The 63,632-nt window shown below is 38.6% G+C and overlaps 2 protein-coding genes across 3 annotated transcripts; both read left to right on the plus strand.

Annotated features, from left to right (window-relative positions):
* The first annotated feature begins 19,698 nt into the window (after positions 1–19,698).
* On the plus strand, positions 19,699–40,537 carry LOC119788295 (GRAM domain-containing protein 2B-like). Of its 2 annotated transcripts, none has more exons than XM_038292546.1 (14): positions 19,699–19,938; positions 20,492–20,620; positions 25,246–25,333; positions 25,408–25,477; positions 25,562–25,665; positions 25,753–25,848; positions 25,924–25,995; positions 29,227–29,307; positions 29,466–29,577; positions 29,867–29,983; positions 36,810–36,885; positions 37,026–37,130; positions 37,224–37,308; positions 39,758–40,537. In XM_038292546.1, the coding sequence occupies exons 1-14, from the start codon at positions 19,853–19,855 to the stop codon at positions 39,794–39,796; spliced, it is 1,260 nt and encodes a 419-aa protein (XP_038148474.1). In that variant the 5' UTR covers positions 19,699–19,852; the 3' UTR covers positions 39,797–40,537. The 2 variants fall into 2 exon arrangements, with proteins under 2 accessions (XP_038148474.1, XP_038148472.1); XM_038292544.1 differs by having other exon boundaries at positions 19,700–19,938; positions 25,243–25,333.
* Positions 40,538–41,582: 1,045 nt separating this feature from the next.
* Positions 41,583–60,228, plus strand: LOC119788282 (TNF receptor-associated factor 2-like). Its single transcript, XM_038292520.1, has 11 exons — positions 41,583–41,831; positions 44,132–44,341; positions 46,896–46,974; positions 47,272–47,370; positions 49,172–49,333; positions 49,448–49,522; positions 50,673–50,747; positions 51,847–52,416; positions 55,800–55,977; positions 56,222–56,370; positions 57,103–60,228. The coding sequence occupies exons 2-11, from the start codon at positions 44,154–44,156 to the stop codon at positions 57,319–57,321; spliced, it is 1,794 nt and encodes a 597-aa protein (XP_038148448.1). The 5' UTR covers positions 41,583–41,831; positions 44,132–44,153; the 3' UTR covers positions 57,322–60,228.
* Positions 60,229–63,632: the final 3,404 nt, after the last annotated feature.

A 63,632-nucleotide genomic window follows, 5' to 3' on the forward strand; every position in this document is an offset into this window, starting at 1 on the left:
TATATTTTGACGGTGATCATTTGTGGTGCAGCTCCTCCAATATTAATTTCCTGTGTAAATAATTAAGTAAATATTTCCCTCTTGAAGTGGAAATAAAGAGAACTGCACATACAGTAGGAAATAACCTGCTCATAACCTTTTAACAGCACCTTTCTGCAGAAATCTGAAACTATTTCCTTTACGCAATAATAGCAAACTAAAAAAATGGTAGGTTTTATTATTATTATATATTTTTTTTACTGTTTTCTAATGATCTTTGATTTATTAGGGCTGTGAAAGCAGAAAAAAAACAACTCAAGTTGATTTAAAGCCACAGCATTGTCAAGCCAATCCTCATAATGTCAGAAACTCTACATCAACCTGCTCCAAATATTTATTGCCGCTCAAATAGTTTAAGTACTTTTTAAAGGAAACTGGTTGAAGTGACTCCTGGGAAGATGTAAAGTTTTACGAGCTCGGCTTTCTCTGCAATCCATCCGGATGTGTTCAAGCTGCTATTTTTCCTATGAAGGAACCCCATGATTGATGACTTTAAGTAGGCTTGACTAACAGTGGTGAGCACACTATGAGCTGCAGCAGTGTCACCTTGAAGCGAAAGCATCCAGATCTGACTCTCACAGATCCTCTCTGACAGTCAGACCCTCGAGGATGTTAGACGAACATCCTGAAAGTTCTCGATAAGGATCAGAACCACCTCCTTGAGGTGTTCAAGGAAAAGTCCTGACAGACACTAAAGTTACCACATCTGTCTCATGATTGGCAGCAGTGATATAACAATTTCCTTGCAACGTGACACTCTGACCCCCATGGTGAAGTGTAGATGAGCCAAACTGGTCACTCACGACTTTGACAAGGGAGGCACAGAGGTCAAAAACAGCCTGTCTCTGCTGTAACCGGAGAGGCCGCTTCAGTTACCGTGCTCTGAGACAGAGCTGTCGGGCTGTCTGGGTTCACCCCAGGGGCATAAGATCCTCTGTCTGTACTTATGTTGTAGGTTTCACTTTGCAAAATATCCTGAAACCAGATGCACTTAGTTTGATAACTGCTATGCGGCTGCCAACACCGTGCCCATCCTCTCTGCCACTGCCAGACTGGACGTTTTGACACACAGAGAGGCTGTTTTTTATTCATTAGACTTCATCTCTTCAGGTTGCCTCTATGTGCTGATAGAAACAACAGTTTAGAACTGGACGGTGATGCCACCTATTGGTGACTAAAGATATATGTCTGTTTTAAGCATAATTAGAATTCAAAACAACAACCCATTACTGAGTATGACATCATCTTTTTGGTAAAAAAAAATATATTTGTTCTAATTTAAAAATGGCTTCCAGAAGATAAACATATGAAACAGATGAACAAAACAAATATATATTGTTTGAGATATTTTGACACCAGAGACAAATTCCCTGCCTATGTATTTATTATGTAAATAGTTACATCATTTTTACTTTATGTCAGCTTAACTGCAGCTATGTCTCTGACCTGTTCTGCTGTGTTTTCTTTGTCTTGATGGAGTTGATTGTTCCAGGCGGCTCTAGGACATTTTGTGGGGTGGCCAGTGGATTTTCACTGGCCATACTGGCATGCTGCCTGACCAGTGGCGGTTCAAGGAAAGGTTCATTGGGGTGGTCGAGCAGGGGCCAATGTGCACTGAGGGATGGCTGAAACTGATATGTGCCAAAAACCTCTTATCTATAGCGATAAAAATAAACCCAAAGGAAAATGAACACACACAACATCCATATTTTCCTTATAAATACCTGAAAACAGATCATATTTTCATTGGGGTTTTCATTAGCTGATAAATCTATGCTCATAATTACACATTAGTGCTTAAATGAATTTATGCTTCTATAAGGTTTGCATAAAATAAACATTAAATGGGTTGAGCAATGTTCTTTATCTTTAGAGAGGATTCTTAAGTGACTATAAAGACTAATTATCTTCTATAAAAGCTTAAAACTAGTGCATAAAAGAGCAGAAATTCTGTATTAGTCCTTTTTATATGTAGAATATTGTTGTGAATGATGTCTAGAACAAAAAATCCAATTAAAAAAAAAATATCAAGGTTTGTTAAAAAACTACATTTAATGGTCAGGCTACCTCAGAAATCTCACACCCAAAAAGAAAAGATTCTCCAAAGCATGATGCCACCACCACCATGTTTGCCCACTGTGTATATGTTTCCATTCTTAAACAGTAGGACTCTATTTACTGCTTTAAGTGTATGAAAAACTTAAAAAAACACATGCATGCCACACTTTTTGATATCTTTTTTTTTTTTTTTACTATAAATTATGCTTCTTGTCTTTTACATAAAGTGCCTATTTAATCAGCGTTCGTGATTATAATGTGAGAAACTATTTCATGCACATTTGCACATATGGTGTCTGAATTTGTTTATGTATACAGAGTAGTTTTTTTGATGAATGTCTGCTAATTTTTGTCCTCCAACACTTTCGTTTGTTGCAGGAGAAACCTATCATTTAATAAGGGAGGAGATGAAGGCTGAAGCCCTGTGGTATTATCCTCCTCCTGCCTGGTTGGTCTGAATGAGTTCTCGCTACAGCCTGACAGCCCAGATGATTAATGATGACAGACTGCAGAGCCACTCCTTCACTTCATGACGAGGCTTTAACCTCTCAATTAGCCCGAACCAGTGCAAATTGTAAAAGGGAGTTGAATTCAAAAGATTTTCCAAAATATAAATACTTTGCAAAGGCTAATTTCCATTTTAACTTTTTTTCTCCCCCTACTAAATGTTTGCTCTTAAAGATGATCAAAATCATTAGGCGTGCTCAGAGATTACAAACATCTTCCCTGATATTCTCTGTGACATGTTTCTGAGTTACGGCCTACAAACTGCTTCCCAGAAACGGACTCCTCTGCTTTCATTTTGTCCTCTCCCCAACTTTATCACTTCATCCATCATTCTACTACGAGTGCTTTTCAAGTGGTCCAAAAATAAAGCGGACACAGATGTCAGCCATGCTATACTGATGTTTCTTAACCGCCAGAAACCCTTCACTTACGTCCACCCACAGGCGGGGAGCCATGTTGAAAAATACACTCCACTAAGCCACTGTTGAACTCAGCTCCTCCAGCTATTGTTTGTGTAATAAGCCAACATACATTAATAAACGGGGATTAAAGCAGGTATCTTTGTTTCTCAAAATTCTGCCAATTAGGTTGATCTCACTTCTCCTTCCTTCTGCCTCTTTGTAGGACCAGAAAACCAAAACAGGGATTTTAGTGGTGTACAACAAGGCAAATACAATTATGGTTTCTCTTCTAATGTGCAGCTGGTTTTGATCTGGTTGCGCTCTGAAAGGCTCAGAGCTCAGTTGTCAGCTCTCATGCATCACAGAGCCTGAGCTTAACGGAGAAACGTGCTTTGGCAGTGACCAGCGGAGGCCTGGAGGCCAGCAGCGACTGCTGGTGGGTTAGCCACATTTGGGGGTGGGGGGGGATACACCATCTTCTGTTTTCTGCATCTGGATCCCCAAACACCACATCCAGTCATTCCGTTTTTCACCCTCTTCACAGGATTCCTTCATTGGCCGACGTGACCTCGAACAGACGCCACGCCGCAGACTTGGGAGGTCAGAGAAAATGCTCCAAAATACACGTGCACATATGGATGGCTGAGGGAATAATGAAAGACAGAGTGGGGGGGCAACCCACAGTGGCCGGGGAGAGGAAAGCTTGCATGGAAATGAGGAGGCATGATTACTCAAATACAGTCATTAAGGAGGAAATGTTGTTTTTCAAGCTGTCAGGATGATTAATGAGGGAGAGCAAATCTGCACAAACGCTGTTGTTTAGTCTAACCAGCAGACCTGATCTCTGCCACTAACTTACAACAGACAGGATGTGTGGGTGCTTTTAGTGATGCTGTGAGCTAAAGCTGCAGGAATACGGCAGATAAAATATGCCTTTTAAGGTGATTTATAAGAGGACACCTATTGAAATACTATTCATAACAATCTGTACTTTTCTGAATTGAATGTCAATATATTTCAGTCAACCAGGTTCTTACTTTCAGCCTGGTTAAGGTAGCCATATAGAGACGTTCTAGAATACATTTAAACTAGTAGTAAAGTAGATTTATAATCCACTGGAACTTCCTAAATTTCAGTTTAAATAAAAGATAATTTGCATTTCAGGTTGTTGTTGCTTAACTTTTACCTTTAATCCAATTTATGTTGTGCATAGAGTTTCTCTTCCTATATATGTTGACAAGAAAGTCCTTGTGAAGATAAACATTTTGGACACTTATAAATGTTGCCGAGTAACTTAAAGATTAGGGTAATGATAAAGAGGCCTTCATCCCAAAAATCAAAATCACTCAGAATGAATTCCTCCAATATGTTATTCGGGATCTTTCTTTTTCCTGTGCACACAGGTACTGTAGGACATCAGATACAGCAGTATATGATGGTGTACACTCACTGGACAGATATTTTTATACATGTTGACAAGACAACATCACACAGCTGTGTGCAGATTTTTCTGCTACACTTCTAACTCTTATTGTCTAGCAGAGAAAATGTGCTGTAGGCTGAGTTATCCTGCAGCATGCCTTTAGGAGATGGTTGCACACTCTTGCACATGAATAAAAACAATACCTAGGTAGGTTATGGGATTTAAACCGTGCTTAGTTGATACCTGGAGACCCAAAATGTGCCAAGAAAAGCAAACCTCACCACCGCCAACAGCCTGACCTGTTGATAAAAGGCAGGATGAGTCTGTATACTCATGTTATTTATGCCCATTTTTGGCCATACCATCTCAATGTTACAGCTGACATGGAGACACATTGCACTGTTCCATTTTAGAAATCTTTACCGTCCAATTTTGTTGAAACTGGAGACAATAAAGGCCTCAGTTTCCTGCTCTTAGCTTACATGAGGGACACCGGGTGTTGCCTTTTACTGCTGTGTAGCAGAAAGCAACAGTTTCCTCCTTTAAGGTTTCAGGTACTTTACAATCAAAGATTGTATTGTGCCAACGTTGTTTTGCCTGAGTTTTAACCTCAGCATTTTTCTACACACATCTACCCGTGGATATTTAATGTTTTCTGAGCTGGTGTCTGTAAAGCTAAGAGAAGGAAAATCTCAATACAGTAGGTCAATTATTTCTGAAATAGTCGAAACAATCAGTCTACCTCTAATAGCTCTGCAACACTTTCATTTAAATATCCTTTCTTTCCTTTAAATTTCATTTCAAAGAAAGCTCCGTCAAATTATGGACAGATTTTCTACACTGAAAAAAAACGATCTAGAAATAAGGCAAGGCAAGGCAAATTTATTTGTATAGCACAATTCAGTACAAAGACAATGCAAAGTGCTTTACATGATTAAAATATAGGAAAATAAAACAGCATCAAAGCAATTAGGAAAAAATAAAATAAAAAAATAAAAAAAAATAAAAAAAATGCAGAAACAAAAAAAATTTGAGAGGAAAAATAAGATGATTTGCCAATGGAATTAATATTTTTACTCTTAGAATAAGTTAATTAGATAATATGCACTTGAAATAAGACAATACAGTTCTTTTTTCTTATTTTAAGTGTAAATTGTCTCGTTTCATTGGCAAAATGTCTCACTTACAGTACGCCCTCAATTCAAGAGAAAATGCACTTATTTTAAGAAAAAAATGACTTAATTAGATTGAAATTTTTTGCAGTGTATCTGAGGAAATCCAGTGGATTGCATCAGGTAATTATTGTAGGATATGCTCCGCCTGGATGAGCCAGTAATGACAGTTAACGTTTGCTTGCATTGTGTAGCTGACTGCAGCAATCCTTCACACAAAGCATGCATGCAGTAACAGTGGGGAGGGAAATGTAGCAGAATGATGAAAAGTGGTCTCTATGTCCTCCAGCTGCCTAAGCCTATAGCAGCATAAGTACAGACATAACTCAAGATAACCTGAGCCCCTGTAACTGTAAGCTTAATCAAAAAAGAATAGTTTTTAGCTTATTCTTAAAAGGAAAATCTCCATGTCACCTTCTCTACTACACTAAGAACCTCACATGATTCCCTTCTTCACAGATTTTTTTAACAAGCAATTAAGTAGGAGTGCCATACAAGATGTCTGAAGTATGTGAAGATAAAAAAGTAGTTTAATGTTTTTTAACCAATTTTTTTTTTTTGCGAAGTGAGATTATACCACTCGATTCAAAAGCAGAATTTATTTTGAGGATTTACACATATCTTTACTGAGGGTAGATTAAACCACTAAGAATTGATGTTTGTTTTTCTAAACTGAAATCAAGAACTTTTTTGCATTGAATAGAAAAAAAAAGGCAAGAAAGTTAGCCAGCTTTATGACAGATTGGATGCTCTGTAAAGAAAAGCGGAACATAGACATGGACAAGCCTCGGCCAAAAGTCAATTTAAAACCAATACATTCATCCAAATGTGATTACTGGTGAAAAATACTTTTCAAAGATGTCAATTCCTGATGAAAAACAATAAAAGATGTCCCGAGACATCTTTTTATGGTTTCGCCCATCTGCAAAACATCCATTCAAAGTGCATGATATGCTGCAATAGATCACCTGATCTATGGTTTAAGTGTCGATGAATTTTGAAAAAAATTAAATAAATTGGCCTTCTCTGTACGTTTTCCAGCCTGCACAGTGCCAAAGGCCCCACAATCTCCAGATGTTCCTTAAATCATGCTGGAAGGCAGATAAGAAATTTGCTTTCAACAGATGTCTTGTGCCTGGACTCGATGATTTATTAGCTAAGAATGATGAGACAGTGTTCCAGTGTCTTGCAGCCCGACTGGCTTTTATCATTATGCAAGCAGCTGTGAATCTGGGTGACATCACGTCAGCGGATGGGTGCGAGAATAAGACGGCAACTGAGCTTTTCACATTTCTACGTCTTTGCAAAAGCCATGGATTTGAAATGAACAAGTCTCTTTTGACTAAAGTGTGGTGTAAAATAAAGGGAATGTGGAGCTGAAACAGCAGAGAAGTTGTGTCGCAGCTGTTGCTTTCACAATAAAACATTAAAAACCACAATTTTGACAAAATCAAGCTATTGTTTTGGCCTATTTAATCTCAAAAGAAGCATTGTCAATAAACCCATTAAGTGTTTTCCTCCACAGAAGGGATTATTTTAAGTCTAGAAAATACATATTTTAAAGTTAATATTTTAAATACAATGAATGTTGAAATTTAAAGTAAAATTTTTCCAGTATTGTCAACAAAGTGAAGCAATAAGTTATTTGAGGATAATTTATAGCTTGCCCTCTGATGCTCTTGAAGATTTACGGTACAACCTCAATACAAGATTTTCCGGCAAATTTAAAAGGTTATGCAAATTTAAGACACAGAGACAAACAACCATTCAAACACACACTCACACCTAGGGGACTGTAGAGAAGCCAATTAACCTAACAGTCATGTTTGGACTGTGGGAGGAAGCTGGAGTACCCGAAGAGAACCCACGCATGCTCAGGGAGAACATGCAAACTCCATGCAGAAAGAATCAAACCCAGAACCTTCTTGCTGCAAGGCAGCAGTGTTACCCACTGTACCACTGAGCAGCCCTACAAAAAAAACATGCAAAGAAAAATGTAGCAAATGAAAAAAAGCATAAATACATAAATGATTCTGAAAGGGAGAATACTTAACGTAGCAAAAATGACTGCAAGTTAAAAGAAGCTGCAACCTAGTGCCATATGATGGAAGTGATGCGGACCACTAGGATAGACAATCATTGTCTCATATGAGTTCAGACTCTTAGTTAAAGGCATAAACAGGATCTTGAGAGAAATTAAACAAATAAAAAACATGTAAAGCAAAGCTTAACTTTTCTTTTAAAGTATTCATTTGTAGTAACTTCTATGTTCTGATCTCTTTTGAGTTAATCATTGTCTCCTCCTAGGGGTCTGGAGGATTTCTGTTATGCGGCTTTAGTTTCAGTAGTTTTTCTCGATATATTCTGCAGGTTATCATAACGCATTTGTTTTTTGCTACTTACACCATTTTTCTTTGCATGCACTTTGTACGGTTAGATCTAATTTTTGCTACACAGATTTTTGTTTTAAGAGCATTTACGCCCCTGAGCCATCGTAGGGATAAGATCAACAGATTATGTTATAGAAATATTTATAGAAATTAAATGTTTTGGACTAAGTTTTCAAAACACTGCATAAAAGATGTAAAGTTGTAAATGCAAAATGCTGTAGGAATTCAGCTTGCAAAGTAACATATTTTGTAGAAGCAGGTAAAAAAATATAAACTTTTTTTTGTAGTTTTTTTTTTTTTGTTAGTTTGTTTTATTCATTTATTTTTTGTTTGTTTGTTTTATTTTACCCTTGGAGTAAATTATACTGACAACTTTGGGCCAAGAAGCAATAAGTTTGAACACATACTGACTTTATGTTGTCCGCAGTCGGAGAGAGACTGTGTTGGCTGCTGCAGCTTCCTGTGTGTCTGTCCCTGACCAGCTGTGTGCTCTGTGCTTGGGCTGCTAAAGGTGTTAGAGAGCCGAACAGAGAGCCACTGCAACATGAGATATTAGACTCTATGATGTTTAAAGCTTAACAGTAATTTTATTTGACTGTTTACTTTAAGCATTCTCCTCCAGGAATTAGCAAAACCTTCCATGAAGGACTTTACAAGACAACTTATGAACTAGTAATGTCAAAACAGACAGTATACCTACATTAAACTGTTAATGAAACATCTTAGAAAAGTGCTTTATACAAATCATTAACTGGAGTTAACTGATGACTTATGTTGTATGTGTGGACTTTTAACAAAGATGACTGAAAAAACCTCTGTAGTGTGCGTTGATGTGATTGGAGAGAACAGTAGTAGTGATGGAATGCACTGTTTTGTTTACTGCATTTTAAGGCTGCAGAGGTTAAGATCCATTTTAACCCCTTAATGCCAAATGTATCATATTTGATACATACGGTTTCTGAAATGTTTTGCATCTGACACCTTTTGCATAATTTAATGGTAAAAACATTGCTCAAAATCCTATTGTACACAATCAGATATACCTGATAACAGAGGGCAGAAGACTACACAAAAAATAATCTTGACTTATCGCATAGTAATAAATTATTAATATCAAAAATGTATTTCTGTTTTTTCTTTTTACATATTTTGTTAAAAGGGCAAATAAGGAATTCAAACAAAAAAAAAAAGTATTTTTTTGTTTTTGTTCTGTTTTGTTTTATTCTTGGATCAGGCTTTGAAGGGTTAAAGAAGTAAGTGAGTGAGACAAGGTATCTGCAAATATCCAAACATTTCTGGTTTCTTAAGATAGGTTTTGAACATCTAAAATGTTAGACTAGTCTTATCCAGCTAAAATGAAACTTTTATTCGGGCTGTCTTAGCGGTTAAAGGAAACGACGTAAGTAGGTTTGTATGTGGTCAGGGGGAGCGGGTGTTTGACAGCAACAATGACTGACACAAACAGTGAGGGACTTGGACAGATGAGAGCCAAAGGTGGTGGGAGCGGGGGCGTACGAGGGTCAACACATTGCCTGTGCATTGAGTGTGGCCCAGCAGCTGTATGCATAGGGGAGCCCTGGCCTCCTGCTCTGCATGTCAGGGGCCGTGATTAATGACCTGCAGGCCTTACTTTTAACCCCTCCCCGCTGCTGCCCCTCAGAAGTCACTGAAGCCACTTCTCGTTTGGCTAATGGACACAGTCAGGGTCGGACAGGCACTGGGGACGAAAGCATGCACAGTTTATGCTGGAGGACGTGAATTGAAAACCAATTTCCCTCCTCACAAAACACTGCATTCCACTTTTGCAGGCCCCATGTAATTTCAGGGTTTCAGAACGATGATTTCTTAGATTACTGTGGGCCCTGTGCAGTCTCGAGGCTGAGAGGGTGCCTGTGCCTGTGTACTGGTTCCCAGCTTGTCAGGCAGCTGTCGAGGAGTGATTTATGACCGCTAGACTCCAACCTGTCTTCACTGCCAGTTCGGTATTGTTACAGCTGACAGCTAATGAGGCCAGACATGCTTTCAAGAAGAGCACTTAACAGGACTTCAATCTTCCCCCGTCACAAGTACCATTTTTTGCACACACTCCTTCACACAACGGCCTCCTTTCTCTATGCCTTCCTTGTTCTCCGACTTTCGATGTTGCAGCGTATGACAGGAACTGAAAAGGCTACTGCTGACAGAAGGAGATGTTTCACAGAGAGAAATGGCAGCAGAAAGTTTCACTGTTCACCTTCTAACATAATAGCTAGTATTTTATGTAACCAAGTGATTTGAGCACTTTTTCAATTTTGCATCTCGTGATTATTCAACAAAAATCTGGGAAGTTTAGCATCACTTGGTGTAGCTGCACTACAGTGTTATAAAAACAGAGGGAGACATTAGAAAAAAAGGCCTTTGTATGCTAGAGGTCAACATTACAACCATTAAACATTTCACAGAGCAAATATGTGATATAAAAAAACACCCGTAGGACAGATCCACTACTAATGTAGAGTATCTCTGGACAAAATAACTTTAAAAATCTGGACTTTTGGAAGTCACAGGTTTATTGAAATATATAATAAGAAAATCATGTTAGGGAAACAAATAAGTGCCTATTGTCAGGTGAGAACTAAAACAAATTTATTGTCATACATAAAACTACTGCATGGTTGAAGGAAAAGGAGCACAGCAACAACCCAAACTCAGCATTCCTACACTGCATTATGCTGCAGAGGTGTTGATAGGGGCTGCAGAAAGACTTGAAATGAAGGCATAGGTTGGCATTCCAGCAGAGCAATGACCTCAGATATGCAGCCAAGAGTAAATGATTATCGGTCAATAGTTGAAACATATCTTTACATTTACTATCTAATCAGACTGAGCTTCACCTAATTTGCAAAGAAGAATGGCTAAAAAAATTGTAATCTCTGAATTATGAAAGCAGGTATCAAAGTGGTTAGATGGATGAAGTTCTTTTATATAAATTGTTTCTCTCACAAACTATACTTTAAAACTCTGAATCCAAATAAGGCAGAGAAATTGTTACAGAGATCAGCGCTGAGGTTCTTGCCCTGGATCGCCATGGGGAAAAAAGGAATGAAGAAGAGCATTGGGACATAGGTAGATGCATAACAGAGTTCAGTGATTCAGGTTCAATTAAGGTGCAGACATTCACCTGCATTGAGACTCCGTTTTAAAGGGAGGAAGGGACATGTATTGAGAAGCTGAAACTCCCAAAGCCTTTACCCAGTTTGAAAGCGGATACCCCTGAATTAAAAGCCGACATATTACGTCCATGTCCCTTATAAAACTATAATTACAAGATGATTCAGTGAACAGGTAAGTAACATACAATGTGCTATAATATAGACCATCCTGTGTAATAAAAAAAAGTTTTTGTACTTTTTCAGTGTGCTCAATTTAAAGGCATGACACACATTTTAGAATATGATTTGGAAAAACATCTCTAAAATAATTTACAATGTGCCCTTCCCTACAGAAATTCACTATAGTGTGTCGGTCTATAACATTAAAGCTAAATAAAGTAATAAACTTTTAAAAAGGCTTACGTTTTAAAAGCATAAAAACAACAAAACAGTTTCTTAAAAGTTCAGTTTTAAGAATAGTACTTTATAATAGTCACCATGGTAACAGTCAATGAGTCCATGTTTCATGTAGGGATTAGAGGGAAAAAGAATATAAAAATTCTAATCAGGGGTGGGAAGTACTTAGTTACATTTACCAAGTTACAGTTACTTGAGTAACTTTTTGACAAAAAAAATAAGTTTTTAGTAGATTTACTGCACCGCCACTTTTTTTTACTTGAGTAATACCTTAAAAAACTTTGCTGCTATTCCTTTGGTAAAATGTCTGGCTACTCCATCTATTGTGAGAGACTTCAGTTTGTTAAAAAAGTGCTTCAGACAAAAAACACACAGTATCTATATCCTTTTTTGGTCTTACCCAAACCTAAGAAATGTAAGGGTGAAGCTAGAATACCATAAAGAGGAAGTATTGTCACTGGATGGGTTAGTTTCATAAGTTTTATGTTAAAAAGAAAGAAAGTTGGTTTTATCTGCCTGAATTTTTTTACATCACATTATTTATTTGTTATAATTATTTTATTATGGTCTTTAAAATACCAGAATTTACACATAATATGACATTTTATTATTTCTTTATTCTAGAAAAAAATGTAAAATTACTTTTTGAGTTCAATTTAACCACTGTTGCACACTTTGAAATAATTATTCTGATTATTTATAAGCTGTCAGACTGCCCCTTAGTTTCTCAGGTGTTTAATTTACACCACATATCATTTGTAGGTTGGGAAGAACATATGGATTGCATATTTTTTAACAATTACAATAAATCAGTTCAAATCACATTAACTAAACAACCTAAGTCTCAATGCATTTCTGTTCTACTTTAATATAAAATGAGTCTGTGGTAGCTTCTTCCACCAAACATTCCCTGTCAGCATGATTAATGGCAGCCTCTCTGGTTGCTAACTTGCATTGAACTAAAGGCAGCACCATTTTCTCCTGGATACTAGTGAGACCTGAATGGCTCATGAAGCCATACAGTCATTCAATGGTGCAATGGCGACTCCTGCAGTCATGAGAAGGGAAACATTTTCAGTCTCTATTTAAGTTTGGTAAAAGTCTAAACTCTTTAATATTAAAATGCTCAATAAAGTTATGTAAAAGAGTACATTTAGTATTAAATCCATAATAAATACATTTTAAACAACAGATCAAAAAGATATTATTTGATCATTTCAAAGACAAGAATTCCAAATATTGATTGTTTTTATTTATTTTTTTTAAAACCCAAATGATTTTCAGCTCTTTCAGTGATCAACTTTTATTCATGAATCATAAACATATTAAATCCATCCATCTTCTGTCATGTGCTGATGAAGGTTCTCAGTCATCCAGGTCATAGTCATTCCGTAAAAATATCCACTTCTGTCATGCTTATCCCTGCTGGGGTCAGTGCTGGTGCCTATCTCCAGCTGTCAATGGGCGAGAGCTGGGGTACACCCTGGACAGGTGGCCAGTCCATCGCAGGGCAACACAGAGACAAACATTCACGCACACAACTAAGGAGAATTTAGAGTAACCAATTAACCTGACAGTCATATTTTTAGACTGTGGGAGGAAGCTTGAGTACCCAGAGAGAACCCACGCATGCTCAGGGAGAACATGCAAACTCCATGCGGAAAGACCCTGGGCCAGGAATCGAACCAGGAACCTTCTCGCTGCAAGGCAGCAGTGCAAACCGATGCGTCAATGTGCAGACTGTAATTAGTGCAGTATAGACAAAATCATTGGTACTTTGTGAGACTGTACAATCAGCTGATAGGTAAAGAGGTCACAATTGGGTCTAAATAAGCATGAAACAAACATTTAGTGTTTTAAAGCAAAGTTTGATTGTGATGGACAGGTTCACCAATCAAAACTAAAGGGCTGAATTTTTTTATTATTTATATTCTTCTTGTATTGAGTGATTATTTCTATTAGAAACAGGTTTATATAGTAGAGAGCTGTTAACAGTTTTTGCTGTTCTTATCAAAATAATGACAGGGATAATTGATCAGATATATTGAGTAAGCTTCATCATCTTATATTATTTTCATTTGGAGGCAGTAAAGAGCTGTCTTGATGTGGATCTGATAGAGAAAATAGACAATGAAGTCTCATATCCCATTCTGTCTGTAACTATTCCCCCACATATAAATCAAATGGTGGAATTACCTTTTATAAGCATCCACTCCACCTTGAACCACCTTAACATGGAGTATTAGGGGGATCAGGAGGTATGGTGGACATGGGGCCCTGCAGTCAGGCCCTGGGTAGTCTGGGTAACTCCCTATGGGGAGAGGAGGTACCCTGGGTGGTTTAGTCGTCATCTCCCAGCTCAGATGAACCACATTGGGAGTTTACCCCATTGGGTGTGAGGGCTGCATTCCTGAGAGGTCTTTGACTGTTGTCTCAACCTACAAACAAGCAGCGCTATAGAGTATCTGGTCTAACCAACCAATCATTCTGCTGGTGGACTTTTAACACATGGGAAACCAAAGTCGTACCTAGAGGTGAATGGTAAATGACCTATACTTGTATAGAACTTTATAAAGTCTGCAGAGCTACAAACTGGCAACTCAACGTCAAAGAGGAGCGAGTCAGCAGATCTTTCCCCCATATGAACGTCAGTGGTGCTTTGTTAATATTATGACAGTCACAGGCAGTCCTTAAAGAACAACCTGCTCTATTTTTTTCACCAGTGTACTTTTCAAAAGCATTAACTAAAGGTAAATGATAATCTAAGTAGTTGTGTCTTCTGACCTTTGGCAAAATTTCTTGCACTTTCGGGCTCAAAGGAGTGGAGCGACCTACCAGTTGGTGGGGAGTTCAGTCCGCTGGCAGAGGAGGAAGCTGGGCAGACTTTGCAAGCCCAAGCATTTAATTAATGTTGATTGGCAATGTCTGCTGGGACAGCTTTCCCAGATCCAACAGGAGGCTGAGGACGTAGGCACAACAAGCAGTATATCTGCCCCAAGAGCCAATGTGACCCCCATAGGTGGGCCTGTAAGGTCTTCAATGTCTGTTTTGGCAGCAATCCCAAAACCAGGGGTGCGCACCAGCAATTAGGCAGAAGAGGAATCTCCATGGGCTGGGTTGGCTTCTGGTATCCTAAGGTGGCTAGGAACTAGCTTAAGGTGAAGGACATTGTGGCTGGGATGGTTGCTAAGGCAAAGACTCCCGGAAGGAGTTTGGTCAGGCTGTGGGGACAATCATCAACTAACAGTATATGGGACCAGAACATAGAACTTTCTATGACTTAGTGTCTATGGAAGGTTCAGAGGACTTTTACTGAGGGTCTGGTCACATGTGAGATGATAACTGTCTGCCCTTAGAGGTCTGGAGCTCTTCTGTTATGTGGTGCAACATATTTAATGCTTGCATTGTGTTTGTTAGCATTAAACATGTATTTGGAGTAGATTTTGTTTTTGCTGCGCTCTTTTTTATTGAATTCTGCCTTTCTTCTTTGCAGCATTGTTTTTTGTTTACGTCTGTTTTTTGGGTTTTGTTATTCTCATTTTTCAATTTTCTGTGACTCTTAGTGAGTTTTTACACGGCGCTGTAATTCTGACTAACCTCTGACATCTGACATGGTGACAACCCTGCAGAAAGAATGGGGAGCTTTTGAAAGGTTCAGGAGGAGGAAGGAGGACTTAGATGATCTCGCCCATCCTGCCTCCCTGCTTCCAGTCCCCCAGCGGTGACTGGGGACCTGGAGCTGGACTCGTTCATGATCAAAGTTAGAGGGTGTGAGAAAGATCATTGGTGGTAAATGGAATATGTCACTTACTTTAGCAACCAACTATTCTAATGTATATAATTTCATTTAGACATAATTGGTTTTATTTGGGATAATTTCTTTCATATATCATCAAAGCACTTCTAGTGGCCCCTTTATTAACTTGCAAACCTGCTCTTAGCTATTTGCTCTCTTCTTACCCACATGTTTTAAAACCAAACAAACAGCTTCTTACTCAAACCATTTCAAACCAGGGATGCAGGAACGAGTAATTACATTATGGTATGTTTTCTATATATTTTCCTCTTCCCGTTCAAGATCATTTCACTGACTTGTCTTCCCCTATTCAGTTAAATATTTCAACCTTATTTTTTAAAGCATACCGCAAGAACAATCTATATCACCATTTTATCTGAAAGAGCCAGACACCAAACAACCAAACCTTTTATAAAACGAGGGGTATTTACTTTCATACCTGAGTTGTTTTGCTAATCACGGAAAAGCTTGAGCAAATGTTCAGAGAATAATATGACTTTTTTAAGAAAATAAGCAAACAGCTTAAGAGTGCAAATGCCTTTTATGCTGTAATAACAAACAGCAGTCTTTTTATCTCATCCACGAGGTTTTATTGAAAACGTTGCTTATGGCTTATGTTGCTAATGTGCTAATGCGGGAAAGTTGTGTAGTTTTCTTTTTAAACTTGACCTCCATACATACAACCAGTTTTATCAAAGATATTACAGTCATATAGAGAGTTAATAAAATACTCATAGCAGTTCTTTGAAAGATAAAGTTATTGCGTAACATTGTAATTGTGATGAGGCGTTTTGTTTTATATTGTTCTTAACCACTAACCTTTCAAAGAAGTTTTCATCTAATTTGATCTTATAATGAAACCCAGTTTTATGTCTCCAAATAGGATTATGAATTTACCTTTTAGTTGGATATTCCTTATTTTGGATTAATCAAGGGTAAAATAGGAGTCAACTTTCCCTAGCAAGGCAGCAAGCTATTTTAAAGTGCTCTACATAAGATAAAAAGGAGATGATTTTATGAAAAAACATGGATAAAAATTGAAAGTCGGACTGAAAAACGCACAGTCAAGGCCATTCTAAAAAAAAAAAGAGAAAAAAAAGAAGAAAAAAAAAGGATTTATTTTCTGGGAGTTCATTGCAAATTGGTAGAGATCAATATTTGGTCCTAAATAGGAATAAAGTTGAACAAAAGCAGAATGTGATTTTAAGTCTTGTTAAAATTATTCCTCATTATTAATTCAATCAAAAATTATTAACTCAAAACTGGATGGGGTAAAACATGGTTGGTTTATGGGCATAAAAAAAGTAGAAATGGGATGACTAGAAACACATAGAAATCATCTGCTGCCCCCTGCTGGAGCTTCATTGCAATCACACTGCTCTCTAACGATTTGGGAAATTTACTTAAAGAATGTATCTTTATATGAACCCTGTAATTATATTTTTCTTGATTTATAACATTTTATGAAATTCCCAAAAGCTGTCCTGTTGCTGCATGCTTCTGTCAGAGGCTCGGAACTTTGGATCCAATATTCAAAACGGATAGATCAGGATGAGTTCAAAAAGTCTTTATTGAAAAATTGAAAGTCAGACTGAAAACTTTATTAATTGTGTTTAGATATCACAGTCAAAGGCCATTCTAAAAAAAAAAAAAAAAAAGTGTTTTCCATTTAGATTTAAAGTGATTTAGGGCCACAGTGCAATAGATGACCAATCCTGCCATATTTAAAAATAAACACAGAAATAAATAAATGTTCCAAAAATAAATAAACAAATAAATGTAGGTAGAAATTAAATTATACAGTGAGACCTAAATATATATCTCTTTTAATGAACTTCTTTGTTTATTGGCCTTTGTAATAATTACCTTATTTATTTATTGTCCGTTATAGTCTTCAACTTTATTTATTTATTACTTATTTCTTTAAGTATTTATTTATGTGCATGTTGCAATATTTTGTATGGTTTATTCTTCCTTTGTATTTTTTAATCAAATTTATTTCTGCCTGTCGTTTTTGCATTTCTGTATGCATTTCTGCCTCATTATGCAAATGAGGAGGAGTGTGTCTTAGAGGGTCACCTTCTGCCCATTGGTTGGTTAGCAGCCAACCAGTCGTATGTAAATTCGACAGGCAGAAATGAATAGCGTTGAAGAAATAAACAGTGTAAAAAAATACAAAGGAAGAATAAAAAAGACAAAAATATTATAACACACATATAAATACTTAAAGTAATAGGTAATAAATAAATAAAGTTGAAGATTATATCGGACAATAAATAAATATGTCAATTATTACAAAGGTAAATAAACAGATAAGCTAAATAAAAGATATATATATATATATATATATATATATATATATATATATATATATATATATATATATATATTTATTTCTAACTGTATAATTTAATTTCTACCTACATTTATTTATTTATTGTATTTTTGTGGGGAAATTAATTGTATGCTTATTTATATTGGAACATTTATTCATTTCTGTGTTTATTTTTAATTATGGTAGGATTGTCATGAAACGAGGACAGATGGACCCAGTATTCAAGGAGAGAAAGTCAGTAGGAAAGTTCAAACGTTTAAATAAAACAAAACAAAAGCGGAGCTGTGGCTCGCGACACTGCAGGCGGGGGGGCGGGGCACCGCCCAATCTCAGACACTCTAGGGGAGAAACACAGGTAAGTGACCACGATCAACTGATAGAAGATTATCTGTGTTGGTCACTTACCTGGTTTAACACTCCAGACCACGAGTGTCCCCAGTGCTGCAGTCCCAGAGGTGATGCTGGAAGCCGGTCCTGGTGAGGGATCCAGAACAGACAGGAACAGACAGAACAGGCAGGATCCAGATCAGGCAGGAACAGAAACAGGTGGCAGGATCCAGACTTCCAGGCATCCACAGGCTTCCAGGAGGGTTCAGAGTGTGACTGGGACCAGAAGCATGACCAGTTGGTCACGCACAGGAGCAGACAGGATCAGGTGCAGACAGGCAGGCTCAGTGGAAGAGGGTAGCAGATAAAGGACGTAGGAACCAGAACTTTAAGCAGGACTTTAAACTGGTCTCCTCCCTGGAGCCAGGCTTACTGGATAAAAACTGAACCTCCCCCCATAATGAGCCAAAAACCCAGAGGACTCCGCGGGGAAGGAACAGTGGACGATCAGGAGACGAGACAAACACTAAAACCCTCTTTCCACTGGCAGCTAGGATCCAGGACATGAACCATAAAATAAAACTGAACAGAAAGACTGACAGAAAGACAAGTAATGATCTGGCCCTGAATGCTCAGGCTGAACTGAATGTAAACCAGAGGAAACAGGTGAGAGGAATAAATTATAATTGAGGCAGGGAGGGAAAAGGGCAGGTGAGAGGAATTACTAATTAGGGAGGAGCAAACAGGCCAGATCATGACAAGGATTGGTCCTCCATATTAAGGAAGAGGATTACGGCCACACAAAAAATAAAAAAAAGTTAACTGATTTTTAAATTTTATTACAGTTTAATATAGGAAAATGTTTGAATTCTGAATTTTTTCTCAGAATTCTGACTGTAATCTCAGAATTCTGACTTTAATCTCAGAATTCTGACTTTAATCTCAAAGTTCTGACTTTAATATCAGAATTCTGGCTTAAATCTCAGAATTCTGACTTTTTCTCAGAAATCTGACTTTAATCTCAGAATTCTGACTGTTTTTTCTCAAAATCAGAATTTAATCTCAGAATTCTGACTGAATTCTGACTTTTATATCAGAATACTGACTCTAATCTCAGAATTCTGACTTTAATCTCAGATCTCTGACTTTAATCTCAGAATTCTGACTTTAATCTCAGAATTCAGACTTTTTTTCCTCAAAATCAGAATTTAATCTCAGAATTCTGACTTTAATATCAGAATTCTGACTGAATTCTGACTTTAATCTCAGAAATCTGACTTTTTCCCATTTTAAACTGAAGTAAAATTTAAAAATCGGTCAAGTTTTTATTATTATTTTATTTCAATGGCCGTAACCTAACCCTCTTCCGTACCATATAGACATGGTTCGTTTATGGGCAAAGAAAAGACTAAATGGGATAACTAATAACAATTAGAAACCAACTGCTGCCCCCTGTTGGAGCTTTATTGGAATTACACTGCTCTCTGACGTTTTGGGAAAAATTATACTTAACTTTACAGCTAATAAAAAATATAGATTGAATTTATTGCTTGACAAATACTAGAACGAAGTAATGTGTTTTCTACTAATGAGGGAACTTTAGAGTGAAGCAGCCCCTCCGGTCCTGTGCAGCTGGAGGACTGCGCTCCGCTCTTCTCCGTTTCTCCTGACGTTGCTCCCAGCTGCTCCCTCCCCCTTCTTCCCAGCTCCTCCTCTGAGCTGCTCCTCCGTTCATCGAGCCACCGTCCCAAACCACACAAGAAAAAAAAAAAAAAAGAAAACTTTCCAGACTTTCTGAAAACCGTCCGCTTTATGAAGGAAGGACAGGGAGACATGATCCATAGAGTCTGGTCCAGATGAGCGAGCAGGCGGAGGAACCTGTGATCCAGCTGTCTGCCCCACAACAACTTCCCTGCAAAGAGTCTCGAGGGAAAAGCTTGACGTGAGTCTGGGAAGAGATGCCAGGCCTCGCATTGTTTACTTCTATGTTCTATTTATTTACTAAGGAAGGGAAAAACGATCCAGACAGAATGGATAGCCGCTATTTGCATTCCCATCCTGCTCCATACTTTGTATTTAAATACAAAGGGAGGTGGTAACTAAATAGGCGGACGTGGCGCAGACCAGAGTGGCTTCATTTGCATTCAGAAAACCTAGATGACCAAACTTCTCTGCAAATGTTGGAAAATTTGCTTTACTTTAAGCGTTATATGTCAGTCCTCATGGTGGCGCCCCCTAGGGGTCCAATTTACGCGCAGGATTTAAACCATAAAGGCTTGTATTTATGTATTTATTTATTTATTTATTTATTTGCCTCCTGGCTACATGTTCAGTTAACCATTAAAACAACAATCGCAGCAAGTCAGGGCGATTAATAACCTGTAGCAGATGATTTATGGTGGTTTCATCCAGGTGTGGGCTAATATACTGCATGCAAAGTGTCATTCAACACTTTCTCCTATGTTTGACTCTCTTATGTTCTCATCTGTGTCCAGGTCTTCTGAAGGGAACAATGAGGAAGAGAGGAGGCAGAGGAGGCGTGGCCGGCCCCCTGCAGACCTCCAGCTCCTGCTGGAACCAGAGTCAGATCCCTCAGAGAGCAGGAAGAAACCAGCCGGCATCAGGTGATCAGCAATGCATTATTGATTTTTACCTTTATGTGTTTAACATTGAAGAACTCTATATTAGACTTTCCATCTTTTATGATCTTAGGCAAGTCTATAAAGTCAAAATTTCCTAGCATAGCAATGTCATGCCTCTTTAATAAATCTTTATTCACTAGCTTCCAAATTCATTACTATATTCAGTGTTTATAGCTGCAGCGTTAACCAGGCATGTATTTACTTACTGTTTGCTCAGTTTGGATAAGCTTTTTAAAAAGTTACAGTTTTAACAGCTTTAAGTCATTCTGCCACCATGGTTTAAAGTCCTTTAAAAATATTCAAGAGAAAGTTGTGCAGTTTCCTTCAAACATAGGGAATAATTAGATAGTAATGCAGCTGTAATAGAACTGTTTGGTTTTGCCTTGTAGTATATTTCTCATCTATCTATCTATCTATCTATCTATCTATCTATCTATCTATCTATCTATCTATCTATCTATCTATCTATCTATCTATCATCTATCTATCTATTATCTATCTATCTATTATCTATCTATCTATCTATCTAGAAGAGTGATTGATTAAATAAAACAAATGTGCAAATTTTAGCAAGCAAGCAGCTTTTAAAGAATAATGAATGTATCTAATTTGATAGGAGCTCTGTTATTGTTTATTTCCTGATTTATTACATTTTATAAAATTTCCCAAAGTTGTCTGTTGCTGCTTGCTTCTGTTAGTTAGCTGAAAGGAGGCTCCTGCATCGATTAGTTGTTATAACCACAGATTTCTATAAAGTGTCGAGCTTTTAAATATTTATAGGGCTGAAGATGATAACTAAAATAGTTATTTTCTTCAATGATATTGCAGTTGTGATTTTTCTTTGCACTAAGACAAAGTATGTAGATGTTTCACCTTAGGGTTTCAGTTTTTTCATGACCTTAAAAGCTTCCTTGTCCAAATTGTTTACTGTATCCTTTGCATGACAAACTTCTTATTTCTACTATTATTCATGGATCTGCATGCCAGCTGCAACTCTCCCCCCTTACTGTGTGGCAGCAAACCCACGTTAATTGTATTACCACCACCTAAACGAGGGAAATATTTTGCGCTTATTACTCTTGTTCAATGTAATGTGACTAAAATTGAGCCCCGCTGCGATTTGAAAATGTAATTTTGCTAAATTGCGAATTTATTAATTCCCCAGCCCTTATCGGTACCGGCTAATACCTGCACAGTTGGTCACTTCATAAGTGCATTCAGCAGCCATGATGTAAGATAATGTGGAGTGCATGCATTTTCCCATACCCTATATTTGCTATAAATTGTTGTTGTTAATTTTTGTTAATAAATGTTTTTTTAATATAGTTTCTTATAATCTTTTTATCATGTAAATAAAGGAAGAAAAAACAATATGGGCTCCAAGAACAGGTCCAAAAATATCGGCAGGGCATACCAGGGATCGGTTATAAAGATGTTAAAATGATCAACCTTAAAAACCCTGGATCGGCCCATTTCTATTCCATTGACTTTTTTCCAGCAGTCAGTGTGACAAATGCTGTTCTGTTTGAAGTAAAAGCCGCCGGCTCACCATCTTTTTAGATTTTATTTGTATAGATCATGCTTTTAAACTTGTATATTTACTCAGGGCAAGGCACGTCTATGTGTAAAGCACATTTTCAACAGCAAGACAATTCAATGTTCTTTACATGAAACAAAACATAAGTGCACTGTTGTGTTTCTATAAAGGAAAAGAAAGAAAAGGCTGGACTATGGACTGAAGTTAATGATGTTTTATTTTACAGAACAGTCAAAGGCCATTCCAAGCAAATAGGTTTTCAACCTTGATTTAAAGCAACTTAGAGTTTCAGCACTTCTACAGTCTTCCTGGAGTTTGTCCAGATTAGTGGAGCATAAGAACTAAATGTGTTGTTCCGGTTCTTGGTGTGGAGAGCAGACGAACTAGGTGACCTGAGAGGTCTGGGGGGTTTATACACTGAGGAGAAAGTTTGTAATGTATTTTGGACCTAAGCCATTCAGTGATTTATAGACTAACAGAAGGATTTTACTGTATATTCTCTGAGATAACATTAACAGTTTTAAAAGTGGGGTTTTAAAGTCCTACTTTCTTAGTTTTAGTGAGGCAGACAGCAGGATTTTGGATCTACTGCGTCTGTCTGATTGACTTTTTGAGCAGGTCTTTGAAGAAAACATTGCAGTAATCAATTGTCCGACAGATAAATGGCTGAATTATTTTCCCAAGATCTTACTAAGACATTATTTCTCTAATCCTGGATATGTTCTTTAGTTGATAGAAGGCCGACTTGGTTAATGTCTGATTTAGAGGTGGATCCGTGGTTTCTAGTTCTAGTGACTGAAGATATTTGCTAATAGTTTATTAGTCCAGCTGTATAAAAAATATATAAACAAAAAATATAGAAACATCCTAACACTTCTATGCATTCACTCCTGTCTTCATATAGCCACCTGGTTACATGGTAATGTGGAGCTGTGGTTATTTGTTTTAATCTGAGCTATGAGGAGCATGCGGTGTGAGAATCTTTAGCCGCTTTGTACCAGTTCTATTCATCAAAGCCCCATCAAAGCTTTTCATAAGATGTTGTTTTCTTTTGGAACATAGAGTTGTCAAGATTTGGTTGAGGTTTGTGGACCCAAATGCAGAGGCAGGGAGGCAAAGGTTATTATTTTTTTTTTTATTTAATGCGAGGTAAACAAACAGCTGAGGCAGAAATCCAAAAAGTCCAACAAGAAAAAAGTTAAACAAACCAGAAACCATGGGGACATCAGGGGAAAACAATCACGATGACGTAAGACACTATAAGATGGTGTAGGTCGAAGTTAGATGAGGAACTGCACAAAGAGTATTTATGGGAGACAGAACAAAGAGGGGACTAATGAGCAGATTGGGAGCAGGAGTGAACAGAGCAGACAGGAAAGGAGCTAGGGAAAAAGGAGAACACAAGAGGGCAGCAGAGGGCAACAAATAAAAACCTGAAAACTGTAAAATAACCAGAGAACACAGCAAAATAAGAATTAAACCACTAAAACTAGAAAACATGGAGCAAAGTAAAACTGAATACCCAAAAGAAAACAAAACAGAACCCTGACTGTGACAAGAGTAATGCAGTGTTACCCCTCCCACACCTGTTGCTTTGTCTCCTGTCACCTGACGGACAGAAGACTCCAACTTAATTTTGTCTTTTTTTTTAAATAACAGTCATTTATTTACAAGATGTCCTGTTAAGTTGTATTATTTTATTTGGGAAAGAACAGGTGAAATGTTTGTATATGCTGTGAAAAAAGCACATCCTCCATAAGCAGGTGCTTAGATATGGAAATAACATATAAATGTAATCCGTGTTGTTTTTGCTTAACAATCAATATGTCACATTGTTTTAGTAGCAGTAGGATTAATTGTTGCTTTTTGTTTAAACAAATTAGATAATTTGCATTTATTTGTCTGTAACTTCAATTGTTAGATAAAAATGGTATTATTGTTAATAAGTATAATACCATTCAAATTTCATACTGGCTGTTTCTCAATAGAGATGAAGCATTACATTTTTTTTTAAGGCCGATGCAGATACCTATCATGTTGACATCAGTCTAACAGATCCCTGATATCTGTTGCTGATGATTTTGGAATGATTCTTTTGGCTTTCCATTTATTTACATGAAGAAATGCCACCATGATAAATGTTCAACATTTGATGTTTAACAGATCAAACAAAACGTTAACAATGGGTAATATGGAGTAATCTTTGTTCCTTTACAAGTAAAGAACATGTTTGTAAATAGAAATTTGAAATAAAAGCAAGGTTTTGAGTGTAACTTTGCTGTTTTTTTCTAAATTAAATTTTTTCAAACTTTATTTTTTTCAATTTCATTTCATATTTCCATTTTTTTTCACTTCAAGCCCAATACAGATGTCGTCGCTGACTTGCATGCAGAGCGATAGAAATGCATCTTTGCTCCTCATTTGACTACAGAATTAAGACGATTAAAACATCATTTGAAAAGAATGTGAATTATAAAAATCAACCTGGAAAAAAGAAAATAAAAGTAGAAATGTGAAATTAAAAATAATATATATAGAAAAAATATTCTGGAAAAGACTCTACTCTCTAAATAATAATAAAAAAAAAAAACGTTAGTGTACTTCTTGGATTGCCTTTATTAAAAGTAAATTTATTACAAATAAATTCCCATTTATAGAATAAGTTTGCAATAATAATGGAACAAAATTCACTCCATAAGAGCAAATAGAGAGAGTGGGAAAGAATGCACTTGATGTGATCTTAAGGTTTGGCTGCTAGATGCACTAATGAATCGGCCAATGCAGGCATGTAACGTCCACTAGCGATGCATTTAAAAATCTGCTTAAATCAGCATAATTTTCCTACTTTCCAACTCCTACATTTTCTTAAACCAGCCCTTCTTTATACCTGTATGACCACAGTCCTGTTTACAGATTTCCTTGGCTGATTTGTAAACAGTCTTAAGGTAAACACACAGCATTCAAATTGGACATTTAAGCTTGAGTGATAATATGACGTGTAGTTTTCCCTCTATAGTCTCTGTGGTTACCAGGCTACCCAACCATAAACACTGACCTTTCTATGCAGCAGACAGAAACCCGTGGAGCAGCTTTCACCAATGCTGAGTCTGAGCGACTTTGAAACCAAGTTTGACAGAAAAAAATCCCAGACCAACCAGGTAGCAATTCTTTTCATAGCAAAACCCACCAGTTTTTTTTCTAGTAATTTATGGTCCTGTTTTTTTTTTTGCAGCTATCAAAGACCAACGCTCAGTTCCACAAGTTATTCAAGGTAGTCACCAAAGATGAACCGCTCAGACAGAGTAAGCTCCACACGCTGCCGTTTGAAGAACAAAGGTATGTTGGATTGTTTAATTTAGGAAACTAAATGTGTGTGTTGTCATCAGGTTACACCTGCGCCCTGCAGAGAGACATGCTATATCAGGGCAAAATGTTTGTCTCACAAAACTGGATCTGTTTCCACTCCAAAGTCTTCGGTAAAGATATTAAGGTATGCTACAGGAAACCTGCAATCAGAGAAATAATTATCGTTTCCAATCCTGATCAATTGGCATTGATTGTGTTTCCTGGTTGCCAGATTTCCATCCCAGTCATGTCTGTGAAACTATTAAAAAAAACTAAAACTGCATTACTGGTGCCAAACGCCCTTGTGATTGGAACTACAGAAATGGATGTAAGGAAACTATACAACTATTGTTCTTGTTAGAGCACAAACCTGATAGTAACTTTATCTTTTTTTCTTTTACAGCATGTCTTTGTGTCGTTTCTCTCTCGAAACAACACCTTTAAATTCCTGAAATCCATCTGCGCTCATTTGGAGGTAAATAAGACGTTTTTTGTAAATAACCTTATATTTTAATAATGACTAGAAAAGACCTAAAGCAAATACCTCACATGCATGTTTGGCACTGTTTGAATTTTAACGATTTCTCTTCCGATTCCCATTCCTTGTTTCGATTCCCATCTATCTGAGGTCAGCTGAAGCCCTATAGCTCAGTGGTTAGAGCTCTGGTCATGTCAACCAGGGTCACAAGTTCAAATCTTGTTGGGGCCTAATTCATTGTGGAGAGGTTCTGACAACTAGTGTTGCACCGATAGCGGTATTGGGTGGGGCACCGATCCAGCACTAAAATGGTGGTATGGGCGACAACCAACAAATAGAGCACAGATACCGTTTTGAGAGCCAAAAGTTTATTCAACTATTGTCACCCATTCCAGGTAGGCAATAAAACGGACCACACCTCCGTGTAGAGGTTCTGCAACCATTTTCGCCCACCTCAAAAGAATCCTAACTACGTGTCGGAAGGTCGCAAACCTGCGCAGACCTCAAGCAGAAGTGCACAGACAAAAAGCAGCTGTGATTGGTCCTTGTGATGTCTGTGTGGTCGTCCTTCTCGATCTGGTGCCGGGGTGCGCCATTTTTAAAAACCGAGGAACAACTGCAATAGTCAACTATGACGAAAGGGGCATACAGACCACCTACGCATCCTCCTTTTTCTTTTTACCAACTCCATTGACAAAAACAGAAGCTGTTCCTCTTCGATGTCTAGTATAGATCCATCTCCGTGTTCATGATATCTTGCAGACGCGCCATTGTTGTTTTGGAAGATAAACACTCCCTCCGGCGCCGCCAAAGTTCTCGTGACCATCCACCAAAGTTCTTGCGAGTTCTCGAATAGGCTCCCCCTTGCACTTTGGCGGGAAACTGCTGTGCGTCCCTAGAAATTCCAGACCGATGGTGCAGAAGCATAGCAGCAAAACTGGTTCGCGACCAGACCCAAGTGACATTTGATGTGTGCGGTTGTAGAAGTCTAATCTGCACCTTAGTCTTTTTCCTGCTTCACAAAGCTAGGCAGCAGTTTGACAAAGCTATGATGGCAATTGTTTTACATCCAAGTAGTATGCAGTTCTTCAAATATACACACAAACATTAATTTCAAACAGATGGTATCGGTATTGGCCAATAGTGCACAGCCAGGTATCGGGGCCAAAAAATGGCATTGGCTCAACACCACTGAGAACCCAGGTTCTCAGAACCTTCCAGAGGATTCTGAGTCACATTGCTCCTCGGGCGCCGCACAATGGCAAGCCCACTGCTCCCCAATGGGATAGGTTAAAGGCACAGAGTTAATTGCGTTGCTGTAAGTGTAAAGACAATAAAGTTCAATACTCAGTTCCCATTCATAACATTTTACATGTTATCAATAAGCTGGCTAACCAAAGCTCTGTCCGGATGAAGTAGTCTGAACTTCTAAATTAAATGTATTTCCTTGAAATCTAACTTTGTGTAAATGTAACTGTTAATGATTATTTAGTAATTTTTAACTGATATATAAATATAAACCCTATGTAATGTTAGGGACCCTTTAAAACCTGAACCATGAAATAATTGAAAGAACATTCTAATTTTTCAAATGCCATTGAACTTTCTGAAAAAAAAAAATCGGATAAATTAAATGATATCATAAATTTGGATAAAATTAGGCAATTCTGTATAATATTTTATGCATTTTCTATTCACTATGAGAGTCTGAATGATTAAGTCTGTGTTTCAAGAAAAAAAACATCACCCTCATGATGCAGAAGTCTCAAAATGTAGATCCTTTCTGGCATTTTATTCATACACAGTCACATCCACTGAGTGCCTTTCTTTAAGTTGAATTTGATAACATAATATCACTAATCTATTTAATTTTGGTTTAGGTACATTGGGTACATAAAACAATGTATAGAGTTAATCTGTAGTTTTATACATATTTAGAATGTTTTTATTCATGTTCAGTCCAGCTGGAGTTGATCTCCCTCTCCTACAGCTGGATAAATGTGATAACAAATATGCAAATTACATTTCCTGTAATTCGAGTTTTCATCCAGCGAAGTTCACTCTTCATTTTTGAAATGGAAAGACCGTACCACTGTGTCAGTTTGTAGATGGTAGCACCTTTAAGACATTTATATAATATATATATATATATATATATATATATATATATATATATATGTTTAAGCATAGAAATAAGCAACTACTACGAGACAGTCGATAGCGACTTTCCTTACTTAAGAGTTTGTAGAAGGTCTTTATTACCATAATTACCCAATGTGATTTATCAATAGACCCCTAAGCAATATTATCTGGGTGGGCCCCATATGAAGTACAAATCCCCCCCTCCAACTATATTAAATGAGTGTATCTTTACCAACCGTCAAACTATACACAGTTATTAACATAGTAATTAAAAGTACCACTGTCTGCTTTGCTATTGATGTTAACATTGCTCACCATCATGTGCAGTCAGTAAATTTAGTATCAGGTGGGCTTAAGAGGAATTTATCGCACCATTACATCTGCAAAGAGAAGTCCTAGCTTACAATTGCGTAGGGGGCCAACCAGGTGTCAGTGACGGGGCCCCTAAGAGGTCAAGGGCCTCTAAGCAACTGCATTACCGATAGTTACGCCGTTGTGGTTTATCATGCTTTTAAAAATTAGGATAGTAATAATTACTTTTAATTCTGTTTCCTAAAACAAAAATAAATACCCATCAGTTATTTCTTGTTGTGTATGTGCGAAAAAGGATTGTGGTTTTTCAATGCTTTTATTGAAAGAAAATGTATAATAACCTTATAAGGAATGTGTGTTTTCAAGCTATGTTGGTTTAAGCTAATTTCCTTTATTTTTAATGGTGTCTCACGATACTAACTTTTATGAAGGTACTTTTTTGGCATCTGTAACAATACTGACAAAGACAAAATATACACAGATGAAATTCAGTACTTGTACAAATTTGGATACTGTTTTAAATTAAATAAGCTTTAGCTACTTTTACACACTAGTTACATCGATATATTGTGTTCTGCAGCTGCAGTACATGCTTATTTGTGTAAACCACATATTTGCCTATGCTAATGTTGCTTGATTGTTTATGGACCCGGAATTGCAAAAGAAAAAAACAAACAAAAACAATAAATTCCAAACAGTAACAGTTTAGGTTTTGAAATATTGATGCAAATATGTTCAGTATTTGTACTGAAACAGCCCATGTTTTGATTGTAGGTGAATAAGATTAGTAGCAGCCCTGTAGCGTCCTCCTGTGAAAACAGCTTCAGAACCAGCTGCCCCGCGTCGCTTCCTCTGGTCAGTAAGGGGTCTGTCCTCTAATTTTCTCCCATGTTTGTTCAGGATGAATTCATTGTACCTGATCCATTGTGATGGAATGTGGACGTGCATTGTTGTCGTGTAAATCTACACCCTCTGTGCTTGCGGTGTACTTTGCTGAGTGTTTGTGTTTGCAGGACTTTTCTGGAGACTTCTCTGACCTGGACGGAGTTGTGCAGCAGAGGCGGCAGGACATGACTGAAAGCAGCAGCTCTGGGTCGCAGACTCCAGATTATGACAAAATAAGCGGTGTGTGCTCTCTTTTTGTAATAAAATACCACAGACCCCACCTTGATTTCCTCTGGAGTTCTTGTTTTGAAAGGTTTCAGATATCATAGTCTTTGTTTAGGGTAACAAAAGCCAAGAAACATTTGACCCCAGAGGCTTTGCTTGTTTTTGTAACGATGACCAATATCTTACAGATCATCCATAAGGGTTTTTTTTCTGGCCTTAAAAGCAGTTGTTGATTTGTAAAGGATTTTGACATAGTGTTAATATTTACTCAAGTTACTGGGCTTCTCTCTGTTTATGTGTGCAGACTTCAGCAGCCTCCCAGAAACATTTCTAAGTGCAGCGAAGACCAGAGAGGTGTCGGTCCACGCAGACGTTCATCTCCAGAGTCCAAGCCAAAAGCATGGAGCCATGCTCAAAAATGGTATTTCATTTCTGAGATTTCTTTAGCCTTCCTCTCGACTGTGAATTCTCATCTGTAGCTTATTTCCCTGTTATGAACCACTATTCCTGCATTTCCTCAAAATAGCTATGACCACAATATGTGTCCCTTGATAATTTATAGAAATGATTTATAGATTTATAGATGTTTACACTGTACAATGTATCTAATATTGATAATATCTGCCCTTCACTTTAGCAGCTAAGTAAATGTTTCTGCCTATGCTTTTGCTCCAAAATAAGATACCTATAGGTACCAAATTTAATAATAGAAATGTTTTCTTCTGATTTTAGCGGCAAATATTTTATTTGCTTCTGTGGATTATTTTAGTTATCTACTATAATCAAGTCAATATACACTTATTTCTATATTTTTTCCCTAGTTTTAAGTAACTTTTTACAGTTCATGCCTGTTATCTTGACATTGGCCAAACTGATTGCTGATGTGTGCTGCCAATATTTTAGGGAGAAAAAAAGAAATATTTATTAACATGAAGCTCTAGCGAAAGTTCAATTGAAGAAACTCTGACTTACCTCACATCATCAGAAGCCGATCCGTCTCCGAAGCGAGCCAATCAGCTTTGAACTACTCCACCACGAAGCCCAATCAGCGTCCTGCTTCCACTTTATAAACTCCCTCAAATCTCACCACAGCCGCTATCCTGCAATCGCAATGTCGGATTTCGATCCAGACGACAATTCAATTTTCCCCGCTCGGAGAAGCTCCCGTCTAGCCGCTCTCATCTCCTTCTTCCGCGTTACACTCCAAGGGTGTATTGCCAGGCTCCGACCTAGACTCTGCTCAGATGTCTTAACGAGCCTCCCTCCTACCTCCTCGTGATTCATCTCCCTCGCCTTCCGCTTCAATCCGCTCCGATTCCTGGCCGCAAAAGACATGCAAGTCCTCCGCTCCCCTCGCCAGGCGCAGAAGGCCTCCCGGATCTGTCCCAGCAGCAGTCACCGCTGCGCCCGCTCCTTCTCATCGTTTCGATGCAGCCTTGGACCTTCTCCAGCTTCCTGATTCATAGCAGCTCCCCCGTCTAGTCCTTCTGGCGTTTAACGGCTCTCAGCCTCCCTCCGCTCCACCGGACTCTCTCACTCAATCCTTCGACGCTGTCCGCACGCTCCAAACGTGGGAATCCCTGCACTGCCACGTCATCCCTGCCGCTGTCTGCTCAGACGGACCTCCCCCTCCCCTCATTCACATTAGGGAACGCCCGCCGGGCCAGCCTTAGGGTAAGACGTATTCAACCATGTTTTCATTCATAATTTTCTATCTATTTGAGTTTGCTCTTATGCTTCGTCTGCCTCTATCAGGCATACTTATATTAACACACATGCTGATATTTTCACTGGCCTCGTTCTAATTATTCAGGGGAATATTTTAATTTAGTCTCTTATTCTTCCCTCCCCTGAAGTCGATCAGCAGGTCGCATCAGCAGGTGACTTCACAGTTTTTCTTAAATCATCCGATCTCCGTCTACCAGAGATCTTTCTATTGGCCAAAATTTTTGGCCGCATTCAGCATCTAACGTGATTACTCAGAGCTTCTGCAGGAGGGCCATCCGATCAGTCTGTCCCCGCCGTGCACGCTTCATATATATCGTACCTCAGTCTTAGCAGCCCGTCATCTTACCACCCCTTATTATTACTTCTGATTATCGTTCTGTCTTCTTCAAAAAAAAACAAAAAACAAAACAAAAAAAAACACAAAACTGATGTTCTCCATCAGTCATTTCTAAATGCCAATTGCGCTCCTTGCTAGGTCAGCTAATTTGCCATGCGCTTATTTCTCAAGGCCGCGCTTTCATTCCCAGTTGCTTGATCCGGCAATTTCCGTCCCTCTCTTGGTCAGATTACTGAACGTAGGCTGCCGTTCGGATCTCTGGTCTGACTGCTTCTATTGGAACAAATTTCTTTCTATGTCGACATTATCTATCTCCTGCCATGCTTCAAAAATTTTACGGATGCTGCATCCGTAGGTTTTGGGGGGTTCTTCAGGACAGGTGGTTCATGGTCTCTTTTATTCACACCCATTATGCTTGTGTGAGGTCTAACCCTAGCTAGCTTGCATCGTGGGGCTTTGGGAAGGAATCGCGTCCGCCCACTGCGATAACTTCGTAGTTGAAGCCACTAATAAGTCACTCCTCCTCCCAGTCTCTCATGCCTTCATCAGAAGCATCACTGGCAGCAGTCACTAACGTTTCATCATCTCAGTGCGTTATGTTCAGGCATTCAGCACTTTATTCGCCCAAGCATTACCCTACGTCCACTCATGGTTCTTCACCACCTCAGGATACTCTTAGAATCACGTGGCCTTCCCTCTAGTAGGTAATCTGGGCATTCGTTCTGGACCGAGCAGCTGCATTGCAGCTACTCGCGGGGTTCTGAGGCTTCCCTCAGCTCTGGGCCGATGGCTCACCAGCCTATACCTCATTCATCCGCCCAGAACTCTCACCAATTCTCTCAGCTCAGTGCTCTCTCTGCCTCTAGGTAACTCTATTACAAATACTGGTGGTGGTTCAACTCATTTTCATAATTTTCTGACCTAATCACGACCATCCTCTAACTCATTTTCTACTCCCACTCCTTATCAGTTTTCTTCATTATTCCCTGCTTCATGCAGTCTTCCATGCTGTCTCCTTGCTATTCATGCTATCTTCATTCTGGCTCGCATTCATGCAATCTCACCTTTATGACAGGCATTATATGCATTCTCCTGTGTGTCACGTCACGTCTGGTCTGTGTCTCGTCATGCATCCTTGACACCATTTAGCATGCATTCCCTAATGCATCAATTCTTCATATATGTAACCATCCGCAAGAATCATCCGCAAGATTCATTATCAGACTCATCCGCAAGATTCATTATCAGACTCATCCGCAAGATTAATTATCAGACTCATCCGCAAGATTCATTCCCCATGCATCACATGCTCCCTATCTGTGTCTCGTCGTGTCCTGTCATGCATCCCTTACGCCATTTTGCTTGCATTTTCAATGCATCAATATGCACCATGTCTCCGTCTCGTCATGTCTGTATCCCGTCATGTTATATGTTCTATATGGACTCATCCGCAAGATTCATTATCAGACTCATCTGCAAGATTCATTATCATCGTCATCATAATGGGATGCACCATCGTCATCATCATCCGCAGGATTCATCATCATCGTCATCATCATCATGGGTTCATCATCGTCATCATCATCATGGGATCATCATCGTCATCATCATCATGGGATCATCATCGTCATCATCATCATGGGATCATCATCATCATCACCATCATGGGATCATCATCATCATCATCATGGGATCATCATCATCATCATGGGATCATCATCATCATCATGGGTAAATCATCATCATCATCATGGGTAAATCATCATCGGTAAGTTCTCGGCGTCAACCGTGGTCGCCATCCTCATCAACAACCTGGCTCGGTAAGTTGTTTGCAAACCTTCTCAGCATTTCATTACGCATTCTTTATTCTGTCCCTAGCGTATGCCCTACGAGCATACGGACTCTCCGGCCTCGACCTCGGCTTTTTGGGGGAACATCCCTATTCACATTCATCTACTCATGCATGTTAAAGCATAATTCAGCATGAATGTTCCTGCCGAGGTCTGAGCGCCAAAGACTATACTTTCTTATCAATAAATTCTTCTAATTATCTTTTCTCTCTGTGTGAGTTTTTCAGATTGAAATGAAGCTCTAGCGAAAGTTCAATTGAAGAAACTCTGACTTACCTCACATCATCAGAAGCCGATCCGTCTCCGAAGCGAGCCAATCAGCTTTGAACTACTCCACCACGAAGCCCAATCAGCGTCCTGCTTCCACTTTATAAACTCCCTCAAATCTCACCACAGCCGCTATCCTGCAATCGCAATGTCGGATTTCGATCCAGACGACAATTCACCCACCTCCATCCCCTTCTCCGCCATCGCAGCTGAATCGTCCTCCATGACACGACTTCACCTCAACCTCATCAGAGAGTATTAATCCCAGTTGTCACCATCCATCGTCTCATCGCATTGGTCCGGCAGAAGACCACCATGTTGAGCCCGGTTCTGCCAGAGGTTTCTTCCCATAGGGGAGTTTTTCCTCTCCACTGTCGCTTCATGCTTGCTCATCATGGACACTTCACGGTACCTGCATCACCGAGCAGGACCTCTATATCCCGAGTCTGAGTGAAGCCCCGGCGTCAGCTCCCTCAGTCTTCTAGTCCCACAATTCTGCCCAGCAGATCACCTTGTCAACCAGCTCGGATTAAACCACCACCAGTTTCAGGCCCGGGGGGAACATCCCTATTCACATTCATCTACTCATGCATGTTAAAGCATAATTCAGCATGAATGTTCCTGCCGAGGTCTGAGCGCCAAAGACTATACTTTCTTATCAATAAATTCTTCTAATTATCTTTTCTCTCTGTGTGAGTTTTTCAGATTGAAATAAACAAAACATTAGCAATAGATACTGTAGCAAATGGAAGGAGCGGCAATGCATGTGTTTTAGGGCTGCAACTAGCAATTATTTTGCAAATTGATGAATCTGTTGATTATTTTTTCGATTAATCAATTAATAACCTGATAGCCAAAGGTTCCTTAAAGAAGATTTTTTAATAAATTAAACCAGGTGAAAATAAAATGTTTCCACTTGAGTTCTGGATAGAGCGTATTGACAGATGAAAAGGCTTTTTTTCTCTGTACTCCATTTACCGATTAATTAATTAATTACTAAATTAGTTGACGATTTTTAAAATAATCGATTAATCCGATTAATTGTTTCAGCCCTAGTGTGCTTCATTTAATCTCAAGGAACTGCTGCTAGATGCCCTTATGAATGGGCCAAAGCATTGCACGCATCGACCAATACAAAAAGAAATGCTGTTTTCCATTTGGTTTCTGTTTTATACGATGCCTCATTCAGGCCAACAGATTCATATGCTTTAATCTGAACCGTTGGTTCACTTGTATGTTTTGGGTTGTTCTGCATCTGCTGTAGATCTTTTTTTTTTGTTTGTTTGTTCTGGAATTGCTCTAGCCTGACGTAGTCCGACTCAATTCTAGTCAGAATATGAGTCTGATACTGCTCCATAGAGCTGTGATTATGGGGCGTGTTTCGAACGAACCAGGAAAAAAAATGCCTCTGCACTCAATTGGATAGATCTACAACCAATAAGAGCAACGGAGTGCGTGACGTATGTTAAGCGAGGCATAGTTGTTGTCCACAAAAATCAAAGCGTGCAGTTTCGCGTTTCTCTGTTCCTCTTTTAAAATTAATTTGCTGTCGATATCTTCTAGAACAGACCTAATAGCAGAATCTACTCACCCAAACTCTCCAGCTGCAGCCATTATTGTTGTCACCCTAGCGCGCTTTGGTCACGTGGTTGATTACGTTACTGTTGATCATCTGTCCATCATCGTATAAAGTCCGCCCTGACAATTTGATTGGATCGCCTGACAGTGGGCTTTAATACTCGCGCTACTATGGAGCAGAGCCAGACCGAACTTCCCCGAACTCAAACCTTGTGGGCGGGACTAAGTTCTGACTGGCACCCAGGCTAGAATTGCTCAGTATTTAGCCTAATTCATCCTCACATCAACGTTTACTTCCCCGTCTGAGCTAAAAACAAAACCCTTCCCACAGCATGATGCTGCCGCCACAGTCAAAAACAGCTTTCATCTGGAAACTTCTATACAAAGCCCAGATTTTTTGACAAATATCTAATAATTCACATGTCAAGTGGATCTCTGCAGCTCCTCCAGAGTTACCAGGAACACTTATGACTGCTTCTCTGATCAATGCTCTCCTTAATCGGCCTGTTAGTTAATTTGCTTTTACAGTTTGTCTAAATGTTTCTCACAAAATCCAAATCCCTAATAACTTTACCAATAGAGCAGCGCTATGCATGTGAGAGCATCTCAGATGTGTCATATCTATACCTTTATAGAGAGCGAGATGGCAAGTAAATACAGTAAACGGTCATTTTTTAAAATGCAGAAGCTACAAAGATCCCTGCTTGTTAGCTAGGCCTAGGATGTTAGCAGAAAGCCTGAGGTGGTTTATTTATGGCAAAGCTAACTGTTTCAAGACTTTAGCTGCTTCCCCAAGCTGCAGCTCTGCCAGTCAAAAGGTTACTGTAAATGTCAGCATTCCGATGTGGGCGGGAGAGTTTTTTTTAATTATGTGGATAAGAATAAAAAAGAAGAATGGAAAATGCTTTATTATCTGCCTTTTTTTTTCCATTTTCCAAAGGAAAACTGTTGCGCAGATGCACACTAAATTGACATACATGATCTTTAATTTCCCATTTAAAACATTTAGTTTTAAGTTTTGCCGTTTTGGGATTTTGACTCACTGGCTAAATGCAGTCATCCCAATATATTAAAAAAGGGCCATCTGCCTTTAACTCTAAGTTGATGTTGAACTGAAATCCTTTCCAAAATGCCAAACCACACAATAAACAGTTATTAAGGAACTTTTACAAACCAGGCAAATCGTTTCAGAGATCACAAACTGAGATCTAGGATACTCTCTTCTATTTTCTGAGAAGTTTAAAAGAAGAAGAGCCCTTTTACCACAGTCTGAACATCACAAACTTGTTTCAGCTTTGGTTATTCTTAGCATCAGTGTAAATTACAGAATAAAATCCACTCTATGGCTCGGCTACTTTCAAGCAAGTTCATGGTAAATGTTTTCTACTCAACTCATGACATATTAAACTGAAGAAACCCTGAAATGTACTCATGTACAGTAGCTTTTCAGTATGATGTATTTTCCCTCCTTTTATGTGTGATTATAGGCCAAAGCAAGACACCAAAAGAAACATCCTCCCAGCCAAAGTCCTTACAAATCCTCCTCTTCATCTATCTGTTCTTGTGAGTAATATCTGTGGAGTCAAGATGAAATAAAACCCCCTGCTGCTTTCTTCCTGTGACTTTAATGCATTTTACTGATTGTGGCAGAGAGCTGTAACTTAAGTTGCTGTTTCTTTTTCTTCTTATTTTTATATATGCAGAGTCGGCATCCTTGTTTTGTCCTCCTGCTACATGGCCTTCAAGATCGTGGCCCTTGAGCACCGGTTGAACTCCTTGTTGTCAATGGGAGAGCTCGTTCATAATGAGTGAGGGGATTTGAACAGGATGTTTTATTCTAACTAGCACATACTGTACCTTTCAGGATCTGTTGAATGATTTAAAACCAACTTTCATTGCAGGAACGCTGGAAGCCAAAGATCTCAGATTGAAGTGAATGCTGAGATCTATGGGGAGCTCTCCACTAACCTGTTCAAGTTAGAGAAGGTTTGCTCTGCTCATTTACTAATGACACGCTTACCAATGCTATATCTTGCTGTGTTCAAACGTTTGCAGAAACAGAGCTCTAGCAAGCAGAATGACTTGTTTCAGAGGATCATTTTTAAGATTTCAAGCATCATATTTCAGTGTTTGTGTTTAAGTAAAACAATCTGTTAATGTTTGCACAGTAAATAGAACGGTACATTGTGCAGTGGAGGCTTGAATGAAGGCTGTAAACAAAAGTTAAAACTTTTACCTGGTTCGGTCTATAGAAAACATGAGCCAACTGCTATGCTGTGTACATTATGGGGCCATTTTGAGATTTTAACAGTTTAAAAAGTGTTTCGAAATGCCTGACATATCATCAAGGTTTGCTTCTGTCTTTGATGAGTTAATTCAATTCAGTTTATTTCTGTAGCGCCAATTCACAACACATGTCATCTCAAGGCACTTTACAGTTCACCAGATCATACAGTCAAATTGATTCAAAGTTTTCTATCTAAAGAAAACCAGTTGATTGCGTCGATTAATTGACTCAAAGGCAATTCCTCACACTAAGCATGCTTGTAGCGACAGTGGAGAGGAAAAACTCAATTTTAACTGGAAGAAACCTCCAGCAGAGCCAGGCTCAGTGTGAGCGGCCATTTGCCGAGGCCAACTGGGGTTCAAGGAGACAGAAGCAGACATACAGAAAGATGCAGAGATACAAAAGGCAACTGTAAACCTCCACTGACCAGGAAACACACAGCCAGACAGAAGAGCTCCGAGCTAGCTCCCATGTCAGAGGATGAAAGAGAGCACATACAGTTAATCACAGTCAGAGAAACAGGACTACACTGAAAAACAGGCCGATCTCGAACATCTATAAAGCACAGCAGATATTTCTCTCCAGGATGGAGTCACTGCCATACAGGAACAGGCCAGATGAAGCTACTATGATGAGAAAAAGCAGAGAGAACATAAAGTTAGAAGTTGAACTAACAAATTCAAAAAATTGGGAGAATAGAGATGGAATAAAAAAAGATGATGGAAAAAGGGGTCTCCATGTCCTCCAGCAGTCTAAGCCTATAGCAGCATAACTATGAAGATAGCTCAGGAAAACCTAAGGACCTCTAGCTATAAGCTTTATCAAAACGGAAAGTTTTAAGCCTTCCCTTAAGAAGTAGACAGGGTGTCTGCCTCACGGACTAAAACTGGTAGTTGGTTCCACAGTAGAGGAGCCTGATAACTAAAAGATCTGCCTCCCATTTTAGAAATTGTAGGAATGACTAGTAAACCTGCAGATATAGAGTGAAGTGGTCTGTTAGGAACATAAGGAACAACATATAGTTGAACGTCAGTATAAAGAAAGCAAATGTTTTGAGAGACTGATTGCAAGTTTTGTAACATTTCCTTCATACTTAGTAGAAATGCCTTTAAACTATAACTAAGATCAAAGGTTTTAAAAGTTCTCCCAAATCTTAGTTAAATATAGATAGATTTTGTTCCCATAGATGTAATTAACGTGTTATTGCAGAACCTTTTTTAAGCCCGACATCAAACTACGGAGGAATCTCTATTTAAAGATTAACATCCCCCCCTAAGATTGTACCTTCAACTTACTCCGCCAGCTGTTAGCAAGTGAATCGCTTTTCTTAAATCAGACATCCGTTTCATAAGACCTCTCATTTCAACCTTGGCTGTTTCATAAAACTTGATTGGGTTGGGATTAAATTTATGTCAATGAATGACTTTTTGATGCCAACCATTCTTCAAGCTTTTTACATTGTCTGTTTTATGCAGTATATGTTATACAGTTTACTCTGTAGCACCTTCACCCAGTTAAAACTAAGTAAAGGTGCAACTTATCCATTGACTTTATATATTTGGCAAATTATTTCTATTTAATTATAGTTTACCTTTTGCCCAGAAGCTAAACATTTTAGATTTTAAATAAACAGTAAGGTCGTATTAATTAGATGAGAAAGTATGATGTTTTTCCACCACCTTCCAAAATGGCTGCCTCATACAAAAAGTTTATTCACACTTTTGACTGTTTAAATCTTTTTAAATAGATAATAATGTACGTGCTTGGAAATGTTGACTGTCAAAGATCACAATCAGTATACAACTTGTCACCAAGCTGTTATGCAGCCCCTTAACACTATGTCATCCTGGGTGGGGGGCCAAATTCTGTTTAAAACTGTGAAAGGGTATTAATCACAGTTAATTTACCTTGTAGATTACCAACATCAATCATCTGGTTACCGCTGAAGGCAACAGGGGTACAACGGTTTAAGAATATTGAGTGTAAATCCTTTAAAAACAAGCTTATCAGGCTTACTGAGCTCTCCAAATAAATCCTAAGATAACTCCCCTTCATAATCAGACCAAAGACATGAAAACAGAAATAAATCACCTGTAAGGGACAATAATAAACATGTGTTTCTTTTTTTCCTTCTTTCTTCTATCCTAGATTCAAAAAAACCTCAGGAAGCTCCTGGAGGAGACTTAAAAGAAGATTCGTTTCTACGTTTCTGTCCAGACGGAGGCTTGGCTGTTAATTAGAGAGGCAGTGGGAGCTGCCACATTTGGTGGCTCTGTTGCCAAAGCATGAACAGCTCATACCGAGAGCTCTGTCTAAAAAGCTGTGTGAACATTTGCTGTGCAATAATAGCCTCTCTCTTTGTTTCCCTCAGGACTTTTCTGTCTCTCATTTCAAACAAAGCAGCGCTGCAGCTGTACGGCAGTATATTAACATGTACGGTATTTTAGTTTGCGTTTTAATGACATTGATGATACATTTTTAAAATACATCTATATCTATATATATAGATATATATATATGTTTGTGTGTGTGAAGGCTGGTTCAAATGTGCAATGTCAGTGTTAGGAAACATTTCTTAAAAGGTCAAGTAGCACTGTTGGGCTGTTTTTGTTTGAAATGACTGCCAATGGATTCTATTCATATCATGTCTGTAAATCATTCATCGTCTAATGTTTGCACAAAAGCCAAGTACTTTCTCATGAAGGAGTTCGTAGTGCTTTTGTAAATATTTACCTTAACATACTTAAGTGGTATGTTCAGAAGAAAGAAATCTGTTTATAATGAGATTATCTTAGATGAGTTTGAACTTATATTTATCGTAGATGTTTTACTAAAAGGCTTAATCAACTGATGATTAGATGCTTCGACTTTTCTAATCGGTTAAATTATGTTTGTGTGAATAAACTGAATGTTCAAGCTTTCATTCAATCAGTATGTGTTTAAAGAGCTGTGTGTACATAGGGCTCGGACATTATGCGTCTTCCTGTGCTGGTGTCAAGTATTTAAATCCTTGGTCTCCCTCCCCCAGAATCTTCTAAACTATGTTTTCACGGGATCCTATACTAATTGGGAGACGCTGAGTTACATAAGGTTGGTTTGGTGGTCAGGTGACTGCAGACCCTAGTCAAATGATTGCACATACACACACACAACCACCTTTGTTTTCCTGACATATGGGGACACTTCATTGACTTACATTCATTTTATATGGTCTAACCCAGACCCTAACTATTAACTCTATATCTATATATCTATATATATATATTTTATATATATATATATATATATTTTTTTTAAATATATATTTTTAAGTAATCTGAAAAAGTTGAAATAAATGTGTATGTATATATATATATATATATATATATATATATATATATATATATATATATATATATATATGTATGTATATATATATATATATACATATATATGTATATATATGAATATATACATACATACATATACATAGATACATATATTATACATAATATATATATTTAAACACATATTTAGCTATTTATTCATATTGTTGCCTTCTACAATCATCAAGCATTTTGTTTATATTCTCTTTTTAAACGTGGTACTAATCAGCAAGGAATGTATATAATTCTGGAGTTAGCTGTTATATAAAAGCTTTTATAACAAAAATGAAATAAATAACATAAGGATAGCAATGTGTGATAGAAAGGCATAAAAAGACAGGTGCAAAAATTGAAGCTATAAAAAAACACAACCGTGTGTGTGTGAGGGATGCTGTTGTACCAAGTTAGTGATGTTGGTTTTTTATTGGCTGCTGAGCCTAGGCCAGCCCGCCTCCTCTTCGGTCCCCAGCCAATCAGCGTGCCCGGCTCCTCTTCGCTCCCCAGCCAATCAGCGGGCCCGCCTCCTCCTCGGTCCCCAGCCAATCAGCGGGCCCGCCTTCTCTTCGGTCCCCAGCCAATCAGCGGACCACCTTCCCAGCTCGTCTGCCTGTCAACCCGCGTTCAGCCCCCCCGCATGACGTAACGCCCAGTCTGAAAGTGCAATGGCGATATTGGACAATAACAGCCATCGCGTTTGGGGACCACATCTGTATTATGTGGCTAACATTGAAAAAAACACCTCGAGCCGGATGCGACACCACATATAATATCGGCACAGCCCACGAGCGTGAGTCTGCAAGCTGGGAAGGGGATTTCACTGCCTCGGCGCGGGATGACAGTTTAGACTAAATCCGCTGGTAAGTGCGAACTCCCCTGCTCCTTACAACATTTACAAAGAAAAAGAAATATTTTTCTGTTAAATTGTTGGTCACAGAAAGCAAGCTTCACATTTTAAAGGGGCGTGGCTGCCTGCTGAGGGTACCACTCACTAAAGGATGCTGATAGCTTAGCAACAGCGACAAGGAAGGAGAGAAGCAAGAAGAGGAACAGAGACAATGGATGTGCAGCCTGGCTGCTCCGTTTCTGGGCAGGCTGAAAGGAAAAAAACAGGGGAGATCCCCAGCAGTCTGTTCCTGCTGAAGAGGATGGAGCCATGGATGCAGAGTGGAAATGTAAACAAAGGGTGTGGGCCTCTCAGCTGGCATCCTACAGGAGAAGGAAACACTATTCATTACAGAGAAAACCTTAAAGACATGGTACAATATCTCTGCAGCTTTAAGGAAAATATGAAATAAATGCAAAACTTTATTATTCTTTTTACCTTAAATACTAACACAAAGTGATCAACCCCTAAATAGGAACATGTTTGAGATAAGCCACTAATTTAGTAAATATTTATCAAGATGGAGCCCTTTATTGTTCTATCGCTTTAAAAAAGGTAAAAGAAAACTAGAATTTTCATCACCTGAGTGTTTAGAAATCATACCAAAGTCAGAACAACTGAGCTTTGTTTCCTAAAACTTGACATAATTTCACATGCAAACCTTTTGCTTAATGAGCAACTGGTTCCAGACATAAACAAACTATACAATCTGTCATCCACACACCAGAGGGTGCTGCAGAGAAGGCTTAATAAAAGCAATTAAATATGGTTTATTTACAAACTGTTGATTAATGTATAGATTAAATTACAACAATATAACATATATTAGGGTCACTGATTGATAGTTGCTTTTAACTATATACAAGTAAGTGAGCTCAGCACACAGATTATGGAGAAAAAAAAGCCAAGGCATGTTTACAATAGCTAAAAAAACATTTATTATCATATTACAGATGAAAAAGAGATGATAATGATAGCAATCTCCATAGGTCAGTAGGAGATATTTTGGGGTACACCCTGGTCTGATGGCCTTTACAGGGCAATATGACATTCAACAAACCATCTATACCATAATCAGACCTAGGAACATTTATAAAACCCACACACACACTGGAAGAACATGGGTGCTCCATGCAGACAGGCCACCGTCTGGCATTTGAATCCAACACCTTCATTTCATAGGATAGCAGTGCAAAGCATAAGCAGAAATATGCACAACGAGATGGAAAGGAAGGGAAGGTAATGAAATTCCAGTTCTCCCAGTTGGAGAACAACCACTAGATCTTGAATGCTGTTGTTCTTCAAAGATGTCAGGTTCTGGTGATCATGATTTCTCTTTTCAAATCTTTGTCGACTCATCTTTATAGTAACACTTTGTTAATCAACATGTTGATTTGATTAAAACATTCTGACTCTTAAATTTGCATTATTTGCTCCACTTATAAAATTTCTCCAAGTCTAGATTTTGAGACTCTCCACTGCCCTCTTCGTCTTAGATGCCACAGAGTTTTAGGTCTTGTCTCTGCTTCAGACATTGCAGATCTATAATTTTCCTAATCTTTATGTGGATTTAGATGTGTTCTTTAACTCAGGGTTATGCTAAAAAGAGGTAGCCCCACATCATGATGCTGCCACCGCCATATGTCACTGTGGGTGGGTCGTGTGATGATGTGCATTGACCTTCCTCCTCTCCTCTGGGATTTTGGCCGAAGAGTTCAAGTTTTGTTCCTTCCCACTGTGATAGATGCTCCTTTGATCTTTTTTCAGATTTAAATAAGGCCAGGATGCTTTATTTGGTTGAAAATAATTGAAGAATAGAAAAAAGCTTATTTTCTCTTCTAGAACAAAGCCTCAATTTTCTAAGCAATTCTGGAACTCATTCAAAGTTGCTGGAATTTCCTAACTTCTTCTGATATGGGGCTTCAACTGTAACTGTGCCTTGATCGAATATATAAAGATAGGAAATTTAGTTTTGTGAAAAAACACCGAAGCTGCGTTTACTGCAAAGCAAATTGTAAAAGCCTGTATAATTATTGATAAGTATAGTTGAGGTTCTATGGTGCTGTGGGTCAACTTCTCTCCAGGACCCAGAATTCCTAGTTAAAAAGAATCGTTAAACTGTGCTAGAAAAATACTTTTACTTTAAGAGCTTCTAATTTTGCCATCGAGTAATGAATGACCTATACACCCAGAGAAATACATCTAAGTGTCTTCAATCTTTATTAAAAGTCAAGGTTATTTTTCTCTGCTCTGCTTTGTTTGGACCTTTTCCAGGTGTGACGTGTAAACAGACGCCATGGCCACACAGGAACCGTCCCCTCCGTCGTCCATGGAGAGCAATAAACCCGGCTACCCCAAGAAAATCCTGGGCAACAAGCTGGAGGACAAGCACCTGTGCAACTGCTGCCACAATATCCTGAGACGGCCCTTTCAAGCCCAGTGTGGACATCGCTTCTGCTCCTACTGCTTCAACAGGACTGTGAGGTCAGAGGCCCCAAAATATCACAATTTGCTATTGTTTCTGTCAAAGTTCTTCATTTGTGTACCCCATAAATAAAATCAGCGGAAGGTATTATATGTTTAAAATACCTTCAGATATATTTGTTAGAATTTTTTAAACTTGCACTTTAAAGTGTTTAAACTTTTGATTTTATCCCGCAGCATCATTTTGAGACCTACAGAACTGTAAGCTAAGGCACCAAGCAGCTCACTGACTAAATTACTGGTGAATTCAGAGTCAGATATTTCCCTCAGGAGGTGGTGGAGACCAGCAACAGAAAGCAATAAAATTGATCTGGAGCTGCATTTCATTGAGACAAAATTCATGGGTTTGTTTTATGACTGTGATCCATAAGGAGGGGAATGGCTGCAACAAATGAGAAGAATTCAAGCTTATAACTATTACATTTTCTACATCCAGATGATGTACATTTATCACGTTTATTCTGTTTTTATTGTCTGAAGGCCTGCAGGCTGGTGAACTTATTTTTGTGAAGAATCCATCAGTGAACTTCTACATTGGCTCTCGTTTTTTTTTTTTTTTTTTTTTTTTTTTTTTTTATGCTTTAAAGTAATAAAGCTTGGAAACCTATATATATAAAATTAGGACCCAGAACCAGCTCCTCCGATCAACTGATGGTGACAAATATTTTTTTTATTCTCAAAAAAAAGCTTATAAAGAAATAATGAGGTTACATAAAATCTTTTTTGTTTCTATCTTTTATTTCCTTCCTATTCGACATGCAGTATTCTCACATTCTCACAAACTGGTTTGGCTTTTTAAAAGTTTATTTAGCGGTAAAATGCATAAGGCTCAATGCGTTGCAGGTAGAGACAGAAAAATATGGAGCCTGAAATTTCCCCTCATCCTTCGTCAGCAAATGGCTCTATCACTATAAAGAAATCTGTGACTCTCTCCTGAAGAACACGCCTCAAGCCGCAGGTACAGCTTAACGTCGATCGCTCTTAGCTGCAGGCATCCTGCTCTCTGTGCAGGCCGTCGCTCTGATGTCTCAAAACTCAGTAGTTTCAGTAGGGGGTCTGTGTTTTGTATCTTTCCTAGATAAAATTATAGCTAGGACCTCTCCAAGGTAACGTTACGAGACTCGCTGTTTCTAATAGTTTTTTTACATGAATAAATAGACAATTCTGCTGTAGAACTTTAACTGCTAAAGAAAGATTTTGACCGTAACATTTTGTGCTCATACCAGCAGGAGTCTGTGAATAGGATCAGTTGTGGCAGGAGCAGGTATGGAAAGCCAAAAGTGCCACAAATTCAATACTTTAAAAACCTGCTATATTTCTATTTGTAAATGGGAAAATTTAGATGTTAAATGCATACAAATATTTTGTATCCTAAATAAATCTACACTTAACTGTGCCGTAGGAGATCTTGGAAAAGCGGTTCCAGCAGGCTATATTTTTGAAAATGCACAACCATGCGTCTCCCTTCAGACCCCCCCTCGAAACCACGCCTTCAAAACAGATGAATGTCTGTCGAGGTGTTCGGATGTTTCCGAGATCGATAATGAAGCAAGCCTTCCGAGTGCTCATAATAAGAGCTAACAACAACATAACAGTGGCTAGCTTCCCATGACAATTTAGTAGCAATCTCAACAGCAGGAACTGCTTTGTTGCTATTGCCCAATTGAACCATTGTTTCCAAAAGGCTGAAAGTTTCAAAAAGGATAACAACTAGTGCCATCAGTGACTTGGCAACATTCAAACCACAGGGATTTAAATATTTTAACAAGTCGAAGGCCGTCTTGATAGCGACATTGCGATACGGGAGTGAACAGCTAGAGCAGCAACGCTTGTGGTTGCAAAACAAACCCATGTAGGAAATCGAGCAAAAGCATACCCAAACAAGCAAAACATGTTTTTTACAAAGCATTACATTGACAGCATGGGCTTTGATGGTCAAAGTCATGTTTCCTTGAACGAAGTTGAGTGAAGCCAGAATAGCGGGTGGAGGATAGAGGGGTCTTAACAAGTCCTTGCTTTGTTGGTGTCGAGTTTGGTAGTTGCCGACCGCGTTGTCATAACCAACAAAAAACACACGGGAATCACAATTAGTACCGTATAGAGCTACTAGAGAGTAACTCGCAGACCGACCATGGCCATAGGTAACGTGACTGAGTTCAAGTGATGTCACTGGTCCTCCCGCCTGCACGAGCATTGGGGGGTCGATTCGTTCATGTGTTTTTTTTAAATCTGCTCCCGATGTTTTCTGATTCAATGTCAGATTCCGTATTGTTACAAAAATTAATCTCAGCTTGTTAAAACAAAGAATTATACTTAGCGGCCTCTACGGGGATCTGCTAAGCAAATGTTTGAAAGCTGCTCATCGAAGACGAGTTCAGACCGAATCAGTCGGTCAAAAGAAAAAATAATATCCGTGTAGTGTATTTTCTTCTCTTTATATATTAAACTGACCATAATTTGCTATAAGGGAGCATAAAGGATATAAATTCTTACCCTCCTTTATGACTGCCTGCTGATGCATGTATTTAGAGATTTTTTTTTTAAATCTTTGCAGTAATGGACCCCAGAAATGCAACGCCTGCATTAAAGAAGATATTTTCGAGGAGCCTACATCGGTTTTGAAACAAGGATGCGTGAGTATAGCTACATGTTAGGAATGAATGCTTACCTTATTGCCAAAGCTTTGATTTTAGGCCCTTTTTCTTCAACCTTTCGGTGTAAATGCTAGTTTAATATTCCTAATGTTCTGGAAGCTTTAAGATGATTGTAAAGAAATCATTAACAATTACATCACAATTATTATCATGATCGTAGAATTTAGAACATTTACAACTGTATGATTTTGTTGTATTTTTTTACTTTTTATGGTAATTTTAAAGAATAAAATCTGACGAAATGTTTGTCCTGTTTTATTCTTCAATGTTTTCCAGGCATTTCCTGACAACGCTGTAAGAAGGGAAGTTGAAAGCTTGTCCGCTGTTTGTATCAATGAAGACTGTACTTGGAAAGGCACTATTAAAGAGTACGAGGTAAACTGGGAATAGGCGTTGCACGCAACACAGTGTAGGACACTATTTATTTCTGAATTTGGATCTTGCATGTTTATCTAGAATGAGCCGATGATTCCTCTGCTTTGCTATTGCTGCTGTCCCACTGAAAACACGGGTTTTTTTAAAACCCGGGTAGACCCGCTAACAATCGGCTTTTGGCGATTCTCCCCCATCACTGTCCCCCATCACTGCATTTCTTAATCACACTGGGTGAGAATCGATGATGTCAACAGTGCGACGGAAATCAGGTTTTTCTACAGCATGCCAATCAGAACCATTTAAACACAAGTCGCTAGCCAAGTCATTTTACCTCTCTAGAGACGCGCTTTTAGTGGCAGTTCCCACTGCCATTAAAAGCTGATTTTTCCCAGGTTTAAACTGGTTTTTCAGCCAGTGTGAAAGGGGTATATAAGAGCATTGGAAGTCGCCAATAGAGACTGAAGTGGTTTTGGCATAAACAGCGTAAATCTGTAAGGTATAATTTTTTTTGATGGTGTGCTATCAAGACTGGTCAAGGAAACATAGAATATCTGTGATGTTTTCAAGACATTCCCACAGTTCCTCCATGTTAAACTGTCATTCATGAATCCACACTGCAGCAATCTTAGGCTCCGCCTCCAAGTCCAAACAACGGCCGTTTCTCAATTCCTAAGGACGCAAAATATGGACCCGTGTTCTTGCCAAGTATGTTTTTGACAAAAACACAGTAACACAGTGAGGGAATAATTATCAAATAAACCCAATTCAAAAAAACATTTTGCCAAATAAAACAAAAAACTGCCATCAGAGCCAGTGGTAATTCACACACGGCTATGCCGAGAGAGGGCTACTGCAGACGGGCTAACATTAGCCCTGGCTGTGGTTGCCCTCTGAGCTCGGCTGATTGTCATGCTCCTCTTAACATTGGAACTTATTTTATCCACTAAATCAGTCAATTTACAAACTGTATGCATATTGAGAAACGGCCAGGAACAGATTTTGGGAAAAAAAAGTACAAACAAAACAGATCAAATCTGAAATGGCTTATTTCTGGTATAAAGTCTTATTATTATTATTATTATATAATTGTAACAAACTTAAAGGACCCAATTTAGCTTCATACCTTTAAGCCCAATGGCCTCCTGATCAGTAATGTTATCCTAGCACTCACAATAAATCCATCCATCTATCAGTAGAACCCACAACAGGTTTTTCAATCAGGTATTATTCTTGTCTGCTTATCGTTGGAGGGCACTGGAATGTTTACCTCTCCATTACTGCTCCAGCACCTGACAGGAAGTCCTGCATTTTACCTGATTTTTTAAAGCAATCATTGGTTTCCTAACTAAATCTGCATAATAGATGTTTACTAACATCCAGCAGCAATGAAGGTAGTGATGAAGGCTCTCACGTTTTCAGCTGTGTTTGCTGTCTGTTAAACTGTTTGTGAGGTAAAAGGTAGAGGTTAAGCATATAATGAATATAGAATAAATAAACCGGTAGTTTCAATCAGGGAATGGTATGTGCATCTGTTAATGCGCAAACTGTGTTTATACTGTAAATAGTGTATTTGGGGGAATTTCCAAGTGCATGCCTTTACGCATGCAGAGTACAGCAGGGCCCTAATCTTTTTAATGACTCCTCACTGTTTGTTTGGTCTGTTGCACTGCAACTAGAGGAGGGATCAGAATCAAAACCTTTAAAGTAGCAGAAATGTTTGCACAGTTCCTTCATGTATTTGCATAGCTGAGGGTGTTACCGATCTGCCGCTTCCCTTCAGCATGAGCTCCTCTTCCCACAGATGAATCACGAGGGGAAGTGTGAGTTTATGATCATCCCCTGCCCCTCCTGCAAAGAACGGATCCGCTTCAACGAGCAGGAGCGCCACAACGAGCGGGAGTGCCCGGAGAGGACGCTCAATTGCAAGTACTGCAAGGAGCCGTTTCACTTCAAAAACATCAAGGTTGGAAATCATTCATTTAGATTTGTTGAGGGGAAGGGGCACAGGGTGGCTTCCAGCTCTGTGTTAGTAAGCTTGTTTGCAGCTAAAAGAATTGTGACCCTTTGGTTTTTTTAGGCGCATGATGAGATCTGCCCTAAGTATCCGATGATCTGTGAAGGCTGTGCCAAGAAAAAAATACCCAGGGAGAAGGTACCATTGGAAAATACAATATTATCTTAATACTTCTCAAGATACTAATACAAAAATGTATGTTTAAATTGTTATCCAAGAAACAGGTCAGAGAAACAAACTTATGGAAAAAAATCATTAGAATTTGGAGAGTTTAATACCTATTGAATTATTAAAAGCATTAATCCGTCTGTCCTTCAGTCTGTCCCTCCATCCATCCGTCCGTCCATCCATAAATCCGTCCATCCATCCATCAGTCTATCCATCCATACATCAATCCGTCTGTCTATCCATCAAGCCGCCAATCCATCCATCCATCTGTCCATCCATCAATCTGTCCGTCCATTAATCCATCCATCCATCCATCTGTCCAACTGTCCATCAATACATCTGCCCATCTGTCCATCCATCCATCAAGATGTCCATCCATAAGTCTGTCCATCCATACATCTGTCCATCCATCCATTAATTCATCCATCCATCCGTCTTTCCAACCGTCCATCAATACATCTGCCCATCTGTCCATCCATCGTTCAAGACGTCAATCAATCCGTCTGTCCACCCATCCATCAATCTGTCCGTCCATCACTCTGTCCCTCCATCCATTCGTCCATCCATCCATCTTTCCGTCCATTCATCCATCAAGCCATCCATTAATCCATCCATCCATCCGTCTGTCCAACTGTCCATCAATACATCTGTCCATCCATCCATCAAGATGTCCATCCATCTGTCTGTCCATCCATACATCTGTCTATCCATCCATTAATCCATCCATCCGTCTGTCTTACCGTCCATCAATACATCTGCCCATCTGTCCATCCATCCATCCGTCCATCTTTCCGTCCGTCAATCCATCAACCCATCCGTCCTTCTGTCCGTCCTGCCATCCATCCCTCCATCCAACTGTCTGTTCATCTATCTATCCTTCTGTCCATCTGTTTGTCTATCCATCCATCCATCTGCGTCTATCCATCCACCTGTCTGTCCATCCATAGGTAAAAAAAGGAAGACTTTGATACAATAATTTTAAGAAGTCTTTTTTTTTTTTTCTTTTAAGTGACAATAAAACATTAGTTAGTGAGAATTGTCTTCAGTGTTGGTTTGTTGCTTGCTGAAACTTTCCAAGTCTGTTGAATATTATAAAATAATGTCTCTCTTTTTACTTTAGTATGTGGACCATATCAAACTCTGCAGTAAATTCCGAACTCCATGTCGATTTCATGTCGTTGGATGTGACATGTCTGTAAGTAGCCCCAAGATTTATCCCTTAGTTAAATGTCCAGATTTTGTCCCTGTGGTAACAGTTAAAAGTCACATTTTGGCATGTTGCAATACATTTATAATGTAGTGTTTATTCTTTCCGAGTAATTTCTAAAAGGCTTGTTCAACTTCATCTATTCTGGTACCCCTTAAAAGAATGCATCTCATCCAACACCCTTTAGAGGTAATTTAATAAGTCAATAGAGTCCATCTGTGTTAAATTAAGAATCAGCATAAATACAGCCCTGTTGAAGGAGTTGATAGAGTCATAAAGACCAACTTCCAAGTAACACAGGAGGCATTTATAGAGAAGTTTGCTGCAGGTTTTGCTCATAAAACAGTTACCATACCTCTGAACATCACACAGCTCAGCTTAAGGTCAGAGAACTGTGCACAGGGCCCTTGGTACCTCTGGATGAGTTACAGAAACCCATAGCTTAGTAAGGAGGGTTAAATCAATCAAACAACCATCCACTTTGCAATACACAAATCTACTCTTAAAGACATTTCGACAAGAAGTTAATCATAGTAAATAAGAAGAAAGATGTTAGGACGTCAGAATTTTGCCAAAAGTGCTCATGTGTAATAAATACTCATAACAAGCAGTTTTATTTACAACATATGCATGTAGACTCCTCTCCAGGTGGTTACTGAACATCTAATGTGTGCAGATTCAATGCCATAAGACCCCCAAACTGTCAAAGGCATGTCTTAGTTTTTATATGCCTGTAGATTCTCCTTTATTCATCTTTGGAGCTGTTTCTGTGCACTCATGTCAACTTTTATCACTTTAAGGGTGAAACCAACCGAAGAAAGTAAACTGCCTGTGATTTGGCTACTTTTTAGGACATCTTGCCTGTGATGTTTTACTCCTAGTTCTGGCTAGATTTCAGAATAATAGCAGTTTTTTTAAAGAGTAGATTTCTGACTTTATATCCAACATCCAATTCTGTCATCAGTTGACCATATTATAAACAAAATTCTAGATACAAAAGAAAAAGAAAGCTTAATATTAGCAGCAAACTGATTAGAAATCTAATGTACTTTCCTCAATATTATTCATTATCTTTCCATTTCTTTAGGTTGAGAAAGAGAAGATTCATGATCATGAACGCGCTTACGCCTATGAGCACCTTAACCTGCTCCTGCACTACATTATGGGGATGAAAGTGAGCATGGAGGGCCTGCAGCCCCAGGGACTGGAAATAGCCGGACACAAACTGTTAGAACTCCAACAATCCCTCAGGGAACTTGAGGCCAGAGTCTCCCAGCTCAGCACCACCTCCTCTGGGCCTCCCGTGCAGGGAGCTGCCGCCTCCTCTTCCTCCTCCTCTGGCACCGGCCCCTCTGGCCCACCTGCATCGGCTCCTCTCCCTCCACCTCCAACTCTTCCTCCAACTCTCTCTGTGTCTACCTCGTTCACACCCCTGCCCAGCTCAGTGGGCGCAGCACTGGAGCTTCAGCTCCACAGTGAGAAGACCAAGGTGGCCGAGCTTGGCCGCAGATGCACCGAACTCGAGGTCAAAGCGGGGACGTTCGAAAATGTGGTGTGTGTTCTTAACCGAGAGGTGGAGAGGTTTGCCACAACCATGGAGGCCAGCAACCGGCAGCATAAACTGGACCAAGACAAGATTGAGGCTCTTAGTAATAAGGTAGGACATCAGTTGTGGGAGTGATGCAGCACCAGTGGCGAACTCTTCCTGCCAAAGTTCTCTAACGAAAAGTAAATGTAATTTATATTTACTCCAGAAAAGTACCACTTGTAAGTATTTTCCCACAGTTCAAATTTAAAATCCATATGTGGAAGTTTGAGGCATCTTTGGCTCTACTCGGGGCCTTCACTAAACACCTTAAAGATGGCGACAGATTACGTACTCAGATATGTCCCAAAACGGTTGTAAACGAGTTTTATATAATGCTTTGCTCAGAAACCCAGCTGGCTGCCATTAGCAATATAAGATGATAATAATGTGTTTAATATATCCTCTTAACATTTGCAGCCTGGGTGAAGTTTTAAAAACCATATTTATTAGAATAAAACATTTGAACATCATAGGATTCTTTGAAAAGTTTTATTGTTAACTTATTTTGCCCACTCTATGATCACCCAGGGTGCCATTATTAGGATTAGCTTCTTGTCTTGGTTGATTAATTTCTACCTTGATTTCTTTAGACTTGATGTTGCTGAGTAGATGTTTTCAAAAGGGGAGTGGCGTCCTAGTGGTTAGGGCATAGAGCTTGGAATCCTGAGGTTCATGGTTCGAGCAAGACCCTTAACCTCACACTGCTCCACGGGCGCCCCACGATTGTGCTCTCCAAGTGGTTGGCTTAAATGCAGATGTAGATTTATCCAATGTGAGATCAATAAAGTTCAATTATTATAGTATTATTTTATTAAATCCCAAAATACAAAAATGTGTTTTTCTGCTTAACCTCACCTAAAGTAAAGAAAACAAACTAAACCTGAAAGAACCTTGTATGGCCGACCAAGCATTCAATTCTCAAATCTGAACTATAGTTTGGTTATTTGCTGATGTTGTTAGGCAGAACTGCATAAGTTTTGACCCAATAAGAGCTTAATATGAGATATAAAAATTTTTTTTTAGCTTGTATTGATGCAAGCCGCTTTTTGCAAAAACTTGCTTATAGAAGTACTGTAGAGAGGGTCAGATGTGTTGCTGCAATGGTCATGTGACCTGGCTTTGAGTCTGAGCTAACCTTAAATGCTTCTACTTTTCTCTATAGAAATATGTTGACTGACAGTATAGTAAATACAAAGTGCTTGAGGTAAAAATACATTTTTCATTGGAGAAAAGTTTTGTATGTTCATTGCCAGTTTAATTTAAAAAATATGCTGGTAAGAAATTTGTCTGGAAAAACTGACGTAATTGGAGTTTTCCCATCAGGGGTGATTGAAGAGTTTCCCATTGTTCAACTTGGAAATTTGGACTTTGAGGGAAAGTAGAAAGTAGACCTGGAAAGTAGAGCTAGTCCTTGTTTTGTATGTCTGTAGTAGATTTTAAGTCTTCATCCTCAAGTTCTAAGTAGAAACAGTCAAGTCAGAGTCAGTATTTAAAACAGGTGACTCAGGTCTAAAACCTCAAATTTCAAGTACGTATATTTTAAAAGTGAAAAAGAAAAACAGATCCTTTAATGTCTAACTTTAAAAACATGAAATGAGGGCCGCAGCTGTGATTCAGGGTTAAAAAGGATAGAAATAAAGGCCACTAGTGCCTAAAAAAACAAACAACCCAAACATCACAACATAAAACGACTGTAAATGGACATTTGCTAAGGTGAAGTTAGTTAAAGTTGCGATCTCACTGCACAAGAAAAGTGTCTCCTGCTGTTTCTTACCAAACTTCATATGTCATATAAAGTAGGTTTGGCATATTGCATTTAGATTTTTTTTAAGTCGTTTAGAATTTAAGAAATAACTGTTGTCTCTGTTGATCTTGTTTTTGTTTATTGTACAGTTTTAATCTTCATAATTTGATTGGCTATACTGCAGCTCACTCACACATACGTACAAAGGGTGAAAAGACCAAGACACAGTCTACGTTTGTTAATATGTGAGGAGTGAAATCAATTAATGGTATTCACTAGTTAATTAATGAGTGTTTTAAACTTTATATCTTCAAGTACACAAGTCATTGGTGAAAATTTCCAATTAAAGTCGCATGTCTCTGAACATTTTTTTTAAGTCTTAAGTCACAAAATGAATGAGTTAAGTCTGCCTCGAGTCCTAATCATGTGACTCATGCCCCTCCTGTGGAATGCACCATTTAAAATGGGCTCCAAATAGCAGTTGACCAGAAAAATATCAATTTGTGTTGCTTAAACTGAGCTAAAACAGGGAAAAGGTTGCTGATTTAAATCACCATCATCCATCATAAAATGTAAAATGAATTTAGAATTAGAAATTATAATTTGCAGACTAATTATGTTTATCATACAAGCATCGTGTAATTTGTTTTTGTCAGATGTTTAGGGTTTGATAGCCTGGCCAGCCAGACTGACTGACACAGGGCGTAAATTGATCTGGTATAAGGCTCAAGACTTAGCGGTCTAAAACAGATCAGACCAATCACAGAGCAGGAGGCGGGCTGCGCTTTTCTTTAGCCGCAACAATCAAGACTGCAGCTCAATAGAGTGATCTTTAAATGATGCCCAACTGGCTGCTGTAAGCAGATTTCTTTACAGAAAATACATTTCTGCATTACCTCCATATTTTGCCTTTGAAATTTGCCCTACCTACTCCTTTCCTGACAGAACATAAGACAGTCTGGCTGGTTAGGTAAGATATAATCCATACACAAACTCTTGCATTCATTGATTTAATTTCAACATGTTACAGACAGCATATTGTGTTGTTTGTTTTGTGCAGAATTATGTATTTAGTTTCCACCTATAGCACAATGTATTGCTGCAAGCACTTGAATATATTGCTAAATGAGGCAGTAAAGTTCAACTTGCACCGTATACAAAGTCCCATAATGCAGCATATTAAGTGCATCTGATAAGGATTCTCATTTTTTAACAATATATAGTTATGACTTATTTAAACCATTAAACATGTTGTGGGAAAAAAAGTTGTCACCTATTCACTGCAGTTAAATAAACGAAGATTGATGGATTTCACTCAGTCTGCATTTTATTACATCTTTGCAAAGAAAGAACAAGACCTCATACCCTCCATATTGCCTGGTAATCAGCCCTGTTCTGATCTGGGCAGCGTTCGTTCCCCCATACTTACAATAATGGAAACCAGTCAGAGTCAAAACAAATGACAGACACTATGGTTAAACAGTAACAGGTTATGAATAAACCTTTTGAAAGAAGTGTGTTATGGGAACAAATATGTCTTTGTCTACAAACACCCCTTACTCAGGCATTGTGTGGCCCTGCAGGTTGAAACAGACTGAGTAAAAAAACCTAAATAGCATAAATCCATATATGAAATTAAATAAATCTAAATTTTCCGACCACAAAAGTTAACATTGAAAGTTTGGTAATGGCTGCCCTACTTTTCCAGGTGCGACAGCTGGAGAGGACCGTGGGGCTGAAAGACCTCACGGTGGTCGAGATGGAGGGCCGGCTGAGGGAAATGTCTGCCACTACTTTTGATGGCGTCTTCATCTGGAGGATTTCAGACTTTGCCAAAAAACGACAAGATGCCATCGCTGGTCGGGCTCCTGCCATGTTCTCACCAGGTAAGAATATTTTTTTATAATAAATGTTTTCATTGATCAGCTAGTAGATTCTAATGGAGAAGCATCAGTGTCATCTTTGCTCTTTTGCAAAATGCACCTTTTGTTTAATGAAAAGATGAAATGTAATGTAGAGTTAGAAGCCTAAAGTACACATTTAAACTTTCCCAACAACAGCTTTGGGTGAGAAAATCTATTTCCTCAAAGACTTTCTACCAAATATCTGTTTTTTTTTTTTTTTTTAAAGCTTTTTATACTAGCAAGTATGGCTATAAGATGTGCCTGCGGATCTATCTGAATGGAGATGGGACGGGGCGTGGCAGCCACCTTTCTCTCTTCTTTGTGGTGATGAGAGGACTGAGTGACGCGCTGCTCAAATGGCCCTTCAACCAGAAGGTAAGAAACAACAAAAAAAAAAAAAAAAAAGGCAACCTTGTGTTGCAAAAAGATTTTAAATGCAATTTCAGCACAATTTAAGCCAAGGCAACACTTTATTTTTTACCATAAGAATATGTTTAATTTATTGCTCTGATTGTAGATTAAAGGCTGTAGGCAGGTTCTCATTTGTTATACAGACCAACACACATTTATTTAAATTGTATATTTTCCTGTTTATCCAATTTTTAACAGTGGCTCAGAGAAACTGGTCTCTATGAGCAGTGGGCTGCCATTGTGAAGCGCCCAGGGAGCAGTGTGGGGTCAAGGGTTTTGCTCAGGAATCCAGAGTGGAGGCTGTGGGGATCAAACTGGGTACTTGCAACCTTCTCAGAGCGCAAGCTTACTTCTCTAACCACTAGGCCAACACTCCCCCTATCTTATTAAGATATATAGATACAATTTATGAGGGTTAAGGAGGACAGCTAATATATACAAAATTGGAGACTGTAAAGCTCCTTGGTTTCTGCATTTGTTACGCACCATGTATGGTCCTAACCCAAACCTGCAGAATCAATACATATGTCACTCTAACATGGCTGGGACCAGATACTACAGGAGAGCAGCAAAACGATCCAAATATGTCAAAGATCTGCCAGATGTTTTACACATTTCCTTAGATTAACACCTTTTTATGGTTTTCCGACATGAGTTGAGTATATAAAGTGGATCTCTGACATATTTTAACCCCAGGTAACGCTGATGCTACTGGACCAGAGCAACAGGGAGCACATCATCGACGCCTTCCGACCCGATGTCACCTCCTCTTCCTTTCAAAGACCCGTGAGCGAGATGAACATTGCCAGCGGCTGCCCCCTCTTCTGCCCGCTGTCCAAGCTAGATGGCAAGAACTCATACATCCGCGACGACACCATCTTCATCAAAGCTATCGTGGACCTCACCGGCCTCTAGACGTCGTTATGTTACGGTTTGGTGACCAGGCTGCTCCCTGACCATTCAAGGCTCCTTTTCTGGTCAGTCATGGTCCCGTCAGGGCTCCGTTGGGGGGCATTGTACTGTCCCTTTGCCCCTCGCAGGAGAAGGACGTGCTCGCGGCCGTATGCTGCACGTGGCTGCTGAGTCCAGACGGTGCTGGCATTGTCATACCTGGTGGTATCTGTGTGAGAGCCACCCTCATTGATGTACATTATGGGTGCAATCTTTTTCTTTTTAACATCTACCCCAACGGGGCGAACATCCTCTTTTTTGAGCAGCAGCGGGGCGTGATTTTCGTGGTGTTAGCAGAGAGACGTTTCTTGCAACAGGTTGAAGAGAATTCTTATTTTTAATCTTCTAAAATTGTGAGCTTTCAGCTTGTGGAGATTGTCTTAGAACAGGATTGTAGATTATTAATAGCTTGTGTGGTTATTCTGAGAGAGCTGGCTTGCTATAGAGGTAGAGCTTCGTGCAGTTTTTCCTTATCGAAGGTCAATATGGATATCGTGAGCTTGCTTATGTTGAGTGAATTTGCATAGACAAACGTGGAGTTACGTTACAAATAAGATAACCAGCTTCTTTTTTGGGTTTCTTCGCAAACTTGCATGCCGCTGGAGATTTTTTTTGTTTCTTTTAACCCGACAACTCCTGCGCTCAAATTAGCTTCACGAAAAGTTAGTTATTAAAATGGGTGATTTAGCTATCCGTGATGGTGGACATTGCCTGCATGTCTTTGGAACCAGGCTATTTACATGTAGAGTTGCGTGTTTGTTGCTGTTTAGGGTTCGGTGGTTCTGATCGGTGGTTTGGTACATCTGTGGAAGATACAGCGGAGTTACCAAGGAGTCAGGGCAGCTTGCCAGTCAAGCCTGAGGCATAACACTTGCATGGAGTTCTCCTGCAGGATTTGCTCACTCGCTCACAACTCAACACATAGTACTGTGCCCCACCACAGACGTAGGTGAACACAGATTCACAGGAGTTAAGGAGATGTTTGTCTGTACTCATAGTTTCCAGTGCATACCGTACTTGTTTCTGCTGCTCTGAGACAGAATACTGATGCAAAACTATTAGGTCAGTTTAAATAAACCTTTCAGAGATTGTAAAGCATTGTTGTAGGTCTCAGACCGTTTCTGACAATATTTATTGCTGATTGATGTTTAATGAAAACAACAGTGCTTTCCCCTTTTTTGCAGTGACACACATTTAACACACCTGCTTATGCTGTCATACTTCAATTCGTGCACTAGATGTCGCTGTTGGTGTGTGTTTCTCATGCTGGGGTGTCGAGGTTGCTGTTGGCCTGTTTGGAAACCAGTTTTGAGCTGTATTGAAACCTCTCTGTGCATGGGAGGCTTCAATTCATTTTTGCTACGGAGTTTCGAGCCGGTTTACTCCGTGAGCCGCGCGCGGAAAGCCTTTATTTGTATTTGTTCGGATGAGAATACGTGAAAATAGAATAGTTATTATGTTATATCCGGCACTGCTCCACACCGGCAGGTGCCTATATATTTATAGCAATGTATAAATATGTATCTTTCATATCATAATGTTGAAATAATCTATATATTGATGTTAATATACACAAGATGTTATATTAAACATAGTATTACTGAATACATTATTAATTCTATAATTATAGAGCAACTTTTTGTTGGATGGTTTGAACAGGCCAGGACAACCTTTTTTTGTGCAGTGAGGACTTCTAGAGTGCAATATATGATCACATATAACCATCTTAGCTTAAAGGATTTAAACAGGTCACACTATTTGTTGCCATTTGTTTACATTACTCATTATGGCGCTGATGAGTCGGACCAGTTTTGAACTTTCTACAGAAATTGGGTTCTTTTTGGACCGTAAAACAGACAATTTCATCAATACAAGACACTTTAGCCGCTTGTTGTTTGCCAAGCTAGCACCTAGCTAGCAAGGAGAACCATTTAACTGAAATTGTTACTTTATACACCGTTTTTGTTTGGAACTTTAAAAACTTTTTTAATAACGTCTTTAAGGATGTAAAAAGTCACTTTCTTAAACCTTGAGTGTGCTTGTACCGTGCCAAAATCTAATATTACCTCTATATGCTAACAATGTACTGCGAGATGTATTTTATGTTCTATGCTAAGATACGGTGCCAAATATGTTTTTATCAAGTTGGGATTTCTATGTTGGCAAGCATGATGCTTTTTTTTATACGATGCATGGGGCCATTACTACTAGAAGTAACTCATTTAAACCCATAAATTGGTCCTCATATGACAGAAGTTTCTGAATGTACGCATTAATTCTGCAGTTTTTCTTATTTTGGAACTTTCCTTGTCGGTCGATGCAAAAGACTGGAACCAACTTTATTTGTGCACTTTGTATCACTTGTCAGCAGGGTATATACATATTTTGTTGATTATGTACCTTGAAATCAGAGCTATTGATATATCATATATATTAGCGAAGCACGATATTATTGGCATGATACCGGTATCGGCCGATATATTAACTTACATTATTGACTACCTATTGGATACCAACAATTCTATGAATATAACCCACTTTCTACTTTTTTGGTAAGGATTACGCCTGCACCAGCGAGTCACCTGATGCAGGGGTGTCACACAGATGCTAAAATAAATGAATTGTTTAGTTTTTTTTTACTAAAGAAACAGCCAAACGGTTATTTGTAATAAATGCACTGGACATGAGGGAACAAACCACATAGTAAGTAGGTAAGGAATAAAATATCACTATCTGTTGTCGGCCAGTATCAGCCAAAATTTCAATATTGTGCATCCCTAATAAATATATATATTTATTCAATATGTTGATGATTGTTGTACCATGCTAAAACAGCTCTTAATGTCTGTAATAAAGTTTGTTGGGTTTTGATGTCTGAGCGTTTTTTTTTTTGTGTGTTTTATTCTAAAATAAAACTATTATTAATTTTAGAAGTTATATTTGCAGAGCTGCCGACTCTTGAGATGGACACATGGTGAGAGGATGGGGTTAGTATTCATATGTGAAAACAACTGTGAGAAACGAGTCGAAAATAGATTTCGGTTAGAAATATTTTGTAATCAAGGCAGCTGAATAAGCTTTCTAGCCAGTGTGTATTTTTATTTTTAACATTAATGGTATTGATAAAAAAAAAAAAAATCTAACTCTAAATGAAAACAATGTAGTCAATTAATATTTTTTTTTTTTATACTTGTTAATATTAAAATTTAAGCTAAAAAAAAGCTTGTTTAAATGATGTCATAATTGTTTATTATTGTGGTTTATTAATGAGGAGCAGTTGGAAAACTTTCAACGCAATTTTTCTTTTTGCACATTTGGTCTAATCGTTTGTTCAGAGGCCATAACATTTACTGACCTTTATTTTTTTGTAATATTGTTTTGTAGGAACAACACAGCAGTCAGTAATCAACCCTTTTCCACTTTTTAATACCATTTTTCTTTATTATTTTTTTCTATTTCATTTAGAATACATTGGAGTGTTTGAATGAAGCAATTAGGCACATTTCTTCTTGTCCTAAATACCATGAGATGTTTAGTGCAGTTAACTCCCTTTTCTTAGTGTTTCCCGCTAGCTTTTCATATTACAGCATTACCATAAAATAAGTGACTTGCTGTTTTGTGCAAATATTTTTTTTACTTCAGCAGCCATTATCACACAGAATGTAGATTACACTGAGCCAAAGTAATGAGGTTTAAGACCACTATCAAGATTTTGGCAGTACATAGCTGTCAAGACAGAAAGTTAATATACTTTAGTGCCATTAAAACACAGAATTGGTTATAACTAATTAATTAACTATAATAGGAACAAAGTGTCACTCTGGGTCCCTGAGCAAAGACCTTTAACCCCTATGCTGCTCCCTGGGCGCCGAAAAATGGCCGCCCACTGCTCTCCAATGGGTAAGGTTGAATGCAGAGAGTTCATTTTGTTGCTCTGTACTTGTGACAGTGCAATGACAATAAAAGCAAAACAAACAAAAAAAATGCTGAAAAGCAACATTTCACTTTTTATGCATGAAGATCTTGTCTTGTTCACCAGAGGGCAATATTTATCCATCGATCAATTGCTTTGTACCCTGTCTGAACCCCTTTAACAGGCATAATTCATATATAAATGGAAGAAACATTGTAGGTAACATATTGTCTTTTGGAGACACTAACTCAAAGAGCTGAAACTGAACCACAAGCTCGTATACTTCAAGAAAAGTTGACTCATTAAACAGCCCATCCAAATGCTCATATAAGGATTAAATGGTGCCGCCATTATTTTGGTGCTTGGATAAAATATTCTACCTTTTTGGACTAAAATGTAAAATGATATTTAGACATTAGGGATTAATCAGTAATTAAAACGTCCATTTACGTTCACCCTGGTATGTGAAAAGTCCGATCAGTCTCTGAGTCAGAGTGAAGGAAGTGAGCTAACAAAGCAGTGGTTACTTCCACAGGATGTGGCTGGGCAAGTCAGCTCAAAGGAGCCCTTTTATTTAAAAAGACTTCTTTTTCCGTTGTCTGCTGCTCATTTTAAGGTCAACTCTGACACTTTTAAAGCTTGATGCACTCTCAGAATTGTGTGTACTTAATAGTACTATACCAACTTATATAAACATGTGGTATTTATTTTCCAGGTAATACTTCCTCTTAATATGTGCCACATTTGTTTTCATTAGCTATGCACTACATAGGAAGAATTTAGATTTTTTTTATTAAATACCAGACATACATTTAAAGGCAAAATGTATTTATATAAATCACACTTTAAAGCAAAAATTTGACCGAAGCGTATAGAAAATCTGTTTACAACATGGAACAATGTTTGGAAATTACGTGAATTCAGTAAATTAATAAAAACAAAAAAAATTAGAAGTTCTAGAAAGCATAGAGTGTCTAATGCTCAGGAAAAAGGAGATATTTTATAACAAACATTTAAATCATGGTTAAGGTCAGATATCCTACAACCTGGGCACATACTTGCTTTCGGTCCCCCATTAAGGAATGTACCTCTGCACCTTCAACTGTTTTACTCACTTGGACTTTGGTACTGAACTGTTAAACAGTACAAAAGGCATTTGTTCTGTACAAATTGGTTTCTGGTACCTTATGCCCATAGAGACAAAATAAAACAAAAAATAACCTTCTGGAAATTTAATACTAAGACCGTTAAACAAAAAACATGACAGGCAACTGAGAAGCATGACCAAATCTGTGTTGGACTCAATCAATCTGATTGGGCTGTCTTGTTTTTGTCTGCTTCTAATTGTCAGTCCGTCTCTCTTCATCTGAGCTTTAGCTCAGCATCTGCGAGCGCTGAACTCACAATCCGAGTAGGGGATTTTTGGAAGGCTTGCCACCTCGATGACGGTTGGGTTGATAGATTTAACAAACGGATAAGTCTTTCCCGGCTGGAGGCGGAGTGCTTCTCCAATGTTACCAAAATGCACAAAAAAGTAAGCAAAAAAAAAACAGGCTTGCATTAAAAAGCAATGCATTTTAGAATAAAATCTATCACTTAATAAAACTTTATGTTTTGCCTAATCTAACTTCAGGATGGAGAATGTATGTAGAAAAACATGTTAATGTATGTATGCATGTATGTATGCATGTACGTCCAAAACTTTGCATCCTCTGAAGGTCCTTTGCAATATAATGAGTAGTGTTGCACCGATACCAGTATCGGACAGGGCAACGATCCAGCACTGAAATGGTGGTACCGGTGAGTACCAACAAATAGGGCACCGATACCGTTTTGAGAGCCAAAAGTTTATTCAATTATTGTTACCCATTCCAGGTAGGCTATAAAAAGTTCTACTGAATTAACTTTTTATTAGTCTTTTTCCTGCTTCACAAAGGTAGGCAGCAGCTTGAAAAAGCCATGATGGCAATTATTTCAGTTCTTCATATATACACACACATAAATTTCTAACAGATGGTATCAGTCAATACTGCACAGCCAGGGTGTGGGTATATAGGGTATCGGTGCCAAAAAATGGCATTGACACAACACTAATAATGAGAACATTTGATATCCAACGAAAATCTGAAATCCATCCATCCATCCATTATCTGACACGCTTGTCCCAACTGGGGTTGCGAGGGGTGCTGTGGCTTATCTCCAGCAGTCAATGGGCGAGAGGCGGGGTACACCCTGGACAGGTCACCGGTAAAATCTAGAATCAGTGTAACTAAAATTAAATCTAAGTATAGCTAAAGTTAATGTTAAAATACCAACTTAATACCAGTTACTTAGCTGACTGAAGTAAAATGATTCATCAGTG

Source organism: Cyprinodon tularosa, unplaced genomic scaffold (assembly GCF_016077235.1).
Source record: "Cyprinodon tularosa strain WSP-4 unplaced genomic scaffold, ASM1607723v1 ctg313, whole genome shotgun sequence".
NCBI lineage: Eukaryota > Metazoa > Chordata > Actinopteri > Cyprinodontiformes > Cyprinodontidae > Cyprinodon > Cyprinodon tularosa.

What these genes read in the sequence shown, in the direction of transcription:
- LOC119788282 (XM_038292520.1), top strand. Translation starts at nt 44,154, where the DNA reads ATGGCCACACAGGAACCGTCCCCTCCGTCGTCCATGGAGAGCAATAAA. An exon ending in TGCTTCAACAGGACTGTGAG is followed by an intron (nt 44,342 to 46,895) that starts GTCAGAGGCCCC and finishes AAATCTTTGCAG; the next exon opens with TAATGGACCCCAGAAATGCA. An exon ending in AATGGCCCTTCAACCAGAAG is followed by an intron (nt 56,371 to 57,102) that starts GTAAGAAACAAC and finishes TTTTAACCCCAG; the next exon opens with GTAACGCTGATGCTACTGGA.
- LOC119788295 (XM_038292544.1), top strand. Translation starts at nt 19,853, where the DNA reads ATGAGCGAGCAGGCGGAGGAACCTGTGATCCAGCTGTCTGCCCCACAA. An exon ending in TCTCGAGGGAAAAGCTTGAC is followed by an intron (nt 19,939 to 20,491) that starts GTGAGTCTGGGA and finishes ATCTGTGTCCAG; the next exon opens with GTCTTCTGAAGGGAACAATG. An exon ending in TTGGAACTACAGAAATGGAT is followed by an intron (nt 25,849 to 25,923) that starts GTAAGGAAACTA and finishes TTTCTTTTACAG; the next exon opens with CATGTCTTTGTGTCGTTTCT.